General features: G+C 36.7%; 2 protein-coding genes across 2 annotated transcripts; one reads left to right on the top strand and one right to left on the bottom strand.

The window, feature by feature from the left end:
• Window positions 1-748: 748 nt before the first annotated feature.
• On the bottom strand, window positions 749-30092 carry PROSER1 (proline and serine rich 1). Its single transcript, XM_012742683.2, has 13 exons — window positions 28990-30092; window positions 25489-25554; window positions 23218-23286; window positions 21006-21100; window positions 19915-20008; window positions 17899-18009; window positions 16030-16113; window positions 14652-14730; window positions 13941-14036; window positions 8889-8933; window positions 5067-6852; window positions 4413-4563; window positions 749-2444 (listed from the first exon to the last, which is right to left on the bottom strand). Exons 1-13 carry the CDS (start codon window positions 29032-29034, stop codon window positions 2322-2324), a joined length of 2844 nt encoding a protein of 947 aa, XP_012598137.2. The 5' UTR covers window positions 29035-30092; the 3' UTR covers window positions 749-2321.
• A 49-nt stretch (window positions 30093-30141) lies between these two features.
• On the top strand, window positions 30142-42404 carry NHLRC3 (NHL repeat containing 3). The gene is made up of 7 exons (XM_012742684.3): window positions 30142-30529; window positions 30963-31115; window positions 31425-31572; window positions 33634-33834; window positions 35625-35716; window positions 39357-39469; window positions 40021-42404. The coding sequence occupies exons 1-7, from the start codon at window positions 30446-30448 to the stop codon at window positions 40271-40273; spliced, it is 1044 nt and encodes a 347-aa protein (XP_012598138.1). The 5' UTR covers window positions 30142-30445; the 3' UTR covers window positions 40274-42404.
• The last annotated feature ends 18544 nt before the right edge of the window (window positions 42405-60948 follow it).

Raw genomic sequence — 60948 nt, 5'->3', positions numbered from 1 at the left:
CACCGAGAATCTTCCTGGACACTGGCAGGTAGTAAGTTATTTCTCCCTCCCTGCCACTAATGTGTGTTCTTAGCACTTGGTTGCAGAATTCGTTTAAGTGCTTGGTTCAGATTTACCACTTACTTATTGCGTGTGACCTACACATCTTGGCTTCTTTGTCTAGTGAATTGGGTTACTAGTACTTATCTCAGAAGGTTGTGAAACAGATATATGAAACCTGCCCCAGGAATTAGTCCAAAGGTTCAAAAAATATTCTTTTCACTTTTATACAAAACTTTCAGTTCCCAATATGTGCAAGATGTCAGGGATACATAAAAGACGAACAAACCATAGTTCCTCTGCTCAAGGGGCTCACAGAACAGCAGAAATATATCTTGCACTAGCATCACACTGTATAAAGATTACTCACTCAATATTTTCTGAACGAATGGTCAACATATGTAAAAGATACAATATAATTTTAGAAAGTTTTATGAGCATAGACTTAAAAAGAACAAATGACAACTTCCAGAAACTGGTATCGGATTATAGGTTACATTCTGTGTTCAAAGATAATTAAAAACATAAATCAGCCTGTTCAAGTGTTGGTTATGACTTTTGCATAAGATATTATTTAAAGGAATGAGCAGTCAGTAGTATAAATTGAGTTTCAACTAAATTCAGACAAAAATGCTCAATATATTAACTCTAGCACATACAAAAAATTAAGATGTCTACCCAAGAATATAATAAAACACTTATAAAATAATTGTCATAGCCATAAAGTTTATTTAAAAAATTGTTAAAAACTAACCATACAGGAATATTTATTAATAATATACTTAAAAAGTTTGTTCCCTATTTTGAAGGAAAATACATTAGCAACATCTTCCAGACACCATTTTTATAAAAGTAAAACTTCTAGATGCTGAAATGTACTACAGCAGATTCTATAGTTTACACTTTTAATCACAGGATTGGAATTCATTGTCCTTACTCCCCTACCCCCCCAAGTGTGGCAGTTATTATTCTTATATTAATAACATTCAATCATATTATACTACCACAGATCCTTAAATACAGTAAACACTGCATGTTTACTAACAGAGTGAGACTTCTCTATTTATTGTCACATAATTACTTCAGATAAGCATTTGACTTTAAGTACAAATAGAAATACTACATCCCATGATTGTAAACATTCACCAAGAGCTTCCAGAGTAGAATGAGTAATAGAGGTGGCCCGAGAGTCAGTCAAGTGTTCCTCATTCATTTGGATACTGCTGAGATTAGGAAAAATGTTTTGAAGGCAAATTATCACAAGCCTTACTTGTATTTCTGTAAGAAAGTAGTTCTGGATATATATTTTTAGTCGAAAACACCTGAAAGTCATTCTAAAGACTATATTAAGCACCATTTTCACTTACCTGAAATATACTGAGTTAAATTCAGCAGTATGCATGATTGTTAATATCAGAAATTAAAAATAACTGTGGGTCTCAAGCTCCCTTTTGTAGATACATATGCAATACTGCTAGTAGGAACCAGTCATGCATACCAAGGGCAGTAACTCCCCCAGGGCCACATGCAACCCCTAAGTCTGAGGCACAGCTATTACTTCTGTCAATGGATGCTATACAAGCAGATTTAAGGCTGTATTCGGCTATAAAGAGTTCAATTTACTCTTTAATATTCTTTCTACATAGATCACATACATGATTCAAAATTTTGTAGGATAGGAGATGAAAAGTCCCCAAATGCTTTTCAAATACTATTCTCCATACAATTTATTGTCAGCATATTTACATGGGGGAGTGTTCAGACTTAAAACCAATTAACCACTTCAGTACCAGCGTCGACTATAGTCGTCAGCCACAGATGAATGAGCACGTCAACTTTAGCCGACAGCCAAAAGCTTCTGCTTTTATCTCTGTAGTTGCAGTGTATACGTTCAGCTAATAAGTTACTATGAATCTGTGACCTTTTAACAAGTCCTTAGTAGGAGTTATTATCCTAAAGCTGCCTGTAAAATAAAACAAGCTTTCAGTGCTTTAAAGCTTTCCTCATCACACAAGAGCAAAACGGATTCGTCAATGCACAGCACAAACTATCTTGCAGACTATGAGTGCCGGCCGGGGGCAAGGTTTGGTGGCCGGTGAGCGCGGTACCAAAGTGGTTAAAAAAATGCAATCATGATTTTCAAACTCTTGTCACAATGTCCCCAGGATTATCTTTACTCTCATTTTCTGACTTTTGGCCAACTTCACATTTGTCAGATTGTTCACTGGAGTCCTTAGGCAATTCTGATGTTGCTGTGAAGGAGACTAGAGGTTAAAATATAATCACTGCCATCCGCTTTGGGACAGGCCTGGTTGCAAAGAAAATGGTGTTCCTGGTGCTGAAGGATAACTAGGAAACCCATCAGGCTGAGCTGGATAGCTTTCCAGGGCTGAAGCTGAATGGACCTGATAGAGAAAAGAACACGTAGTTTAGCAAAGCGCCAAGTTCAGTCAAGTCTGCATTTGCTTGTGCCTATGCCACACTCTAGATATTCAGAACAGGAAAGAAAGAAAAAACTTTGGGGCTAAAGTGTGCTCAGTCTCCTAAAAGTTTTAAGAAATGTTCAAACACCTTCAGGTGAAGGAGAGGCATAGAAATGTCATTAAGATATTAAGAATATTATTATTATATAATAATAATTTTATATAATTATATAATTTTATATAATAATATTATATAATAATATTAAGAATATTATTCTTTCAAAGAAAAGTAGGTTTTTCTGAAGATGATTTGCTTTAATGGTCTATTATTTCAGATAGCTTATAGAAGACAAGTTATTAAAGGTTTGTGCAAAAGTAATTGTGGTTTCGAACTGAATTTTAAATCATTATAACTAGGCTCAGACATATCTTTATTAATCAAAATAGGAATCATTACAATCAACATATTTCTGCCAATGAGAAATAAGTTTATTTATTCCTATAGTGTAAACATTTGTGCTTCGGGGTTTGAGAAACTCTTGGAAGGCATTTTCTGCATCCTGTTGGTTATGGAAGCATTTTCCCTGCAAAAAGTTGTCAAGATGCTTGAAGAAGTGGTAGTCGGTTGGCAAAAGGTCAGGTGAATATGGTGGATGAGGCAAAACTTCGTAGCTCATTTCATTCGACTTTTGAAGCATTGGTTGTGTGACCTGTGGTCGGCTCTGCTGTGGAGAAGACTTGGGCCCTTTCTGGTGACCAGTGCTGGCTACAGCCATTGAAGTTTCCGGTGCATTTCATTGATTTATTTGTTGAGCACACTTCTCAGATGTAATGGTTTCCCTGGGATTCAGAAAGCTGTAGTGGATCAGACCAGCAGCAAACCACCAAACAGTGACCATGATCTTTCTTTTTGTGCAAGTTTGGCTTTGGAACGTGCTTTGGAGCTTCTTTTCAGTCCAACCACTGAGCTGGTCATCGCTGGTTGTTGTATGAAATCCACTTTTCGTTGCACGTCACAATCTGATCAAGATGTGGTTCACTGTTCTTGCATAAAATAAGAGAAGGCAACACTTCAAAACGATGATTTTTTTTATTTTCAGTCAATTCCTGAGGCATCAAGCTTTTTCATCTTTCCACTTAGCTTCAAATGCCTAATGACCATAGAATGGTCAACATTGAGTTCTTCAGCAACTTCTCATGTGGTTGTTAAGATGATCAGCTTCGATGACTGCTCTCAGTTGGTCATTGTCAACTTCCAATGGCCGGCCACTGTACTCATCTTTAAGGCTCTCATCTCCTTTGCAAAACTTCTTGAACCACCACTGCACTAGACGTTCCTTAGCAGTTCCTGGGGCAAATGCATTGTTGATGTTCTGAGTTGTCTCCACTGCTTTATGACCCATTTTGAACTTGAATAAGAAAATCACTCGAATTTGCTTTTTGTCTAAAATCATTTCCATAGTCTAAAATAAATATAAGATAAACAGCAAGTAATAAGTCATCAGCAAAAAAAAAAATAAAGCAAGAAATGTGCATTAAAATGATGGTATAACATAACATTTATATAAGAATGTATTCCAGTATCAAACAGCAAATCTCAACAATGCTAAAACCGCATTACTTTTGCACCAACCTAATAAAATTTAAATGTCACAAACAAAGATTCTTAAATTCTATTAAGTAAAATCTCCAAACTAATTTTTAAAATCTATAAGCAGGAAAAACAATTCACACAGATGACTACATCTTATCACCTTTGTTACTCTTCTGAAAGAAGACAAACATAATTTGCAAATTTTAGGAGAATTATTAATCATCAACCTCCACACACTCTGCTAACAGCCATTTTTTGCCAATGTAGGGATGTGACAATGGATATAGCAATGTTAACAGTATGGAAGTTGGTTATATATGTTACCATTTTATTTCTGCCAGACACTGTCTACTTGCCTGCTGTAACAGTGCTGACTGTGTAGCTGCGTTATGCTGTAACTCTTGCAAGGATGACTGTGAAGCGTTCTGGGAAAACCCAGGGATAGCTGGGAGGGACAAAAGACCTGGAAAAACAGAACTGCCTGCAGCTTGAAGTCCAGATGATAACCTAAAACAATTGACAGAAAAACAGGTCAAACTGCAGATAAGACATAAAAGTTACTGCTTCTGTATATGTCAAGCACTATCTTATGATGTTGAAAACAAACAAACAAAACAAAATTAGGATTTATTTGTCTGTTGGAAAGAACCATAAAAGTCAGCCATTCACTGATGTACAACTTTTTATTATAAAATACATTATGCCTAATTCAATAATTTTATGTGTTATTTAATACTTTCTGCTATTTTATAAGCAATGAAAACTACAAAATACAAATCCAAAAATTATGTCCATAGGCATAGTTTATTTATTTATCTTAACATGGTTCAAGAGCCATAATACATTTTTGGAGCACTGAAGTTTCAGCCCAGAAAAACATCATTTGGCACCACCAAACAATTAAGATTTTGACTTTTGCTTGGATTTTTGCATAGTCTTATTAAAATAAGACTATGAACTACAAGTTAGGTGAAGAATAATTTTATCCTATTTCTAAACTATTCACTTACCCAGCTTGTGCAACGAGAGCAGAGTTGAAATTGGAACTGAATGCTGAGGCGAATCCTGGGAGGACAGGGGCCGGGGATGGGGCTGTGGCAGCCACAGGTAGTGGTGTGACGGCTGCGACCGTAGTGGGCGCCTGCAGCCCCGGGAACGAAGGGAGAGCAGGGGTAACGCTTGGGGTATTGGAGACAGAAAAGCCAGGGTAGGAGGGATTTGAAGACGGCAGAGGGCCTTGGGTAACTGAGAAAAGTGAGGGGACGGCAGTAGACAAATTGAGGGGGAAGGGTGCTGCCGAGACTGGTGCTGAGGCAGAGAGCCCTGAGAGAACGGCTGCCGTAGAGCTGGGGTGGGAGACAGATGTGGAGGTGGCAGAGGCTGACGAAGTGGCTATTAATGACCCTGGAAGAGATACTGGCGGATTAAGAGATGGGTTGCCAGCCAAAGGAAAATTATTGGTCAAAGAAGTAAAAGGAGGAAGAGCAGTGAATACTTGAGGAATAGGCGTGGAGGAAGCGTGTGGTGGGAGGGAAATAGAGGAAAGGGGATTTGAACCATTTAAGGGAGCACTCAAACTGGAGAGACCTGACAACGCAGGATTAAGGCAAGTAGATAAACTGATGGGCACCGACGTTGAAGTATATGCACAACCCAATGTCCCCGGCAAACCTAAACTTCCATGGGAGGGATTCACGGAATGAGATGGGCCTTTGAAGGCCGAGGGGGTAGGACTCGTGGGCTCAGTTTTGATCATAACAGGAAGAGTCGTTACAGCAGGGGTAGCTGACATATGCAGGTCTGAGGGACCTGGGTGGGAGCCATGCAAAAGGACAGCCGAGGAGCCACAGCTCACTGGCACTGACGTTGACGATGACGTAGGCGTGGCTAAAGGAGACTGCACGGGCAGGGTAGGGGGTGTGGAAGTGGAGTTAGTCGCAGGAGATGGAAGGCCTGGGAACACCGCCAAGCCTGGAGTGGAAGAGCTCTGTGGGGCGGGAATGGCCGATGGGGCATAGCACTTGTTAGGGGCTGATGCAGGAGAATCAGAGTTTTGATTAGTTAGAGAAGATAATGAAGCCAACCCACTAGTAACAGCAGAGGATAAAGCAGAGGAGTTGATTAAATTGGTGTCGTTCGATGTCAGAAAGCCTTTTAAAGCAGACAAGAGAGGACTGTTTACACCAAGTGGACCAGCAACACTGGGAGCAGAACCACTGGCAATTACTGAAGGAGTCGGATTGGCTACGCTTTGGGATGTTGGTGGCAAGGGCAAAGGAAGACCTGCAAAACCTGATGATAATGAAGCAGAATTTTGGTTGTTGGTGGAAGCAGCAGTAGAGGTGGTGGGAAAGGGGAGGCTGGTGAAAGGCGCAGAAGTAGAAGCAAATGTTTCACTAGAAGTAAGAGTGGCCCGAGGCGCAGATGTGGCCTGAGGGCCTGGGGTAGGAGTAGTAGGAGGACCTGGCAGTGGCACTAGGCCAGAAAAAATAGAAGGAACAAGAGCGGATGTTGTACTGTGGGTGGAAGTGACAGGTGCAGCAGGCAACAAAGGGGTTCTGATAACTGTTGGGTTTGGCGTTGATGGCTGAGGTGTATGAACGGCTGAGGAGACCTGCCCTGGGAACACAGGAAGGACAGTATGTGGCAGGTTAATTCCAGAAATGGTGGCAGCTGCTGATGCTGACGGGTGATTGACTGACTTGACCGGGGATGCAGTAGGGACAGGAGTTGCAGCAGGTGTAGAAGGATTAGAACCATGAGGAGAAAAGAGTTGACTTGCAGGGGTGGAAAATGCTGTGGGAGGGGGAAAAAGGCAAGAATGTATCATCATGCTGAAATGTCAAATTTTAGCTCAAAAGAAATGCATAACCATTTTTGTATTATTTAACAAATAGAGAAAATCAATGACATAGGCTTTAAAAAGAAAATCAATGACAGGTAGAATAGGCTCTTGTAATATCTAAAGTGCTAGATTCCATTAGCCTGATCTTCACTCTGGAGACTCAGTCAGAACCAGTTGTCTTCCAGACTCTGCTCAGAATAGGAACAGCCCTCCATTTCACAGTCAGGAAGCCTCGAGAAGCTCACAAACCCTCCTTTTATATTTTTCCACTTTTTCAAAATTCAAAGAATTTATTTTAATTGTGATTAGTGTTGGTGCACTGACTTTATCTCTCTTTTAAACAGCTTATCTAGAGGAATAATCATAAGTCCATCCCTCTCTTAAGAGTTTTGGGACATGGCTTCCCTCTCAGGGGCATACAAGGCCTCCCAGAAGTCACGCCCATTTCTCTAGTAATCTTTGTTGCCACTCTGAATTGAATTTAGTATTTTAGATTATTAATCTGCATAGTTTTTCTCCATATACATTTGCTCATATTGACCACTATACTACATTAATCTCCAACCTTTATCTGGTTTGTCCTGGGAGCTCCTGTAGGAGCAAAACCTGTGTCTAATTCATCTTTAGAGTCCCATGACCTTGCACAGCACCTGTGTGGTAAAGTGTTTGCCATGCTGGATATATCATGCTTACCTCAAACTACAGTTCCCAAACCCATTCAAGGACTATTCTCAATAACATTTCTAAAGTTTGTTACAATATTTTTATTCTGATAAACCCCACAAATAATTAATATTAGCATTTTGGGGGATGATTTGTGTTCCACCCCGAATAAATTCAATGATTATGTCTGTCTGTGATAATCTTCTTGGTGTCAAATGGAAAGCTTGACTTAAGTAGCTAATGTCATAATGACAACTATCATCTGATCCTGTACTCACATCAAATTCTGTTTCAGCTGTAAACAAAGAATGTTACTTTTTCAGTGATAATCAACTGAAAGATATTTTCATGGACTAAGACATTTTTAAATCTATACATAATTAAGACTTTTGACATAGGAAGCTGACATGGTCAATGAAGCACCTCACCTAGGGGAAAAATAAGTGCTATGGTGCTGCTGCCATCTGGAGGCAGTACATAGGCCATAGTTCATCTTCATTGTTCAATTCCATTTTCTGCTTTGATGCTCGTTATTCTTTTCTACTCTAAGTTATGCTTAATAATACTTATTGAAATAATTAAATATAAAAGTAAAATCTGATATACAGTTTGTCAGAAAGGGTTTTTTTTTTTTTTTTTTTTTTTTTTTTTGAGACAGAGTCTCGCTTTTGTTGCCCAGGCTAGAGTGAGTGCCGTGGCGTCAGCCTAGCTCACAGCAACCTCAAACTCCTGGGCTCGAGTGATCCTTCTGCCTCAGCCTCCCGGGTAGCTGGGACTACAGGCATGCGCCACCATGCCCGGCTAATTTTTTTTTTTATATATATATCAGTTGGCCAATTAATTTCTTTCTATTTATAGTAGAGACGGGGTCTCGCTCTTGCTCAGGCTGGTTTTGAACTCCTGACCTTGAGCAATCCGCCCGCCTCGGCCTCCCAAGAGCTAGGATTACAGGCGTGAGCCACAGCGCCCGGCCCAGAAAGGGTTTTTATCACTCTATGTGCTTATATCAAAAAAGAAATGAGGATTCCAATATCACAGAACATAAAATGAATATAGATACAATGTCACATAGCACTTACATTACATTGCAAGTTTTACAAATAGGATACAAAGTCCTAAGATTAATTTTAAATTTAATAAGTGCATTTTATGTTGTATCTATAAAATGTACCAATATTAAGCCACCTTTAACCAGTATTAATCACATTCTTTAGCTAGGCACTTTTCCTAAAACATAAAAAATTCTAAATACATTCAACTCATATCGTTCTCAGTGAATAAAAGAGTAGAAAAAAGCTATCTCTGGATCAAATTTGGTTCTTACTTTGACTCGGTGCAGGTTTTGACTGACTGGACAGGTCTTCATTCTCTACATAAAAATAAATAAAAGTTCACTTTAAGCTTTAATCAAATTATTCATCACAACAATAAACATAGATTGGGGTAAAAAAGAACAACCTAGTATATAAATATATATGTATACTGTGTTAGGAAATACAATGCACATACACGAAAAAAGAAAGGAAATGAAGATAGTAGTAACTATATGAGGATTGAGAGGATTATGAGCAAAAGCTCTATCCTGCCCCCCAACCTTAGCTTGTCACGTTTTAAATACACATTGTTATTTTATAGATACACTGTATTTAAGAACACTTTCTGGAAAGATGCCATCTGCCTGCCATCCAGGAGAAAGTGCAGCAGGCAGCTAGAGTGCAGAAAAGACAACCCACTGTCACTGGCTGAGCTAACAGACTGCCCAGACACGGGAAGACGGGGAAGCGGGAGGTGGCTGCTAAGTGAATGAGCACAGAATCCACCAACAGCCAAGTACACTTCCCAAGCCAACAGAAAGAAACCACCCTGCCCACTAGCTGTATTCGGCTCTGGGGAAGGCCCCATGCCAGCAGCTGTCAGAGAACTAGCCTAGCTGAGGCTGATTTGGTATCTGCGAGACTGACAACCTAAAGCACGTGCCTCCCATCCTCATGGGAAAGGACATGTCCAAACAGCTCACCTGCCAAGGATACAAAGGGGAAACAATTACTCTCCCATGGCTTGATAATAATTGCCCAAGGAACCAACACCGTGACAGGCATAAGGTACAAAGGGAACCCACAAGCCCTGGCAAAAGTGAGCAAAGAAAAATCACAGCTTGTTTAAGGGATTTACTAGCTTAACCAAAGTAACAAAAAATAACTACTGAAACAATGGAGATTGAAGTAACAAAAGAAAAAGAACTTTTAAAACCTGTAATACAAATTAAGAACATGCACGCATACACATAATACTTTGAGGAAATAAGCAGAGAAGGTAAAGACTTTTAGATATAAAAATCTGATTCCAAATTAATAAATGCAAGGAATGGTGAAGATTAGAAATAACATTACTGAAAACAAAACTCGTTAGCTGAAAACAAGAAAAAAAAATCCTGCTTAGAATGCCAAAATACCAAAAAAAAAAGAGTCATAAGTAAATAGGTAAAGAAGGCAAATATAGAAAATCTAATAAATACAAGAGTACCAGAAAAAGGAGAGGAAGAGGAAGAAGAAGAAGAAACAGCAAACAGATGAAAATGCAATGATTAAAATAAAAACAAAGTTTTCCTAAACTTCAAATACTTGAGTTTTTACATTCAAAGTCCTGACATAGTGCTAGAAAAGATTAATGACAAGACACACACCTAGACATCTTGGTAAAATTCCTGAAATCCAAATATAAAAAATATTTTCTTTGTAAGCTTACAGAAAGAGACCAAGTTTCTAATAAAGAAATTAATGGCTGCCAAAATAGCTCAGTTGGGAGAGCATTAGACTGAAGAAAATAAAATTCACTGGAATTGGATTCCTCATCTACAACTCTACACATGTGTCTTTTATGAAGAAACTTCTTAAAGATATTTTCTATCACATGAAAATTAGAAAAAACATATCAGAATAGGGAATCAAAGAATAGAAGAAACAATACCAAGTCATGATTAGAGGCAATCTTAAAGAAAAATTAAATATTAGAAGCAAAAATGTATAGTATTCCAACAAAACACAGAAATTGATAAAAAAGAGTATAAGGAAGTACAATGATATGTAGGTTGTTTTTTTTTTTAGTTTTTGTATACTGGCAACCATTAAAACTATGAAGGTAATCCCTAGTAATGTCAAAGATAACATTTTTAAGTTTGGGAGGGTGCAAGGAGAGAAGAGTTGTTAAAAAAACAAAACAGCAATTTGATCCAACTTAGTAAAGGTAAGGAAACAAAAAACTGAAATAAAAGAATAATAATGAATATAAAAATAAAATGGAAAAACTAAGAATAAATGTGTAATATTTATGATTATCAGAAATTCCAATTAAAAGTGTCCCCAAAGGGTATAAAAACAGAAATTCAGCTACATATATAATTTACAAACCAAACTAATCTACCAAATAAACAAAACCTTGTGGAGGAAAAGTTGAAAATAAAGGTAAAGCAAAATATTTTTGTACACTAAAAAGAAAAAGGGCAACATTATTACTCAATAAAGCCTAGGGGAAAAAAGAAATATATAGTAAGAATATAACTCAGTTAATATTATTTTATAACTAGAAAACTCGACAGACTTAAAAAAAACTTAGAATAGGTAATTGGTAATGAGCACCTAGAAATGAAGCATTTCATTTATAATTATAATAAAAATTACCTCTAAATTCTGTAGAGACAAACTTAAGGCATAGAAGCTATAAGTAAAAAACTATAACATCTTCTTGAAAGGGATAAAATAAGCTATGGGGAATAAAACACTGCCAACTAGACATGATATAAAGACATACACATGAATGATTGGCACGATGATATCCTGAAAATGCCAATTGTCAATTCTCCCCAAATTACTATATAACTCTCTCTACAAATACATATATAAATTCAACTGTGTTTTTTTTTAATTACATAACATAACCTTAAGGTTCATATAAAAGAATAAATTCATAAAAATAGGTAAGAAAAATATAAAAATATATGAAGGGGAGCTTGCCTTATCAAATATTAGAACACACTGTAAATCTGCTAATGAAATCAATATGATATAATCATAAAATAACTACCCTTGCACTGAATAAAGAACCCTAGAGTTATACCTGTGTGTGTACGAAAATTCAAAATAAGTGTATTTCAAATCAGTGGGGAAGAAAGACTAAAATTAAGATGAACCTCTATTTCACCATATACCAAAACAAATTCCAGATGGAGTAAGTATCTTATAAGACCTAAAATATCTGAACTACCCAGGGATAAGATGATCTCAACCAAGACTACTTGGTCCCAGCTTTTCTTTCATAGCCTATATTTGTCTATGCAAAAATGTAAAACTGTAAGGTCAAAAGGTACCATAAACAAGGGAGGAAATAAAATGATAAATTTTGGAAAAAATGTTTTGCAACCCTTATTAGAGTATTCAACAGAATTCACTCTTGGCTAGTTAAACAGAGAATTTATTTATGTTACTAAGGGCAGAAAAATAACTAAGTTCTATTACTACCCTATGTATATACAAAAATATGAATGGCAAATGGATTAAAAGCTAAACATTTAAAAAGAATCACTGTAAAAGTAATTGATTTTATATGGTATTTTTATACTGTTGGGGTGAAGGGTTTTCTAAGTAAGATACAAAACTCAGAAGAATCAAACAAACAACAACTAATCTAAATAAAAATTAAAATTTTATAAAAAACAAAAAGGTAAGCTAAACTGGTCTATCAAATTGGCAAATTTAAAAAAACCGATCATCTTCCATTTTGAAAGGGTATGAAGAAACTGCATGCTGATATACTCTCATGGATAGGTATAATCTGGTAAAGATTAACTGGGAGAATATAATAGTTTGGCAATATACGGAAAACGATTTATTCTTCTTATGCCATGTTCCCAAAAGACCTAAAGCAAAAGGTAGGCAAGTGCTGGGGAGTTTTAGCCCTTCTCATCGCTTTCTTACAAGCTCTTCCTCCCCATGGTAGGAGTAATTTGCCCAAATGGTGGCATTCATTAAGTCAATTATACTTCTCCATAGCTTGTCAAAGTTTATGACTCGAGAGAAATAGTTCTTTTTTCTACAACCTGTGTTCACATATGTGGCCCAAGGCCACTTGAGTGCAGCCTTTATATCATTCTAAAGTGAATGGGGAGACAACCGTGCCAACTGGCAATGGAACTTAGGCTACAGTGAGCTGGATCCCAGCTCCTTCCCCATTCTGCCAGGCACAGAAGCCAAATCCACCCCTTCACCCTTTCTAACCTGCATGTGATAAACCTCCTTTGGGCAGAGTATCCTTTGCTACCCCACTGTTAACCCCATACATATTCATCCATCAATTTCAGCTTCTCTCTCAACAGCTCCTTTGCTGAGTCAGACAGGCATCTGCCTTAGTGTCCAAAAATTCTCAATAAAGGAGGCAGAAAGTCCCTCAACTCTCTTCAATCTGACAGTTAACAAAGACCCTTGAAAAAAACTGATGCTCTGATCCCTTTTGGGTTGTGTGCAGATTTTACTATTTCCCAAGCTTGCTTGAAGAATCACCTGGAGATCCTTAAAAAACAAAGATACCAGGGCCCCACCTCTAATCCACTGAAGCAGAATCTCTATACAAATGGGGAACTGAGGATAGTTTGAAAAAGTGCCCCAAGCAGTTCCAAGTGACAGAGAAATTATGTCCTTGTTACTTTACCATTCCTCATATTACATTACCAGTCTGTTTTTACCTATTTCTTCTTCACCTTAATTCCATTAAATGGCAGCTGCATTACTAAGTCAACAATCTTTAGCAAGCAGCTCACATTTATTTTAGGGGTTTGGATGCCCCTCCTGTGAGTTTCCATAGCACCTGTACTCTGTCATAGCACTGATCATCTTATCTCTCAGAATCTAGGATGCCATTTGCTGTAAACCACATTCCAATTTCAAAGAAATTAAACTATAAAAAATGTGCAATTCAGAACCAATGAAGTAGAATATATTGAAATCGTCTTCTCTTTCCTTATCTGTATTTTTCACTAGACTGTAAACTCTTTACAAACAGGACTGTCTGTTCACCTTTGTATCCTCAGCATATAGCACATGGTAAGATAATCTGACATCAGTTGAACATGTTACTAAGTAGTACTATTTAATTGTTATCCTGTATTTCAAATGTGGAAACGGAAGTCCATGAATATTATGAAAACTGCCCAGTGTTGCTAAGGATTCCTGCCCAGATCCATCAGGCTCTCGAGTTTGTGCTCCTTTTATTAGGATATATCAGGTGAAACAACTGTCCCCTCCAAGTGCACAACTGTCCTCTCCAAGTGCAAATTGTGCATGAATGAATTACTTACTTTTAGTACCCTGTAATAACATGACTTTACCTGGTCCTGTGGGATTAGGAGTATATGGAGGTGGAGGGGGCACGCCTGGAGCTATGACATTGGCTAACGGTACCAGACCTGCATTGTTATAAGCACCTAAAATAAAAATATAATAGAAAAAGGATATAATTTAATATCGTTCTGTGACCAGTAGTTTAAACTGTATTAATGCAGCTATTCCATTTATTTTTAAAACTGTTAAATAATACAGTTACATCTTACATGGAGGTTTGGGTCAGGACTAAATGAAAACTAAGACCAAACAAGACAACTAGAGATTACCATTTCCCATTGTGTGCTCATTCCAGGCATTAGCTCACTGAATGGCAGACAGAACCTGCCATACTTAAATTATTTGTCTTTTCTGTCAAACACATATACTTGACCTTTTTTAGTTAAATGCAATTAATAATGCTTCTGAACACCAACTACCATAAAAAAATGCTAGATAATTTACCAAAGTGAAAAGTCATAAAGAATGATTTAAAAAGCCTGTAATTAATTTATCATAAGGAAAACATCCTAAATAAACTTTGCCTGATACTGTATTATAGACCAGGATTCTAGTAGCTATCTATGGGCATAATTAAACATACCGTACAATTTTATAAGTGCTACAGATTTCCTAAGAACACAGATTAGCACTTACTTTCAATTTAATACATAAACAACAAAAAACAAAAACAAGTAAAAAATAAGAGAACTCCTTACTTGGTGCAATAGTTGCATGTGGTCGGCATGGAGGTATTGGGTAAGGAACAGGTTTATGTGGATTGTATGTTGAAGGAGGCTAGAGGAGCAAGGAAAGTATAGCAGTTATTAAGAAAACCAACCAAGCTCCTGACAAAATAAAACCTGTCTTTGAAAATAGTCAGTCCTAATACACCCAAGAATATCAAATGCTACTGGACTACATAGTACAAATGAGGGAAATTTTTGGTTCCTATTAAATTCCAAAAGTAGATCTTGCCAAAGAAGGCCACAGAGGTGTTTATTTTTTAATTTATCTCAAATAAAGGGTCAGATCTTATCTTACACAATAGCAAACTCCTCTTGGACCCAGCCTAGGCTAATCCAAGAATTGCTTTCTCCTCTTACGTAACTAATAGAAGAAATCTGCTAGGTTTTATAATCTCGATTATATAAGAACCCCCCAATGGCAACATCCTCTGAAACTCATTAGGAATTCATCCTATCATTCCTACCTTCTTTTGGAAGAAAAGAACCACTGTTTGTTTTAGGCATTCAGCATTCTGACAACTCTAGTAGAATGCAGAATAGAATTAGGAATTCAGTATTTTAGTTGTTTTGCCTTTGAAATCCAAAAATCCACAAATGCTTTATTTTACAGTTGATGGAACTTACATGTAAGTAACAAAAAGCATTCAAAGAATTGGTCTTTAGAAAACTGGAAGTATCTGAAGCTAAGCCATATATTATACTTTTACCTTGGGGCAGGAGAGGAGACGTACTGGTGGCAAAAGACCCAGATTCTTTCCAGCTTTCATAACTGTGGTCCTATGTGAAGCACTAGGCTTGTGCAAGGATTATGATCTGCGACTACTCTGCCATAAACCACTGCCACTGGAGAACCTGTCATGTGGATGGGCAGGGTCTGCCTGGTGACTATGTGTAGATCTCTAGTACTTCAATTGCAAGTATTCTTCAACCCACAGGGTTGTCTTCTCCTATCTAGTTTATATTCCAATCATTCTAATCATTCCCTTGTAAATACTCTCAACTTCCTGGCTCCAGCGTGGTTTTACAAATACTAACTTTGCCAAACCACAAGCTTAATTAAAGCAAACTCTCTACATGTCAACCTCCAATTGAACAGCTGAATATGTGTAGAGCAAAAATAGCAATCTGACTGGTCTTACTTATAACCAAATGCTTAACCTCAAAAGAGCCCTCCATACTGTTAAATAAGTATACTATTTTTCCCTAGAGCATTCACTCTCCCCTGCTCTCCTAGAATTTCTAGCATACTTTAAACTTTGCAACACAAAAACAAAATGTATGCTTTGAATAGACAGAATACTTCAAGTAGGAGTTAAGGCTTGTTCCATCATTTGTTTTCTAAACATACTGGTTTGGATGGTCCCAGAATTCGCGCAGCTATTCCTTTGCCTTCATTGGTACATTCTTCACCATCTTTTTTCAAAGGTGTTCCCTATTATTTTTTTCAAAAGAAAAAAAAAATAGAAAGGTAATTGAGACTTGGAAAAAGAAAAAAAAAAAAAAACAAACTCAAACCAACAACAACAACCAATCTTACTATATTACACCGAAGAAAAGGACTTGATAGAATTGAAAAGACTTGGATTCCAGAATCAATTCTGCCCTGGCTGGCTGCATGACTCTGATTAGGCTCTCAATCCTCCTGTGTAATGTAACCCTCATAATACATTCAAAGGTACTCAGAAGCAAACATGCAATATACAGAGATGACAGAAAGGGAAGATAAAGTATCCACAGGGGATTGGTTCCAGGATACCAAACTCCACAGATACTCAAGTCTCTTACATAGAATGGCATAGTATTTGCATATTTGTAACCTATGCACATCCTCTCATATACTTTAAGGTATTGCTAGATTACTTATAATACCTATTAATAGCACAATGTAAGTCAAATGTAGATATTATATTGTTAATATGTTTTATTTGTATTCTTTATTATCGTATTGTTATTTTTTAGTTTTTTTCCAAATAATGTATGTTCTAATTTTTTTCTCCTTCATAAAAAGCAGCAACCAGAAACGGACTTCCAATGCATGGTATGGATAATGCTCAAAGAATAAAAAAAGAGCACCTGTATTACAGTTGAAAATAGATGAGAAAAAATGTTCTCTATAAATAGTAAGTGTGATTGTTATATTGTCAAGAGTAAATGAGATCCCATTCAAGATTGCTATAATTAACAGATCAGAACAGGCTGACAGACTCTTACAGTGTGTCTCTCTAATAGTGTGTCCCTAAATGGTATACACTAGTATGGCAGCCAACTACCAAGATGGCCCTACTGATCCTCGCCTCCTATGTGCCCTCGTGCAGTTTCCTTCCAGAATGAAGAGAGTAGACCTGTGTTGCAAATAGGATACTGCAGATATGATGGCATTTGACTTCCAAGGCCAAGTCATAAGAGACACTGCAGCTTCCACCTGCCCTCCCTTGGATTACTTACTCTGGTGGAAGCCAGCTGTCATGTCATGAAGATATGCAAGCAGTATTATGGAAAAGTCCCCTGCCAACCCCCAACACTAACTTGCTAGTCATGTAAGTGAGCCACATTGAGAGCATATTCTTGAGCTCCAACCGAGCTTTCAGATGAATGTAACCTTATAAGATGACCTGAGCCAGAAGTACCTAGCTAAGCCACTCCCACACTCCATCTATAAAAACTATGTGAGATAATAAACATTTATTGTTTTAATCCACTAAGATCCGGGGTTATTTGTTAATAACAATAAAAATATACTTTGAAAAAGTTATTTCACAAAGTGGTTTGAGGAACACTGGATGATATAAAAAGTTTCTTTCTTATAGGACTTCTCAGGTCCTTTATTATGCAATATGATTCTCCAGGAAGGAAATACTGCATGCAGAGTTTCCCAAACATACTTAGCTAAGTGAAACAGGGAATATAATACTGACAATTTGAAAACTGCTCCTTTACTAAATGTAAATCAGTACTTCTAAAATACCTGGAAAAACAAAACAAAATCATCTTCTTTTCTGTTTGGCTTGTAATGCAGGTTTACACAAATACTTTAATGGAGTGTACACACGAATTTTCAATCAGTGGTAAAGCTATGCATTAAATTGCTGACATAATAAAATTCCTTTCCTTTGGAGAAGCATCATCAACTGGCATTTTCTTTAAATATCATTACCTTATGCTACATTTCATACTTAGCTATGAGAAGTTTCATACATAGCCATAAAAGTATGCTTACTGGGAATATTCCATTTATGCGACTAGGTTTTCCTTTGGGATATGGATTTCCTGGGATCGTTCCACAAGAAGATATCATAGCATGAGGAGCTTTGCAGCCCACCTTGAAAGCCTATAATAAAAAAAAGAAGAGGGTGGTAAAATAAACAAACAAACAAACAAACAAACAAACACTTAAAGTATTCTCAACATTGGGGAGCCCAGCCAAAAAAACATGGATTAAGGAATAGCATTACTTCATTCTGTTCATACATCATTCAGTAATTACAGTAATGTACATGACCAAAAGTATCAATAGTAAGTAAAATAACTTTATTTAAATGGAATTATTAAAGTGGTAACATAATGTTAATGTTGCAACTAACAGACTTTTATACAAAGATACCTTCACAACATATTTTGTAAATTGTGTGCATAAATGTCTATTTATTTTCTAACCTGTCCTATTTCACCAAATACCAAGAAATAACACAGTCCAAATCTATAAACACCAAGCTCATGTTACAGTAAAGGCAAGGAGGACACAGAGATGAAAGGGACATGGTTCCTCCTCTGAAGAAGTTTACGATTTAGTAGAGAAACACAAACAAATAACAAGACATTGGGTATCCACAGAGCTGTGTTGTTGAAAAGCAAGAGTTATTTTGATACTTAATCTTCAACATACTATTACATAATTATAAGATATAGTAAAGGAAGGAATTTTGGTCTAGGCTTTTTATTACTGCATCTCTAGCTTCTAAAATGATGTCTCTCATACTGAGTTGGTGCTCAATAAATAAATACTCATTAAATTAATAAAAAACACCATACTAGGCAATTATATCCCATTGGATCTATATTGTATTAAAGGAATACCCAGTTATATATGTAGGTATATATAAGTATGTTATGTTATATATTTTGTTATAGAGTTATATTGGTTTTATAAGTCCATTTACAACACATATAATTATATTAGCTATAGAATCTAGCCCCATAAAACACCTAAAAATAATCACCTTAATTTTTGGCTATTAATATTAACAGTATTTGGGTGAATGCCCTTATATATAATTTGTATATATTTCTACTATTTCTTTAGAATAAATTCCTAGAAGTAGAACTTTTGGGCCAAAAGGTATCAACATTTTAAAGGCTCTTCAAGTTTACCTTCTAGAAAAGTTGTATTAATCTACATTGCCCAGAGGGCCTACTCCACAAAACACTCAGGCTCAGAATATTTCTGAGAGAGAGGGCAACATGGTCAAAATGCTTTATAAAATGACAACAAAAAACTACAGCAGTAATATCCATGATGCCTTAAAGATTTTAGTCAAGAAAACCAATGAAGAAGTTACTGAAGTAAAGAAACATGGCTCAGATCTTGACTCTGCTACAACAATGTATGGTTAAAGCAAAGTTACCTACCCTCCCTAAGCTCAGAGGAGGTTTTGAGGATTAAATATTAAACACAAATGAGCTGCAAGGCCCTAGAAAAGCAATCTGCATCTCCTCAAGTAAGTTTCTAAATTTTATTAATTCAGCTTTTAGCCATCAGAACCCTAGGAAATAACTACCTTACATGATGAATCAAGTTTTCTAGACTTAGACCAGTACACTCATACTCTTATAAATTTTAAGCTAATAAACTGGAATTTTGTTTTAATATTCATTTCTTAGGAATTTATTTAAAATAAACCTGATAACAAAGCAAATTTGAAAAGTCAAGATTCTAAATAAAGTTAAAGACAAAAGCTTGGAGCATGGCAAAGGGACCAAGACTTAAATGCCCCATGAAGCTCAAGCTGAATGGTCAACTGGCTTCTTACCCTCAAGCCACCTCATCTCCCTCCAGTGTCCCCTTCAACCAGCTCTGTTTCTACTTTTGAGACTGCAGGGATATTCATTTTTAACCTATCATATAATAGCTCTCAGGTTATTCACCAAAGTTAACACAAGAGGAAGAAAGGGACTTTTTCATCAACCTTCAGAAAATACCCATATACCATGTACATAGCTATCTTGGGAAAACTACCTGTTCAAGTACTCTCTTGCATCGCTTCTTCTCAGACATATTTATCCTAAATAAATCTTCAATAGGACGAGAATTCTGCGCATCAACAATGTTTCTACAAAGAAAACACAAATTAGGTTTTCATTTAAAAACCCGGCATACATACAGAGGTCAGCAACCTTTATTTACCGCACAAATGTATCTGAATAAGCTTTTCCTGGGACATAGGGCTAAAAGTGCGATTAATTATTTACTTTGAGTTTAAATAATGTTTATGTAAAAGTGATAATTATAACTGAACTGAGATTTCTCTAACTGATTACTGGATTACAAAGTAATACTGTAAATAAAAATTACTGTTTTGAGGTTTTTCAAACTATGCCTTCTCTTCAACAATTGCTAGGAGAGCTACAGCAATAGAACCAAACCATGTGTTAAAGGAGTAAACATCATGGTGGATCTAAAAATAAAGTTTTACCGTATGCTTTATTTTGTCTTTTTATGGACTTAAAAGTATGTTCTATAAGTAAACAATAAATTATACACTGTTAAATTATGTAAAGGTTCCTTCCTTTTCTCTTTGAGCTTCACTCATTATGATCATCTATCAAATGCTGTGCTAGACGCTTTCACATATGTTATAGTATTTAAAGTTCATATACCCTACCTAACTAGGTGAGATCCTTATTTTTCCAATTAAGGAAAATAAGGCTCAGAAATAATAAGTACCTTGCCAAAAAAATGTATTGTGTTGATAAGTGGCAGATCTCTGTTTTAACTCTTAAATTCCTATCTTTACCAACATGCCTTTCAAGTTATTCAGAGTAGGAAGGCCAACTAAGTTGCAGAAATGCAGAAACAATCAAATTAAATAATTAATATCAATAAGCTCTATTATTTTATAAGTATTAACAATAGCCATGTGTGTAATAAGTACACTAGATATTTATTCACATGAAGAAATCAGAATTTATCATTATGCTTTCATACACTGTATTTTATTGGTTCTATTTACTCATAGAGTTCTGACACAATAACACACACTAGTAAGTTAAAATACATTTAAAAGGCTTCCAAATTTTTTTTAAATGAAGTAAACAAAAAATACTTACGAAGCTAACAATTCAAGAGCAACTAATTTATCTTTACTGAAGGTGAAACAGTTGAGTATATTGACCACTTCTGCTGGGTGAACTGCCACCATTTTCTGTTAATATAAAAAATAATTTTATAGTTAATGTGAGCTTTTCATGCCAGAGATTGCCCTTTTTCATAAGTATAATAAAAGGCTTTTAATATAAACATTTTAGGTAAAAAATTTTGCATTTTAATTAATATTTCATATTTTAGTTGAAAATTACTCAAAAAGAAGTTCTAAAAATACTTCATATTATATATATGTTTAAATATGTTATACTTATGCTCTTCCAACTTAATTATTTCAGATGAAGAACTAAGATCTCCTCCAAGTTCTTTTTAATCCACATTTCTCAGTGTGTTCACTTATAGAATTAAAAAAACTTATGAGCAATACTTTCCTGAGAAAGGTTACATAAAAAGGTGAGATATATATATATATATATATGATATATATACATATATATGAGATTAAATTGCTCAAGGAGTTAGAAAAAATTATTATATTCCACAGTTAGTGGGAATGCCACAGATCAGCACTTTCCAAAAAGCTGTCCATGGTGCTAAGTAGTGTTACCAAAAAAAGGGTACACTATTCATACAAGTCAGGTTAAAAACTGAGATAAACAAGTTTCATTACTGCAGAACTTTGAGAGTCTTATGTTAATGTACATCGTGACATTCCAAGGTTGTGTGGGATATTACATAAATATTTGCCTAGGGTATCTTTATTCTGAAGAGCATCCAGGTGATTTGGTCAATTTATAGATTTATGTTAACAGTGAAGAAAATCTAAAAGCAAAGTCAATGTAAGAAGTAAGATGGTTAGAATCAACACCCAACATAGCAATGGTTTTCAAACATTTTTATTAACGAAAGAGAACTGATAAAACTTTATATCCCTTTGCACATTTTTAAATTGACATCTAAAGATTATCCCAGAAGTTTAAATACTTGCAAAAGAAAATTTTCTCATATACATTTATATATCTGCAAAACTGCAGAACTACTAAGTTAGCTCATTTATTTAATTTATAGAAATGTTCACTACAGAACCTAATTGGAAAGGCAGTCTTCGGTATGAAAATAAAACAGTCAAATCAGACTAACTTTGTCAGAAAAGGTCAGACTTAATTTAATTCAAATAAGTGTACTGAGTTGTCCCTGTAACACCCTTCTCACTTCTGAATTTTAACTCTAAGTTAGGTAGACACACAAGCAGACCTTAGAGCTTTGTTATGAGTTTGTCATCTTGATAAAAATAAGGCAAGCCCTCATCAATATTTTTTACAGAAGTTCTCTTTGTTTTTGTTTTCCCTACCAGGAGCAAAGCATTGTCTCTGGAACTTAAAAAAACATTTTACCCCCAAAGCACAAGCAAGATAACACTTCTTTTGTAAAGTAGAAAAAAGGTGTTAAAGAGGAGGTCAAAAAGCAGAGCTAACAGACCCAGATATTTTCTTAGGCAGGAACTTAAGGATGTATAAATTGATTCCATTATAGCTATCCATGCCTGATACTGCTTGGAAAATCTTCCTATACAGCCAGATACCCCTGATGCAATGGTGTGATCTAGACACCCCTGTTGTTCTAGGCTCTAGAGCTGTGCTATCTAATACAGTAACCCCTAGGCATATGCGCCTATTTAAACTAATTACAATAAAATACATAGTTTCTCAAACAGACTACGCACATTTTAAGTGTTGATATCCACACGAAGCCAGTAGCTACCACAATGGACAGTGCAAATAAAAAAATTTCCATGATTACTGAAAATACATTTGGACAATGCTGATGTAAAGAATATAATTATAACCTGCCTGACAACTCTTCTAAGACTAAATACAAGAGGGTAAAGATGGAGATTAAAAAACAGAAAGAAGCATACAAAAACACTTAAGAATTCAAATCCCATATTTTGCTTGCCAATTAATATTTTTTCTCTCCAATTTGCCAATGAGAACACTGTGGTAAACAATTTAATAGTATAGCACATTCATTTTAAATTTACAGTTTGGAACATTATTAACATAATGTTTTTAACATAATTATTTTGAATAATCAATGTATAATAAAATTGGGGGTTAGCTTTTCTGATACAAATTACAACTTGAGATGAACTATGGAAAACCAGGACAATTAAAAATACTTAAATTCTATATTTTAGGGAAAAAATAAGTTACTTACATGCTGTAATGCTTTCATTGCCTTCAACTGAGGCTCAGCCCAGGAAAAATATCTCAGTAAATCAACTACCTGAAAGCAAAGAACTAATTTAGATCAAACGACAGTGTGTTTGCAAACATTTCTGATTTATTTCAGTACTTGGAATTACTATTCAACATGAACAGCTCAGGCCCAGGTGATGAGGGTGGGACCAGAGTCTAGACTATGCTGTCTAACAGAGTAGTAATGTGTGATTATGTAAATTTAAATCACTTCCATTTCAAGTGCTCAATAACCTTACAAAGCTGATAGCTAGCATAATGGACACTGCAGACAGAGAACATTTCTACCATCACAAAAAGTTCTGCACAGCACTGGTCTAGAAAAAAATGGAAAATATGTAATATAAGAAAAACAAAATATCCTAATAAGAAAAGCAAGGTTGAAAAGTACTAGACAGAAATAAAATATCAGCTTAGGAATACAAAGATGTACTATGAATAAAAAACTTTAAAACATTACTGGAGAGTGGCATAGTTTTAATCATTTACAAGGATGTAACAGTGTGGTTTAGTGTAGGTCCATTAACTTCCACCCTTTTACTTGAATCTGAAGGACATAATACTCAAACCATAGATCTAGTCCCTAAAAAATGTAAGAATCATCATGAATTATTTCAGCAGCTTCTAAAGTATGCATCATTTTGAGAGCTCAGAGCTCAGATAGTCTGGCTCCCACCAACACCACCCTCCTCCACCACCAGAGAACTTCATATGTATGAGGGAAATGTTGTGAGTCAGCCAGTAAGAGATTAGCAGGGCATAAAGATCACAATATTGAAGTCTCAGCATCATCACCACCACCCGGTTTCACTCCCTCCAAGTATACTACGAAAGAATAAAAAAAAAAAAATGCAAGAACAGAATTCTTGAAACTGTGCTAAGGTTTTAATTCTTCTACAAAGCAAGGTTAATGATGCAAACTACAGTGGTATTTGAAGAGTGAAAATACATTTTACTTCCTATAAAGACATAAATACCAAACAAGTATTATGCATACTTTCCAGTTAATTTGCTAAGAGTATATGCCCTCACTTTTATGAGAATAATGTTCTTTGTATATAGTAAATGCTATATTTTACCAACCGTAACACTTTACCAACCAAAAAACTTTACAAACTATCATGTCTGATCTACGAAGAAAAATCTTTAATAATTAGGCTTAGAATGTCTCAGAAAGTGGCTTAATAAAGTTTTAAATGACTTTAGCAAAGTGGAAGCACCATTAAGGGTGGTAGATCTCACACTCACACACACACACACACACACACACACACACACACGGAAAAAAAGCTATTAAAACAAGATTTATATTCAATTTAAGGCAACTTTGTAAAGCAATGGGAAAGCTAAAAAAAAAAACTATCATTAAAAAGGTAGCAACAAATGCATTATCATAAAGTAGCTTGTGGGAATTTAGTAGGCAGAACTTCTATAGGCTTAAAATCATTCAAGCTTTCAAGTTTTGAAGCCCTTGAGAAATCAATGAAAAATTAGAGTATTTAGTAAATCAATATATGGATTCATCCATTGTCCATCCTTCCCAGAATTGTTATCTGTATGCACATTTCTATTTCTGCCTGACTTCTCTATCAAGAATTTTCTAGGTATCCCTCAGAAATCCTCACCTGCCTATTGTGTATATATATATATATATATATATATATATACATACAAGGTTTTTTTTTAATATATTAGTGAACTCTCCCTAAGGTGGGGCAAAAGTTCCCACAAAGCTATTGTGCTTAAAACATTAGTGGTCTTCTGGCAGTTACAGAAACTACTTATTAGACACTGTGTATTTTTTTCTTATTACTGAAATTTTTATTTAGTGGGCTCATATAAGAACATATTTCATTTGTTCATACTTTCTTTCATATTATGTAGTAAATTTTGCAATTATTATCTTATAAATAACTATAAAATTGGCTATGTATTCCATTACAAATTTATAAATCTTTGATATTCTGTCCAGAATGATAAACACTTTGAACTGCTTTTTTTAGACAATGTATTTTAAAATCATTTTAGAATATGAATTGTGGTAAAAGTGGGTAGACTTATAAAACTGTCCCTGAGCTATGAATTCTAACAAAACTTAAGCTTCTAAAGTTCCTGAATAAATACAGCAAAACAGTAAAAGCAATTCTGAATTTGACCAGCAGGTAAACAGACATTAACCAGAACACTTGTATAAAAAGGTGACTTTGTTTAAAGAAATAATGCAGACTACCTGTTCACTAGAGAAGTATCCATGCACATATTCAATTGCTTTTAATTTGTATTCTGTCAAAACAGCCTAAAAAATACAGAAAAATAGCATTAATATAATGTAATATAATGTAAGCATCACAGTAATATGCATACATAGAAATTGCCTAAGCAATTCAATACTGGCAGGTCTCCTTTAACCCTGGCACACAGAAGCAGCTAAGGTCAGCATGGTGACAAGACATTCTACTTTTCCAGGTTCCATATTGTGAGGGATACACTGAGTGAGCAGGAAGCCCTCCCTACTCACTCCTATAAAGGGAATAAAACTGTAATAGATATGATTCAACATTAGTGGAAATTACATATAGAATTCCTGAATATGTGATTAAAGAGTTTCAAAAAATCCCAAATCCAACCAAATTTGTCATTTTTCAGATTGAATAACTACTATGAGCTAAGTCAGCAGTCCTCACCCTTTTTAGGGGGCACCAGGGATGGGTTTCATGGAAGACAATTTTTCCACAGGGGTGTCTGTGGGGGAGGATGGTTTCGGTATGATTCAAGTGCATGACATTTATTGTGCAGTCATACCTCTCTGCTAATGATCATCTGTATTTGCAGCCACTCCCCAGAGCTAGCTAGCATCATCCACCCCAGCTCATCAGGCATTAGATTCTCACAGGAAGAGAAACCTAGATCCCTTGCATGCTCAGTTTACAGTAGGGTTCACACTCCTATGAGAATCTAATGCTGCTGCTGATCTGACAGGAGGCGGAGCTTATGTGGTGATGCCAATGATGTGGAATGGGAAGTGGCTGTAAATACAGATGAAGCTTCATTTGCTTACCTGCTGCTCACCTCCTTCTGTGCACCAGGTTCCTAACAGGCCACAGATCTAACCAGGGGTTAGGGAGCACAGTGCTAAGTGACAGAGAAGCAAGGATAAGACAAAGTCTAGTTGAGGCACTCAGTGTTCTTACTGGGATATGAGAATGCAAGAAGTCAAAAGGCCCTGAATTCAATGTTTGTACCTGCCACTAACTGGCAGCGTGGCCTTTGAGAGGCATTTTAATTCCCATAGTGTTTCCTCACTCATAAAAAGGAACACATTCACCACCTACCTCAAAGAGTTACTCTGAGGATTACAATAGTCAACATTAGATATGACATATAATAGATACTCAGTACATGACAGTTGCTTTCCTTTATGTCAGCAGGTGAAAAGAGAAGTTGGTGGCCTTGACCCAGCACTATCTAGAGCCAAAAAAAACCCACAAAAAACCCACATATGCTCCCCCTTGTGGCTATTTACCTAGCTTAGAGATGGAAACACCAGGCTATTATAACTTGATAGCCACTAATCATTAAAAATGATCTAATCCCTTTGCTTTAACTACAAAATAATTATATCTATACTTCCCATATATATCATTCTGCTAGGAGAAAATATTATTACCAGTCAATTGAAATACCCAGGCATTCAGTAGTTTAACTTTCACTGTAAAGGGGAGGAGATGGCATTCGGAATAAAGTACTCTTAGGAGTTTAGCATTATAATCATTGGACACAGTCAAATGCAAGTTTCTGAACCAAATCCTGAATTCTGTTGAGATGCTAAGTCACGCATCATTTATCAAAGAATTGATCAAAGAATTGATTGATTCTTTAATCGATCAATGCCTGAGAGGCCAGTTCTAACCCCAGGCATGACAGCATGGAGTTAAGGAGTCTCAGTGCCTGCGTTTGTATATTGGATCCCCCACTTACCAGCTGGGTAAACTTGAGCTGACTAGTTAACCTCACAGAGTGTAGGTCTACCTTCTGTAAAATGAGGAGTATAGTACCTACCTAATGGGTTGTTATAGGATAAAAACAAATAATGAATGGAAAAGTGTTTAGAATAGGCTCATAATAAGTGCTCCCTAATTATGGCTATTATTATCTCCTTTATGAAAAATAAATTAAGCATTGCCTTCTCCTGTTTCTTCTCCCCTTCCCATTTCTTTTCCTAGTGTCTTCTTAACATGCCTGTTTTAAATGATAGTAATGACAACTAGTATTAGCCATAGACCTACGGTGACATTGAGGTAAAGAGATGACTTGGTTTAAACTGACTTACATTTGCAAAGTCTAAGAGCAATTTTTTAAATTGCAGTAGTAATGCTCATATTTAGGTATGCCAATATTTTATTCTGTTTTAACAGATTAAGACAATGTTGCTATATCTAATCATTTGGCAAAGCCAGCCAAAGACATATTTTGATTACAGACCAGAAATATGGACTTAAGTTGCCATCTCATGTGAACATGACCTTCACATCTAGAAGATTTCCTATTCGCATTATTAGCATTTACTATGTGACATTTTGATAACACTTAGAGGGCAGAGAATATGCACGAAGATAACCTGTATTTTCCCAAAATAGAAATCTGCTGGTTTACTTGAATTCACAAATTATTTTCTCATATACAGTAGTTAAAAATCAGCTCATGAACAAGTTGTGACACATTTTAAGCACACTGTTAGCAAACCCACGTTTTATTTCAAATCTTAATTGGACAAATTGAGTTTGCAAAAGCAGACATTTGTTCAAATAAGAGCATTCAATATTATCAAATGTGAAAAATTAAACATGACAATTTGAAAAATAAAAAGCATTATAAAAAACAAAGTAAAACAAGCTCAGCGTTAGTTTTACTAATAACTTTGTAAGCTGAAATAAATAAGAACTCGAGTACATAGAAACAATTCCTTCCAGGTTAGTCAAGGGTCATAAAGACATGGAAATGTGGATAATAATTGCCTAGAAGGCCTAAGCAGCCCATGTTGATATAACAATGGTACAGTTAAGTCCTTTCAATTATAAACAGGAAACCTCTTATTTTGGGGCTTGGGATACTTTAAGCTCAAGACTACATTCCAAAATTTTTTCGGCCTGGGAGGTAGGATACAAATAACAACCTCAAAAAGCAAAAAAGCTCAGAAAGCAAGAGAAAAAAAATTTTTGAAATTCAGGTTATTTCCTTAGAATGTGACTTTAAACTTAATGCCATGCATCATTAAGACATTAATTTTGTCTGGCCAAAACAACAAATATATTCTGCCTACCCTTAGATTGGAAAAACCTACCATAAGAATAAATACCATAAAAGAAACTTTCTTCATGTTACCTCTAGTTTTCAGTCACTCTTGTGTTACTGAAACAAACTCAGAAATATTAAATCACTTATCCAAAACTACAGTGCTATTAAAGATCTACAAAGCCAGAATTGCAAACGAGAATTGCCTAATTTCGACAATACCCCACTGATTCTCAAGTATAGCCTTAACGTAACTTAATTGCTATTTGTATCATGAAATGTATCAAGATATAAACTCCCACATTACACGTGAACATTCAAAACAATGTGGCAACCCTTAGGATCCTTATTTTGCGCAATCTACACAAAGTGCGTCAAAGAGAATAAATCATGAGAATTCGTATCTCAGAAAACGATTTACGGAATGGAGTGTCATTACCTTTCTGATTTCATCCAGCACCGTTTCAAAGGACTTTTTGTCCATCTTGACTACTATATCGACGTAGGTTTAACAGTTACACGTTCAATCACAAAATGTTCATCCCTGGTCTTCCCCGCTGATGGTAAAAATGTTTATAGCTGAGAAGGAACAAGACTCCACGAGCAGGAGAAAGGATGCAAAGAGGTAGAGAGTACTGCAAACTCTGCAAAATTTTCTAAAAACGGAGACTTAACAAAAACTTTATTAAAAACAAAAATCACTCCCGTCGGGTTTCCCTAGCTTCTTCACACAAAGCTTTAGGGCAGCCCGAGGGAGGGCTCCATTCTCCGAGTCCCGCAGAGAAATCCAGGAGCTTGGTGTCCAGGGCTGCGGGCCGTCTGCTGCAGCTGCGGGCCAGGTGGCGCCAGGGGAAGGTCTTGAAGCCGCTTTCCCAGGAGGAGAGGCCGGGAGGGCAGAAGCACCTGTCTCGGGAGCCCTGAGGGCGGCGGGGAGGGAGGCGCCGGCTTCTGGGCCCCCACCACCGCCTCGGCGCCGGCCGCGCCTCTCACCGCCGCAGACCCGGACTCATGGCTCGCCTCGTGCTCACCCCTAGCCGCTGCACCTGACTAGTGGGTCCCTCGGCCTGGGCAGCAGGCAGCTGGGCAGGCTCTTTGTTATCAGCGGCCGCGGCTTCCGGGAACCGGCCGGCTGCGGGAGACAACCGGGAGGGGGGCAAAGAGGGTCACAGCCTCGCGTAGGGGGACTCCCGAAAGCCACAGCCCGGACAGCGCCAGGAGCCCAGCAGGGTTTCCCCTCTAGCCCCCACCAGCTCAAATGGACCTACAATAAAGCACGTCGCGCCCGAATAAACTCAACTACGCGCCGCCAGCTTGGGCCGCTCTTTCCTGAAAGCCACTGGAGGGGTCCTGGTGTGGGAACATAGGCATCCACCGCGGATGCCTAGATGTCTCGGAAAAGAATATGGCTAAAATCCTTGCCAGAGCCTGGAAGTCATTTTCTTGAGTGCCACTCCATTACACTTCGTGTTTGGGTGTGCCGTGCTTCTATTTTTTAATCTGTATTAAGAGAAAAACAACGGCAATCGTTTAAGGCATATCTATGGGCGCCCCTATTTTGAGGGCCGGGAGAAGTCCGCGTAGTGGACAGCCCCGAGGGGCGGGGGAAGGGTGGTCACTAGGTCGGCTCGAGGCACCTGACGAGGGTGTGGGGACCAGAGAAGGCGCAGGGCATCCGGAGTTGGTCTTCTCTGATTCTCTTTAGCTCTGGTCTCCGCTCGCTTCCGTCCTCAAAGCCCGCTCCTCCAGGGAGGGAAGACTGGCGATAGGGGGTTCAGCCTAGGCTTCCGGGCAGGCGCTCTGTGCAGCAGCGAACCGCTCGGACCTGAGGGTGTCCGGCCCCCTCCACTCACTGGCGGACCCTCCTCCTCACCCCTCGCTTGGCTTTCGGTCTGGCCATGGCGAGATTCTGGGTCTGCGCTGCCGGTGCCGGCTTATTCCTTGCGTTCCTGGTTTTGCATTCGCGTTTTTGTGGCCCTCCAGTGAGTTGAGTAGTGAGGAAGTGACTGTTGGGTGTGTGGATGGCACTGTTGGGAGGTGACGCTGCGGTATGGGGATGGAGGAGGCGGGTCCTGCACCCTCGTTATCTTGTCTCAAAGTCTGCACCTGGGACCGAACTGCCGACGTGTTTTCCTTGGTTCTTAAATGTTAAAAAGTTTGTATATGGTGCATCGCCACTATGCTTATTTTTTCGTGTTTCTTATCTCCTACTACACCCTCAAATAATTTGCAGGTTTGTCTTGTGGTCTTCTTGGTCTTTAGACTTACAAGCCCATTTCTTTAGAATTATTTCAGTCCAGCAAACTAATGGTTGTCAAGAAATGCCCTAAAAAAAAAAAAAAAAAGTCCCCCCCTCCCCTTTTTCTTTCTTACTTGGAGAGTAAACTGAATCTTAATCTCCCGATTTTATTTAAGGTTTTAAGGAACTTTGCTTTTCAAATTTCCTGGAGAACTGAGAAAATTCTTTACCGGCTGGATGTGGGTTGGCCTAAGTATTCAGAGTATTTTACTGGAACAACATTTTGTGTTGCAGTTGACTCCCTCAACGGATTGGTTTACGTAGCACAAGTAAGTAAAATAGGGATTTAACAAATATATATATGAACATTACGAAGGAGACAGTAGCCTTACTGTAATAACTAACCATATGCATTTATATTATGCTAATTGTACAATTTATTTTTGAGTTGGTTTCGAGTAAGTATTTTGGTCTTGAATGTGAAAGATAGTAATATTGTTTGTTGGGTTTTGAGGTTGATTTCTCAAATGTTACCGAATTTCTCAATTAACTTTAATTTTTGTTTGTCTTTGCCAAAATAAAGAATACATTTCTTTAAAACTGATCCCATCTAAGAAGTTATTTTTGTATACCTTCAGAGAGGGGATAACATCCCAAAGGTATTAGTGTTCACAGAGGATGGATTTTTCCTTCGATCCTGGAATTATACAGTTGATACACCTCATGGTATATTTGCAGCCAGTACACTACATGAACAATCCGTCTGGATCACGGATGTAGGAAGTGGTATGTGTAGTAATATCTATTAAATTATCTTACTAAAAATCATATCTTTGCCCCTGTTCCTGCTTGTGCGATTTAAAATCAGAGTTGCTGAAACTAATAGTAATTTCTTTAATGATTCATGAAATAATGGTTTTTAAAAATCTTTATATTGTACTTCTACAAATCAGGAAATTTAACAAGGACTGTAATCATGATCTTTACTTGAACTTAGTTGTCAAGGGACTTTTCCTCTTTAAAATGTGAGTTGCTCTTCTCAGATTAGATAACTCTAAACCTCTTCAATGAAGCCAAATAAAATGGCAGTCTCTAAAAGGGAAATAATGGAATCCTTGACTCTCATTTTCCTTTACCAGTTCTCTTTCAAAAGAGATTGTGCTTGGAAAAAAACAACAACCCATAATTGCCTTTTTGCCCAAAGCGCAAAGATTTTCAGAAGCTGATTTTAATGTTTTTGAAATTCCACTCACTGAAGCATGTCTGAAATCTTTCCTCTATCAAATATTCTTAGCGAAAAATGAAGTGAGCACAATTGAATTTTTAGCTATGGAGGAAGTTTTCAGAGAAAGTTATTCACCTGGGTTGTGGCTTAAGACAAGCCAGTACCCGAGAGAGGTGGTCATTACCCTAGAAAGTCAGGAAGGAATGGGATTATAAGGACAATATTTCTAGTATTCCTTGGCCCAGTTCTTCAATCCAAGGACTTCCTCTTTCCATAGGTCTGGCTCATTCAGATACTATTTTGGGGAAATAATGAGGTCTCAGTTTTTATAAGTAGTGTCTATTAACACATCTGTTCTCAGAAACCGAAAGATTTCTGGGCCTCAGCTGATGACCTGTTTTTTAAAGCTGTATTTTAGATGGTAGGATTCTGGTTAAACCAAAAAATCTAGATTATCTCTGAGTTCATTGTAATGAGATTCAACTATTTTCACCTTCCCCCCCCCCCAGGATTCATTGTTAAAGGTGTGTCATTCTATTCATGTGATCCTGTATGATTTCAGTGACTTCTAGAAATAAAAAGAGTACAAATGATTGCTTCTTTCTTCCCCTTATAACTTGTTTTCCTACCCACAGATCTGAAGACAGTTTTTATGTTCTCATTTTACAAAGGAATAAATTTTCTCTAATCAAAAATATGGCTATAAATCAGCTGTTTTCTAAAAAACATTATTTACTAGTATTCTTTGACTTTTGCTAATTCTTTGGAAACTTTGAAGTTTATGTGTTCTTGTTACTATACACTTTAGACAAGTGTCCATATCAAGTATTTAATAAATATGTTTTTGAAGATAGAATTGTAATGTGAACTGATTCACTTTATTTCTGCTAAGTTTAATGTATCCGGTTTGTCTTTTGAACACCTGTCAGTTAGTTTGGTCTTGTATACGTTTGTGTTGATTTCTGTTAACTGCTTTATGATTTTCCCTTATTTATTAATAGTCTACTTTAGGCTTTTGTTTGTAAGATAATTTTAACTCAAAGAAATTTTAATGTGAGAAAATAAGATACTAGTGATCTGGAAAGATTTACTTCCTTCTTAGGAAAGAAAAGTTGAGGGGCTGAGTTTTGAATTTGTTTTTATTAGGAGAAAATGTAGTTTAAAAAAAATCAGTACCATAGAGAATTTTTTGATGACCTACTGAAATTTAAGATCTATATGTGAATGACTGAAATAACAGTTTCCAATATGTTCTTTCTTTTATGATTTATTCTTGATTTTACAAATAATCTTATTCTCAAGGTCATTAGATTAAAAAAAATAGTACACCAATAATTTGATAACATCATGAGGTTTCTGTGTAATGAGTCAAATTGAGGGGTTTATTTATTTGAATTTAGAATCTACTTGTTTTAGAGTAACAGATTTTAATTCATGAACAAATTTGGCTATAACTTATGAAGAAGCTTTTTTGCTTGTCGGTTATAACATTTAATTACCTAAGCCCATAAACCTTTTATTGCTGTTTAATTCTTATCAAATCTTTGCTCTTGGCTTACTTGAAAAATGTGAATGTTTGTACAGTGATATTATTTGTAAGATGTGCATATCTCTCTTTACAGGATCCTATGGTCATACTGTTAAAAAATACAATTCCTTTGGTGATCTTGTTCAAATCTTGGGTACCCCAGGCAAAAAAGGCACTGGTTTGAATCCCCTGCAGTTTGATAATCCCGCAGAATTATATGTAGAGGACACAGGAGATATTTACATTGTGGATGGAGATGGAGGCTTGAATAACAGATTGATCAAACTGTCCCAAGGTACATGGTCTAATTTTCTATGGCATTATAAGAATATTATAAATTGGATTTAATGTATTTGATACTTGGTATAATGTTGTAACAGTGTTGTGTATGAAACTGTGTGTAAAGAGCTAAAGTGTATTACTAGGAGAACACTAGAAAAAAGATGGGTGGGATTGCCAACAATAAATGATTCTGATAACAGACCTGCTAATTCTTTACCAAAGGCAAGGAGATTCCTCAACAGAAGCTGGAGGCAGAATGCAAATTTAAAGTGAGCTTAAGAGATAAGTGGGTATCCTGTCCAGTTAAGAATCGAGAAGTAAGGAATCCAGAATGCCAGAGTCAGGTATCCTAGAGGCTGATTAATCAGCAAGAATCTGGTTGAGTGCCTTCTCTGTGTCCTCTGAAGTATCAGGAGGTACAGGTCTATTATGTATGAAACGACATGTCATCTACTGTACTGATTCTTAAAGTAAGACAGGAATTAGGAGGAATAACTAAATTGACCGGAGAAATAGGACAAGATTTCATGATGGCAGTACTTGAACTAACCTGGTTTTGGTGGGAGGTGAGAGGGATGAGGGGAACTTCATGGAGGCTTTATCATGCATGGTTCACAGATGGTTATTAGGAAAGCAAGTGAAGATGCACTTTTTGAGCAGTGGAAAATAAACTTTGGGATGTCCTTGCAAGCTTATTTGAGGATTTTTAGAGGCATATTTTTGCCTATAAAGTGTCTTTGAGGTTTTTTTAAGGAGGACAGCAATGTTACAGAAGCAGAATTTTTATAAGACATAATACTATATCAGTATCTATTTTGAGTAAGCTCTGTCATTTGGAGGCTATGTAATTAATTTATCACTTAGTAACTGAATTTGGTAACACGTAAAGCAGGTAGGTAGGGTGAAGATAAGCAAGAATGTAACAAATTCTATGAAAGAAACAACCAAATTTAGGAGACAGATTGAATATGGCTGTATTAGTTTCCTGTGGCTACCATGACAAATTGGCACAAACCAAATGGTTTTAGACAATAGAAATTTATTTTCACCGTTTTGCAATCCAGAATCTGAAATCTGGTAGGCCCTACTCTCTCTAACGGCTCTAGAGGAGAATGCCTTGCGACTTCTATCTTCTGGTGGCTCAGACATTCCTTGGTTTGTGGCAGCATAACTACAGTCTCTGCCTCTGTCTTTGCATGGCCTCCTTTTCTCTGTGTTTGTGTCTCAAATCTCCACTCCTTTCTCTTAATAAGAATTTAGGACCCACCCTAAATCCAGGATGAACTCATCTTGAGTTCCCTAACTTAATTGCATCTGCAAAGACCCTATTTCCAAATAATATCACTTTCACAGGCACCAGTAGTTAGGACTTGAACATTTCTTTGGAGGACCACAGTTCAACCCACAACAGTGGATAATAAAGGAGATAGACTATAAAAACATAATGTGAGTGTTTAAACTTAGTAGAACAGTAATATCAAATAATAAAAGTTGTGAAAGGGAACTGGTTTGAGGGAGAAGATGACATTAACCTTAAATAATGATTGTGAAGCAAGCATGGAAAATTCAAGTGAAGGTAATAATTAAAGAAGCAGATTAATTGTTTGAAGTAGAGGAGGATTTTTTTTTCTTTTGTAAAGCATAAGAATTAGACAAATGGATGTACAGACAAAAAGCCAGGAAAGCATAGTCAAGAGAATTGGGGGTATAATTGAATAGTCTTTTGCAACCTATATCATAAAATATGCAAACACATAAGACATTCTGTATGTTGCTCTGATAATATATTTTTCCCATTTATAGATTTCATGATCCTTTGGCTGCGTGGAGAAAATGGGACAGGACCTGCTAAGTTCAACATACCTCACAGTGTTACAGTTGATTCAGCTGGTCGGGTAAAAATATAGTGTCGTCATTTCTGAGACTCTGTGTCTGAACGTGTGTGTGTGTGTGAATCTGTGTGTGCCTGGGTATGTTTATGTAGATCTTGGTGTACACGTGTGTCTGGGCATGTATATGTGTGTTAGTGGGTAGGTCTGGGCAATTGCTCTGGGGCTGGTATGCACACATACTCACATACTCTCTTATAAATGTTTGGGTTTCGTTGTGAGGAGGTTTCCCAAGTAAAGGTTGTCCTCCTACTTAGAAAACTCTACTAAAAGCATTTGAATATATTTTCAATTCTTTAGAAAAAAATGTGTTGATCAAAAGCAGTCATGGGGGGGTGCACAGGGGAGATTAATCTTGGAAGCTTGAAAAAGAAAGCCACCTAATAGGCAAACTCTTGCTCTCACTAACTCCACTCTGTTAAGGGAACAGAAGCTTTAACCAACAAACTTTAATCAATTTCTCTTTCCCACCCTCACCTCTATTGCTTTTACTCACCTAAGCATAGATATCACTTCTTTGGGGTTACCTTCCTACAACTAAACCCTCACCAAAAAATTTCAGTTTCTCCTGTTTTGGTATTATAGCTTGTACCTTCCTATTATAGTGACTATCATGCTATTATATTCATTTAATTGTCTCCCTTAATAAACTGTAGGCTGTACGAGGGCACATACTGAATCTCTTTTACTTTACATCTTAGTGCCTAGTACATGGTAGTCATCTTATATGTATTTATTAAATGACTAAATGTCTTGACACACAATGGATGCATCAGGCTACTTACCTGTATGCCATTAGACATTTAATCCATTTCCACTTCTGATTCTGTGCTCAGCAAGCAAACTTCTAATTATAATTTGGCTTTCTATGTTGACGAAGTGAGAATGTTTTGATCGTTAAATCTTCCTGTCTATCATGAGAAGTTACCTGACCATGTGAACTTTGTGTGTAAATTAGGAACTAGAAAGTTGAAGTTATGGTTTTATATATCGCTCTCCTGAGCTAAGGACGTACACCCAGGTGAATTCATCATGGTGAGGAACAGCCTTCCAAGAGGCCTTAGAAATCATTTAATGGGAGTATTGTGACATTGCGAAGTGATAAAGAAGGAGTGTCAATTTCTACATACTTGTGTTTTTATAACAACATCAGTGCTGTTCTGAGCATTTTACATGATAAACAGATTTAATCATCACCATAACCCTATATGAAAAGTTAATTAGTTCCAGAGTTAAAAGATTTGTTTCTATAAACAGAAAAGCCCAAACTCTGTGAAATAATTTAAAGAGGTTTATTCTGAGCCAACGTGAATGAGTACAGCCACAAGGAGACACAATCTCCAGACTTCCTGAAAAGTGTGCCAAAGGTGGTTGGGTTACAGTTTAGCTTTATACATTTCAGGGAGACAGGAATTACAGGTACAATCATAAATCAAGTCATGGAAGGTATACATTGGTTCAGAAAAAGGTGGGATATTTTGAAGTGGGGGCTTACAAGTCATAGATGGATTTAGAGATTCTTTAATTGGCAATTGGTTGAGAGTATTAAGTTTTATCTAAAAATCTGGAATTAGTAGGAAGAGTTGCTTAAGTTAAGCTTAAGTTAACTTAAGTTAAGGGCATCTGTTATCTGTCATGTGATACCATGCTATTAAAAAAACTGTAACTACCTAACTAGATTTTACAGATTATAAGGTGTGACTTAACCCTTGTCTGCAGCACTTTAGGTCTTGTTCATAAATAGGTGCTTACTGCCACAAAGTCTGTTTTGTCAGTCTTACGATCTCTGTTTTAACATTAATGCTGGTCAGTTGTGTCTAAACTCCACAAGGGAGAAGGTATAAAGAGGCATGTCTGGCCTCCTTTTCTGTCGTGGCCAGGAACATAGTTTTTTAGGATTTTTCTGGGGTCCTCTTGGCTGAGAGGGGGTCTTTTCAATCAGTGGGGGGCTTAGGATTTTATATTTAGTTGACATTTCTTAAGTAGGATTTCCCATAACCAAAATTCATTGAATGTTGAATAGGAAAGATAATACTGACTAGCTGAAGTATCATTCAATCCTAGGGTACAAACTGTATTTTCGCCTTGGTCATTTGTCTGAGACACTGATCTCAAAATCTTTAAGGAAACATATCCTTTGTAAAGAATTATAGACAAGAAAAGACCTTGAGAATTTACCTTACTTAGACATCAACAGCCTTTCTGAAGATAATATTACGAGTGTTTGTGTCTGATTGGGGACTAATTCAATGGCTATTAAAATGTATACACATTCATAAAGATATATAGACAGGTTTACCCTAAAAACAAAAAACAAACAGTCATTGAATCCACAAACCCACAAAATCCAAAGGACCTGAAAGGGGCAGGTGGAGGTCAGTAGGGTTGGCCTTCCCTCCAGTCCATTCTTTCTTTCCTCTCTTAGCCACATGTCATCAAAACTCTTTGTGTATGCTATAAATTATAAGCATATGATTTATGCTATGTCATTAAGAATGCATCTAACTTCCTGTTTTATAGCAACAGTTGATTAATAACTCATTCCAACCTGTTACAAACCTAAATTAAACATATTATTATTCTTTACATGTTACTGAAATATCCCAAGCTTCCTCTCTGAGCGGTCCAGCTCTTTGACAGTACCTTGGTAATAGCAGGTGTAGGTTTAATGATATTGCAGTATGAATGAATACCCCACTTACTGCTATCCTGAGCGTCTAAGAAGTAAGGCTGCTTTTCTTTGTGTTCCCAGGAACTGACAAGCTGGCAGTACTCAGTGAAAGTGAATGCTCATTAGAGAATGAATGAATGTTGTCACTTTTCATTATCTACTAATCCTCTGCGTTATGGTGGAGTACTCCAGTTTTTTAGTTATTCACATGTTTACCATGTTTCCCCAAAAATAAGACCTACCAATAAAATAAGCCCTAGCAGGATTTCTAAGCATTTGCGCAGTGTAAGCCCTACCTCGAAAATAAGACCTAGTGATGGGCGTGGCTGCTCAGCGTATCTACACGACCCATGCATTTCGTTTGCGGAGTGGTAAAGAAGAGGAGCAGCCCTTCTCATCTGCCCCATGAGAGCTCTATTGCTCAACATGAAAGATTAGGGCCAATGGTTCTAAAGGGAGTAAAGTCACAAGAAATGCAGGATGGAATTTGGAGTTACGATGATGTTCCAGAAGAAGATGACTTAACTCTATTTGAATAAATGTAGATTGTTGTACCGTACTTAAAAAAAAATAACACATCCCCTGAAAATAAGCCCTAGGGTGTCTTCTTGAGGAAAAATAAATATAAGACCCTGTCTTATTTTTGGGGAAACATGGTAGTACTGTAAACAGCATTATAGGCTCTGGATTAAGATTGATTGTTCCTGTCCCACTTGTAAGCTTATTTCAGACAAGTCCATTTATTCTTTCTGAACTTTAGTTTTTCCTCATCTGAAAATAGAGCTTATAGTATATTCTTCTTTTGGCCACTATAAGTATTAAGAATTCTTTTTCTTTTCGTCTTCTAAATATTACGATAATGTATGTGAAATTAATGAAGATAAGCATTTATTCTCTCCTTTTTTTCTTTTTTCTCATGTTGTAGATCTTTTCCAATTGACATTTGTGGTTTTTTTTGTTTTTTTTTTTTTTCAGGTATGGGTTGCTGACCGAGGAAATAAAAGAATCCAAGTATTTGATAAAGACACTGGAGAGTGGTTAGGAACATGGAATAATTGTTTCACAGAAGAGGGACCTTCTTCAGTCAGGTAATTGTATCTTTTTATTTTAAAATGGTTGTTTTAGTTAGTTTATTTTGCTTACTTCCTCTGAATGGCTAGAAGAAAGTTTAAAATATTTATTGTTAATTTTAAATCAGGAAAAATGAAAGGAAAAAGAGAAATTTTTACAGAGAAATTTAATATCTGAGTTTTCCAAATACCAAATAAAGTGAAAACAGTAAAGTCTAGTAGAATCCCAGTGAATATGTGCTGGACCTCTCCTCTAGCCTTTACCCTGTGATACATTTAGTAAATTTTTAAACACAGGGTGAAAATCAGATCCAACCTAACACCAACTCTCCATTAGTTTCATGGACTCTGATTTTGATACTTTTTAAAAATTTAAGATAATCTTTGGTCATATCTACAATCATAGATGGCTTATCCCTTGTAAATAGCAAATCTAAATTCTCCTCAAAACAATGATTTAGCAAGTAGGTGCCTACTGTTTAGCACTGTAGGAGATAAAAATGTTGAAAAAAATAAACATTTATGTTTATTCTACATAAATTTATTATATTAAATGTCTTTCTCTGTAGGTTTAGTCCTGATGGGCAGTACTTGATTGTGGCCCAGCTGAATCTGAGTCGGCTCTCTATTTTAGCAGCACCCCCCGTGGGAAGCATTGGTGACTGTTCTGTGATCAGCACAATCCAACTAGCAGATCAGGTTTTGCCGCATCTCTTAGAAGTCGATAGAAAGACTGGAGCAATCTATGTAGCAGAAATTGGAGCAAAACAAGTACAAAAATATACTCCGTTGAATGGCTATGTTTCTTCATTTGGTTCATAATGTTTTTTCCCTGGAGATATTTTAGGCAGTTCAGATTCTCAGATTCATTAAGTACTTGAAAATGGTGTTGAAGCACAAGAATTGATTTGTCTTTACCTGATATAATATCAGAAAGATTTGTTTTTATATCATTAAGAATCATATATTTTGTTGCCATTCTTGGGACTTAGTTTTACATATAAGTGCGTTTGAATATTTTAATGGAAGAAATGTAACCTTTAAAAATGGGTTTGGAAGGAGGGACTAAATTTGTAACCTCCTTGTTTCCCCTGGTAGACTAATTCTCCATGGGTAAAAAAATGGGAATAACAATGGGTTTGTAGGATTATATGTTGAATTTTATGTGACATGTTACCTTCAGTTTGTTCAACTTACATAAAATGAACTGCTTGAGAGATTGTGAGTAAGATGAGCTGTTGATTAATTTGAGTGTTAGATCCTTAAGATTCAGGACTGAAGAAACAGAGTTGTGAGTAGCTTACAGTCCAGTGGGGAGACAGATGGGCAAACAGTGACGACACAGCGTGTCAGTGTAGTGGTCCTTTTGGAAGGAGGAGCACCACATCTAACTGAGGGGTTCATGGAGACTTGGAGGGGAAGTAAATTGAGCTGGAACTGGAGAGCTGAGGATGAACTTGCCAGGGGACAAGGAGGAGAAAACAATGTGGTCCAAGTAGAGAAAGTATGAAAAACGATAAACTTGTTGTAAGCTTTGGTAGGCTTTTATACTTTTTTAAACGAAATTCAGCTTGGCTTTTGTCTTTTAACTGTAAGATACTTAGTGTCAGCCTTTAAATGTAGGGATAAAATGACTGGCGTCTAAGCACTTTACTGAAAGAAGTTTTTACAAATAACTAGTGATTTTAAAAGTGGAATTAAGAAGGGAAACAGGGTCTCCTCAGTGCTTCCTTCTTTTTTGATTTTTCTTTTTTCTTCTTTTAAACATGATCTCAGTTCATTTCTGAAATTTGTCTACCTCACAGAAGTTTCAGGAGAATTAATTACATGGGGATGTGCCAAACATTTTGAGTTATTAAGATGAATAATTTCCTGCCTTTTTACTTCTATATCTCATTTTTCCCCTGTGGTCTGAATATTGGCTTCCCAATTAAGATCATTTTTTTCCGTGTTAGTTTATTCTAGGTTTTGATGGAACATTGCTATATTATGAATCATTCTTCCCCCTTCCTCACATCAGCTTCCCTTTATAGCCGTGTTTTACTGTAAATTCCCTAGCATATGACAAATCTAGGGCAAACTTTGCTCATCACCCTTTATGGCTGGAGTATTTTCTGTACCTGAGGGAACTTGCACTCTTTCTGATACTTGGATCATATCTTAACATGGTTAGGGAGGTAAATCTACCAATAGGAAACCCTATCTTGTATCTAAGCCCATTGATAAATGTGTTTGTGCCACTGATCAAACTCTATGATGCTGAACCAGTCACCTTAGTTTTCTCTTCAATAAGATGAGAACATTGTCTTTCCTCCTTCACAAATGCTGTGAGCATCAGATATGCAGTAGGTACAGACATGCCCTTTGAAGTCTATAGCTCTGAGTGAATTAGAGGTATTTTATTAACAAACGTCCTTCTAAATGTGCTATTTACCTGATACCAACTACCAGATTTGCCTCAATTTTGTGTTTATAGCTTTTATCAAAACATATCCTAATGAACTTTATGTAGTTTAGTTAATATGGTCAATTGATTTGGATGAAAGAAAGCGATTTTAGGGTTGGTTTGTTCTTTTTTAAGCCAGAACAAGAAGTACAAGTGACTCTTTGAAGGAATTTAGGTTAGGTAAACTGATTTTGTCATTTCTAAAATGTGTTGTTTAACTTTGTTTTATACTGGATTTTTATAAAACTTCCAAAACTATTATCTGTGTTATCTTGCTAAAAGTGTTTATTTTATTAGCATTCTTGTAATTGTAGTATTTCACTTTTTTCTTTAGATTAATTGGTTAAATGAAAGATAAATGTATTTTCTACTAAAAAATATAAATTAAAATTTTATAAAGAAAAGGCAATATTATCTGGCTCCCCATTTAAAATTTGATTTTATTGTTATAAAAACAGTTTAAAATTTTTATGTTTATGCCATTAAAGAACTACAGCAGTCATGAAATCACAGGTTGGTGCTTTAACAATATCTCCCTTTTCATACACATATGGGGTATGAGCCTATGTGCCATAAATACTGCTTGAAATTGGTCGGAAGGCTTAAAGAATGTGGTTTTTTTTGGGGAGGGGGGTTAGTGGGCACAACTGACAGTAATAACTAGCTAATTATCCATATCACTGCATTTGAAGTGGAACCTATATATGCCTCTACTTTCTAGGTCTATTCTTAGGGGAGGAAGTGTTATATATTAGATTGGATCCTTAAGATAGAATATTTGTCAATCAGAGAAAACTTGAATGTAGTCTGATGGCGAAGATTTACCACAGATTATTAAACATAATTTTTGCTTAGGTCACTTAACAGATTAGAAGACTGCTTCAAGCAATCTACCTGTAAGAATAAGACAATAAAGTTCTAACTTTTGTTTTGCCTTTGCTGGTTTTAAACATTTTTGGATTTAAAAGCAGGATAGATTGGATAGCTAGCAGTAAAACTGGGAACTTACTCTCAGATTTTTGCTTTTTAGGCTCATCAAAATAAATGAGGATTATTTAAAAAGTGTCCTACGTTTATATTACTTTAAATTGTTTTGGTCACTGCTATATATTTTCAGCAATAATCAAGCAAAAATTTTAAGTCAGAGTAATCAGCTTTATTCATTCAACAAAAAGTTATAAGACAATAAATGTGTAAAGGCACTTAGACAAGTGTCATCTGCCCTACTAGTTCCCTACCCACTTGGGAAAGCAAGCTACTTAACCATTGCATTTCAGTACTTTCTAGAGATGCCTTGTTATGTTGTATTACATTCTTGATACAAAAGAGGGCAGCAGAGTCCTGCTTTTGATAAGCATTTCTTGAAATCAAATGTGGGTAAATGTTGATCTTTATACTTTGGGTTTTTTTAAATCGAAGCTACAGTGTTAATCATACTTTTAGTTTTTCTTCTTTTTCTGCAGCTTGCTTACATCTTGAGGAAATTGTTGTATAGGTGACACATTTTCCAAGGTTGTTGGAAACTTTTAACTGCTTAATTGGACTTTTCTACATTTAAAAAGAAGAATTTAAACCTTTTCAATAATTAAAACTCAATAGTTTTAATTATTTCAATAGTTAAAACTCACAGCCAAAACTGAATTAACTCATTTTAAACAAAGGTGAAATTATAATCTGAGTATGTGAGTTTAGTACAATAAAAAATATATTTGTATTAGCATGAAGTTATTCTTTTTTTCTCCCTACTAGGTATTTAAAAAATAATAATTTTGTTTTCTGGTTGCCAACAAATAACAAAAATGAGTTACTTACAAAAAGGCTAAGTTATTTATCCACCAGTCTATTAATATAGAGAATCCATGAGTTTATAGAGTAAATTAATCCTCTAAACACTAAGTAACATGCAGATTTCTCCTTTTGTATGTAAGAACTCAGTAGAATTTGAGTACTGAAAAATAGCATTTCTTGAAATTTTTGTCTCTCCATTGTAAATAATGAAATAATATTATGATTTAATTCTACTTTGAAGTAATTGATAAATAAAAAATACACTGAACATATGGAACAAGCATGTCTAAGGTATATTTGAGTCTTCTGAATAAATCTTTGAAAAGGTAGATTACTTTGCATGCATTACAAGTTGATGCCATAAACTTGCTTTAGCCACTTTACTACTTCATCTCCAAGGAAGAAAATTTTATTAATAGTAGCATGGTCCAAATTCTCAGATTTGCTCTTAACCAGAATTGGTTAGTATAATATGTGTTATGAAAGTTGTTTTTACTACAGGACATTTATATACAACTTGTCATAATCACCAAAGTTAAACGTTTTTATAACATTTTTCTTCACAGAGTGTGTAAAGGATTATTTAAATGTTTTGATACTTACTCTATTAAACTGAAATACTCATTTTTACCTAACTAAAGTGATTTAGGAACTAATTATATACATGTTTTTAATCCATATAAATTTTTAAAAATGTATTTGGTATTTTTTGTGGTATATGGTGACAGTGTATATGCAATGTGTGTGCATGTGTGTAAGTACAAGTATGCATGCAAAGGGCATTATGCCCAATGAGGGTCAGGACAGCAGGATCAAAACAATTAATTAAAACTTTACATAGCTATATGTTAGTCCTATATGTACTTTCAAAAACTGGTGGAAGGAAACATGATTTGTCCAAGTTATTTGAAAAAGACTTGGTAAATTTGTTTGCCAAAAGTATTACAAGCCTTGTCAAGAAAAAGCTTGTTGCAATCTTAGGCAACATTGATGTAAATATAATGGCAATTTCATAGACAGGATAATCTATGCACCTAGCAAACAGACCTGTAATGTTGAGTTTCCTTTTGTATGCTACATTTTAAGATAGAACCCCCAAACTGATTAACTCAAAAGTAGGTGACTAAAACAACACAGTGTTTGAAATAATTCTGGAGCCTTCAGAGGGTGCCCATGAAGTGATCAGACTTATTGAGCTTTCTTGCAGAACTAAGACAATGAGTAGAAATAACAGAGTGGCCAATTTGCCCAGCCCAACAGAAGAACCTTCCTTTTGCAGTAGATTGGGCTGGCAGCTCTCTGATTCATAGCTTGGAATCCCAAATTAGGCCTTGCCACTCACTTGCATTGCTTTGAGCTGCTCTGCCTCATTTTTTTTCTATTTGTGAAATGGAAATACTAGTATTTTCCTGATGGGATTATTGTGAATACATATAACATTGTGCTTGTAGAGCTTAATTTAAGCCCAGTCTCTGACACACAGTAAACACTCAATAAACCTTAAGAGATTTACTGGTGGTATTTCAGCCAAACGTGCAGCCATGCCACTGTTGGGTAGTGTCATGGATTAGAAGAATGGTGAGACCCGATGACCTTCCCTATTCTTTAACTCTGTGTTTAGTCACGGTATTGAAAACTAGAGATATGGTTGCAATGTAAAGCTTCATTTAGAAATGCCATTTTAGAAAACATAGATATTTATAGTTGCTATTAACACTATTCATCCAACAGATTAAGTACATGTCAGATATTAGGAATACAATGGTGAACAAGGTAAAGACTGTTCTTTCCTGGAATTTACATTCTAGTTGAAGAGACAGAGCAATTTGAAAGGAAAAATGGGATTTTGATTAGAATTTGTGGTATACACAAGGTAAGTGAGTCTAAGACTTGCAAGTGGAGGGGTGGATCCTATCTTAATTTAAAAGTGTTGAAATTATATTCATCATGGGTTGTGTTTTTCTGGCATTCATTTTGATTTTAAAAAATACTGCATGATAATATTCCTTATCTGGATTACTGCATTTTGGCATCCCCTTAAATGTTGCCTCACTCACTTCATCCTAATGTTGGCTTGGGGAGGATCTGGGAGACAATCTGAGCCTGAGAAATAGTCCTGGGGCCCCGCAAAAGAAAGGAGAAGGGCAGGAAGCCACACTAAGAACATCTCATGCCAGGCTTCTTTTCATACATTTTTAATTTACTCCTAACCATTATCATCCAAGGCAGTTATTAACATTATCATTTATTTAAGGAAACTGAGTGCCAATACTACAAGGGTAGAAAGAGACTGAGCTGGATTTTGGCCAAGGTCTATCTGCCTCTAGAGCCTAGCATTTCTCATTTCTGCCCAACATGTGCCTAATAGATTATAAACAGAATTCTTGACATTTTCTCCATCTTTCAGGTCACAAGCTCTACCACATGAAGACAGAAATCACAATGAGAAATTTCATTTGTTCCCTTTTGGAGCTGTCTGAAATGTTAAAGCGTAACTCTCCTTTCCTGACATTCTTAAATTACTATTCTTCCTGAGTTACTCATATCTTATGTCTGGTAAGAAGCTCAGACAGTAAAAGCATTGATGGTATGCACCCTTTTTCTATGTAGCATTTATTACTATGCTTGATTGGTGTACCATTTGCTGCACCACAGCATATTTGGAACATAAAGTAAAGTGGATTCAGTAACACTTTACACTTGTAGTGTAAATTCAGTCAATTGTTTATGGTAATCCAACTTTGGATGCAGTGATAAGAGGGTGGGCTTGGAATTTCAAGTGAAATTGACTGCCAATGTGTGACTTTGAATCTTTATTTATTTCTCTAAGGTTTCAGTTTCCTTTTTCATAAAATAATCAGGTTATTTTTTCATAAAACTAAGATCAGAGGAAACTCTGCCTTCCTTGATGTCAACATGGTTTACTGATGAAGAAAGTACATTATAATTTCTACTTTCACATCAGAAATCCAGGCTCAGTCAATACTTTTTCCTATTACATACTGTAATTAAAGCATAGGGCTCTCCCTGATCTAATAAATGATTAAACCTATCAATAAACAACTATACACAGGTCTGACTCCACTGATGACTTTATCATTTCCTTCTGTTGCACCCACTGTTGGCATCTATCACATCTTGGCCTACTGTCTATAATTAGAGTACAACTATTAGTACATGCATTATTGTCATCTCATTTGGACAGATTTTGTTTTGAATAGTAACCATTTATTATCTAAGATATTACCTTTTAGCTTCCATAAACTAACATTCCATGAATTCATGGGCCAGGCAGTCTTTCTGGCAGAATTAACCAAGTATCTCTTTGTGCCCGAATAGATTTTTGAGCATAACTGTGTTACGTTTGTTTCATCTTTGTATGTTCAATGGCAGGTACAAAGCCTGGCATGTAATAGGTTCCTCAATAGATTAACGGTTGATCCTTGATTGAAGTCACTTAGGTAGCTGGTTTGTTTTTGTCCCTGAAAACATAAACACTGTAAAAACTGGACTCTGCAGAGCCTCACCAGATAAATATCTATACCCTTTACCAAATGGCTCATGAATCCACACATTAAAATGAAGAGAAGGACTTGTTAAGGGCTAGAAGAATCAGTGGTTAATACTAATCAAGCTTTTGACTTGCTGAATTAATTTAGATCAAAGACTGACTAATCCTTGTCATTTAGCTTCATTTTCTAATATTTGAGCATTTGATCTTTTGCAGAGATCTTTGGAGGAGTTCATTCATTTGAATGTATATGGTTTAGGTATTGTTTTAGGTATGAGGGACTCAAAAATGTCTTAAGATATTACGCTTGACTTTAAGGACATCACAGGTTATGTCAGTAGAATTAAAGTGCAATGTAAGTGCAATAATAGAAACATGCCCAATTAAGAATACAGGAATAAGCGAGCAGTTATTTGCTCTGATTTACTGAGCCTAGGAATGTTTAGCAAAGAAGAGTGAACATAGTTTAAAGAACGAGTAGGAGTTTTCCAAGTAAAAGAGAAAGACGTTCCAGAGCCAGAGAAGAGCATCTGCAAACATACAGAGGGACAAAATAGCATAATAAATGTCGTGAGTTATAAATAACTTCATATGGATGAAACACAGGGGTCTTGGAGAGGGCAGAGGGTTGCACAGAGAATTAGTTCAGGGGCCAGATTCTAGGGAGCCCTCCGTACCTGTTGAGCTTTGACTTGATTCCATTGATCAGAGGTTCTCAACTGTCCTGAGAAATACAGGATACACTTGGGTCACATTCCCACCAGTATGAGAGGCTTATCCAGAGTAATTAATCTCCCTTTGCCCAGGTGATTTCGGTTTGGCCCTTTCCCCTGAGAATTTCAAACTTGGCTGTGCATTAAAATCCTATGGTTGGGCTTTCGAAAAATACATATTTTTCTTCTCCTCCATGTCACTCCTCAAATAAGACTGAACACAGCCTAGCAGTAATCTCTGAATTTGTGATTAGGGACTTCTGAAGTGGGGAGACAGTGACACGTGTTAGGGGTGTAACATCAAGGCAAATGTACTATTTGGAAAGGTCAGATTGGTCACTGTGGGGAGGATGTCTGGGGAGGGAGACAAAGGGCACAGATGCCCAATGGCAGGGATTCCCCAGATCACTGAAGTAGTTAAGAGAGTTATGAAGAGGCTGTCAGCTAGGGCAGTAAGGAAGTAAAGGAGGAAATAGCAATGAGTGACATTCTGACTATTGAATTCATGAGACCTGGATTACATGAAGCTGGGTGAGGAGAGAGACACGCAGTAAGGAGGTTAGAACAACTCCAGATTCCTAGTAGGGGTTTCTGGAAAAGGAAACAGAAGAGTGCCCGCAGGTTTGGAGAAAAAAAGCAATGAACTCAATTTGAGACATCATTTCAACCTGAGATGCTTGTTGTAGATTCAAGATGAGAACTTGCAGGCAGTGGGAAATCCCAGCTTGCAGTTCAGGAGAAAGGTTTGGGCTGAAGATGGAGATTTTGGGACACATCCTTGCTTAGGCAGAAAGTTGGAAGCTAAGCCAGGAGGGGAGATCACTGAGAGAATGGCAATAGCAACAGAAGAAGACTGAACTGAAGGCTAAGAGCATTAAGTTTTTAGAGCAGGTTTAGAAAAAAGCATTAGCAAGGAAGACTAAGATGGAGCAGCCGCAAGCATGGTAGGAAACCCAGCAGAGAATAACGTGATAGAAGTCACAGAAGCCAGAAGGATGATTTCAAGAAGATGTGGTAAGCACTGAAACATGTTAAAGACAGGTCCAAGAATGAAATGACCACTGGGTTGAGCCAAGAGGCAGTTCTCAGGAAATAAATTTCGGTAAGGGCAATTTCAGTTATGCAATTAGGAAAAATTGGAGGCAATTTGCTATGGGTTGAAAAATCTATTGAGAGAGGTATGGACAGATAAAGAGTATAAATTTCCAAAAAGGCTGAAAAGAGGAGGAGAGAAATAGGGTATTGGTTAGCTAGAAACTATGCAGGGTTGAATGCATTTATCTATCTGGTTTTAAGATTGTAGAGAGTGGAAATATTTGCTGAGAGGAAGGTAGAGTTCAAAAATTGGAAAGAAAAGACGGTTGACACGGAAAGGGATGAGAGTCCACACAATGAGGAGCATGGCTTGCTCTAGTTTTTTGTATGCTCTAAGCTCCTTCCACTGAATTGGGAATGTAAGAAAGAGCATACATAAAGGAAGGGAGAATATTCATGTGCTCCCCATGAGTTTTCACCTTAGTCTCCACAAAAACTTCATCCCTTCTGTACTACCTCAAGACTTTGAGGATCAGTATATGTAGGCACAGGGATTTTATGGCACAAAAATATTATAAGTAAAAGTATTAGTGTTGATTAGTACAAATCTCTCACTCAAACTGCACAAAACTGCATCACTGCATCAACTTGACCTCAAAAACAAGGTACAATAGAAGTCATTGTTCATTTAAGTATCTTAAAACACACTTTTAGGTTTTTCATTGCTTTGCAGAAATTGGTGATCATCAGCTCCCGAATACAACTGCTTCTCCTGTGCTGCCTGAGAGTGTTCATGTAGGTATATCAGAGGGGGAAGGTGTCTCCCTGTTCTATTCAGTCCATTAGTAATGGAGCTGAAAAGGTTAATATTTGGTCCAATTCTCTTATCTTTCAAGTGAGGAGACAGACCACTACGGAGAAGATGTGACCACACCGTGTGTAAGTTTTTATTTTATGTTTCTGCAGAGTCTGATGAGGGCACTATGCCTTTGGGATTTTATAAAAAACCAAACCAAACAACACCCTTAGTATACAGTTATTCAGAGACACTTCTGTTGGTGTCATTTTGGAAGTTGTAATGGAAATCGCACAAAGCATGGAATCTATAAACAGCACATAAAGATAGAAACAACTCATTACAGGAAACCAAGATTTAACCTCAACAGGAATAACAGGAAAAAAAAAAAAAAAGGCAGTATTTTGTCTCATGTCTCAAACAGGCCTAGATTGAGATTGCAACTGTGATATCTACACACTGTGTCCCTGGGCGAGTTCCTTATCCCCTGCAAATCTTCCCTGTTAAATGGCCCCTGCAGGTGGGCAGGAATTTCTTATGTTAGTTTATAGCTATGGTTCCTGAGTCCTCACCAAAGCCTCAGAGTAAAAGAAAAATATGTCTTTCCCAGGTCTCCAAAATTGCCAAAATGGTATTAAATCTACCCTAAAGATTAGAACAGAGACAGATTTGGGAACAAGTAACCTTTAACTGGCTATAAGAGTATTATTATTACTAAAGATTAGAACAGAGACAGATTTGGGAAAAAGTAACCTTTAACTGGCCATAAGAGTATTATTATTAGTTGATGGGGCAATGAGGACTGGAAGTAGAAGAGGGGAAAAGGAAAGCAGCACATCTGGTATACAGGGAGCAGTGTGTATGGGTGAGAGTTTTGTTTCCTTTGAGCTGCCATGGTCAAGTACTTCATTCTGTCTTTTTCTACAACCCTGTTGACTGGAGACATGCCTAGATTTCCACAAGCACAAGCCTCTGTAGACTAAAAGATGAGCTTATACCTGAGAAATGGAACGGTCAGCTTTGGGGAGCAAAATATGAAATAGAGTTAGCCAAAAACAAGCAGCCAATGAGGTAAATCTTAAGCCCAGAGAGGCTAACATAGAGTCTTCCCAAGATCCACTAAACCATAGATGTGCATTCTCTTGTTTTTTCTTTACTATGAGCTACCCTTACTCTTGTCTTCTTTTTCATTCCAAATATTGCTTATTTGTGATTTCCTCTGTTGTTTTTTTTTTAAATGAATATTGCTAGAGTTTTTCCATTTGTCTTCAGAGAACCAGTCTTTACCTTTGTTGATTCTTTCTATAATATCTTGTTTTCTAATTTATTAATTTTGGCCCTGATTCTTTGTTTCTATTCTCTTTAAAGTTTATTCTGGTCTCTTTCAAACTTTTTAGGTATATGCTTAACTTATTATTTTTTAATCCTTTTTATTTTGTAATTCTATAAATTTCCCTCCAGTACCACTATTACAGTTAGGCCATCCAGGTTTTGGTATGTAGTATCTTAATTGTAATTCAGCTCCAAATGTTTTTTATTTACATAATAATTCTTCAAAGTCTGCTTTTAAATTTACAAATTATGATACATTTTATGCTTTTGCTTTAAAGTTTATGGTTAATGATAGCTTTACCAGCTTTTTTTGATAAATATTCTCTGTTGTATTTTATTCTGTTTATTTTCAAACTTTCTGTATTTTTGTATCTGAGGCGTTTCTTCCTCTCACTCTCTGTCTCCCTCTTGCTCTCTCTGATTTATATACTTTATTGTCATTCTGTGTCACACCTTTTGTGTGACTGTTGTGTAGTACATAAAGTCTAGGTACCCTGTCAGAATATCAGATCTTATGTATACCTTATTTCAAAGTTGCTTATTGCTTCACCAAAAAGCCTATGGTTTATTTACATAAACAGTATAATTAGAAGAAAGAACTCTGATACATTAAACCATGGGCATCAATGCTTCTGTGTAGTTAGCATCAAAACACCAAAGACAATGTGAGGAATTCCCATTTGCTTTCCTCTCAAGATCATATTTCTTTTCATTATGACTGTTTCTTTTGTGCTTCTTGGTGGATTATCATCTTCTGTGTCTTGGAAGTTAACCTCAAAATCTTCCAAAAGAAAATATGTGAGCTTTTCCTTGTGAAAGTGACTTGTTTCTTTTGTAATTGAAGATCGATAAACTGAAGGCATTACTTGTATCTCTCTATTCATTTTACACCTTACAGGCTATTTCAGAGTTGAGGTCCACATGTGATTCACACCTGGCAACTAGTATCTTTGCTTTTAAGAAGTGTAGCAGGTCATGGGGAATTCGGACTGTGATCTGCTAGACCATTGTGTTTCCTCGAACAAGTCCATTCATCTTTCTAGGCCTCAGTTTCCTCACATCAAAAGTGAGGATCTGGGCTGGGCGCGGTGGCTCACGCCTGTAATCCTAGCACTCTGGGAAGCCGAGGCGAGTGAATCGTTTGAGCTCAGGAGTTCGAGACCAGCCTGAGCAAGAGCAAGACCCTGTCTCTACTAAAAATAGAAAATTACTTGGACAGCTAAAAATATATAGAAAAAAAATAGTCGGGCATGGTGGTGCATGCCTGTAGTCCCAGCTACTCGGGAGGCTGAAGCAGAAGGATCGCCTGAGCCCAGAAGTCTGAGGTTGCTGTGAGCAAGGCTGATGCCACGGCACTCTAGCCCGAGCAACAGAGTGAGACTGTCCAAAAAAAAAAAGGAACAAAAAGAAAAGTGAGGATCTGGACCAAATTACCTCCAAGACCCTTTCAGCTGCAAGTGTCATATTCTGTGACTCCTTCTTCACATTTAAAATTTTTCTAGTCCTTGTGTCTGTATCTACCATGTTAAATGCTGCTGTAGGTAATTGTGAAGAGCTTATTTATATTTGCAGTCAGATCAAGTTGTCCCCAAATTCCACCCCAAAGCCCCCACTTTTTACCCCCAAATTATCAGAAAAGTAATAGCACTTCCTAGAACAGTCAATCTTATTCACCTTTTCTCAAACTTTTTTTTTTTTTGTAGAATATAAGATAAAACCTCAGGGATATGAAAGAACATAAAACCTGGAGTAATTGATTTACATTGATTGAATGTATCATTAGTTGAATTGGATTCATTCATATCACATATTCCCCCACACCCATTTTTCCAGTCTTTTAAATCTGAAGCTTGTTGAACGCCTTGTTACTTTTACAGTTCCATCAAAGTCACAGTGCTCAGCCCAGTTTTGTTAAAGGAGGTAGGAGCCGCTTCCAGGAAATTTTAAGCCACCTGGAACATTGATGGTGCCTGCTTCTCTGATGGCTTCCTTTGGGGGTTCACATTGCCATTAGCAGTGGCTTGTCACTTACCAGGTGATGTTAGCAGGTGGAAAGGGGTGAATGGGCCCTGTGCCCACACACTCTCTTACACGGCTTGTAACAAAGAAGGAGAAAAAAAGAGGCCCTGCTAATTCATTAGAGTCAAATTTAATAAATTCTAGCCACGATTTAATGGCCTTTATTTTTTCTTTTTCTTGTTTCATTCTTTTCTTTTGATCCTCTTTTAACCACAGTGAGGTCCCTGGTAACTGTACTTTTAACAGTTAATTTTTAAAAGATAATTTTAGCCTTAAAGAATTGCAAAAACAGTATAGTGTTCTCACACACCCTTAACCCTTGTGCTAGCATCTTCTTTAATGATACACAGCTTTGCCTCATGTTAATGTCTTCCACAACCACAATACATTTGTCAAAACAGAGAAATTAACCTTGTTATAATACTATTAACTAGAGCTAATAAAATACAATAACTTAGATTTCCCCATATTTTCAACTAATGTCTTTTTTTTCCGTTCTATTAATAGGATCCAAGCCAGGATCTCACATAGATTTAGTTGTCCTGACACCTCTCCTCTTCTAATGTGGGACACTTCCTCATTCTTTCTTTATCTTTCACGACCTTGACACTTTCCAAAAGTACTGCTCAGTTATTTTGTAGAATCTCCTTCAATTTGGGTTTGTTTGACGTCTTCTCATGATTATGCTGAAGTTATGCACCATTTAGAAAGATACAAGAAGAGTAATGCACTTTCTTAATGTCTCCTAACAGGGTGCATGATGTCAGTGTGTATGCATTACAATGTTAATCATGATCCTTTGGCTACCTTGATGTCCACCCAGATGGTCCATGGTAAATTTGCTATTTTCCCCTTTGCAAGTACTACATATTTTGTGGGGGAGATACTTTGAAACTATGCAATACCCTATTTGGGCTTAAACTTTTAAGTCAGGCTACCTAAGCCCTCCTCTTCTGTGGGCATAAAACTAAAGCTCTTAGGTTACCTAAACTAATAGGCACTCTCCCCCCTTTCCCAAACCAAAGGGTCAGTTTATAATATTTACAGTATTTCTCTGTGCTTTTAATGGGAGTTCTTTTTTTAATTAACTACGTCAACATATTGCTGGAAATGATCATTGCTTCCACCCACCTGCATATATTGACACCAATATACATTTATTTTCTCAAGGCCATCATTATGTTTATGTTTTCTAAATCTAAAATAAAGACTTCATTTCTATAAAAAGAACTTTTCTTCATTTGTGAACTTTTTACATGAAAAGACAATTGTGTAAAGGTTAAATTCTATTATAGCTTTAATCAGTCATATTTTTGAAAGAATAAAATTATATAAAATTGAGACAATCACAGAAAGTCTTGGGCATATGTTTTTGCATCTATGCCTCATTAATCATGTCACTTTTCCCTTTCTGTGCAGGACACATGATCTCCTACAACACAGCTGCATCTGTGGAATACTGAGCCCCTTTGTTTTTCTTTATTTGATGAAGATGAAGGTGATAATAATGATGATGATGACAATGATAATATGAGGAAATTAGTATTTCCAAATGATGGGTAGATAGATGTACAGGTATACTTAACAAAACAGTTATTTTTTAACATTTCTTAAATATTGATTCTATCATTGCTTATTGCTATTTTATCACATTGCCCATGTTTGACTTATGCACCGGTATCCTTTCAACATGCTTCTTTCTACAGAGCTGTTTTTTTTTTTTTTTTTTTACTGGTACCATCTGTCATTATAACTCATCGTCCATGCTGAATGGCTTTGTATGTGGTAATTACTGGTTTTCTTATCACTTGGACCTCAGAGTTCTCCATGAAAGAGGAAGATCCCACCATGGTTATATTCTGATACTTGACTTAACTGAATTTCCTGCTGAGATTAAAACTTGAAGTGGAAAGGTGATCAGGTATTTTCTGTTTGGGCTGGGGTAGGGACTGGGGCTATGCATGTGTGTGTGTGTATATATGTGTGTGTGTGTACATGCATGTGTGCTCACTTGGAGAGAGCAGGCTAAATCCCATTGCTCAATAAAGCAAAGAACAGATGGCGCTGTCAGTTCTAGGCATAGCACAATCACACACCATATGAGCATTCCCAAACAGTGCTGCATATGCAAACCCAAGCTGCCAGCAATCCCTGTGATATTTAAATCCCCAGAGCTCCAAGAGAGCATATTGCACTGCATTCCTTTGAACAATAAAAATTGTTTGACTTTCTGCCTCCCCTCCGCATTCCTTCCCACACCCTGCTCCCTGGGGCAAGTTGGAGATGAGCTTCAAACTTAAATTTTATGAAATCAAGTCTTTAGTCATTTGTTCCCTAAAGCAAAGTGATACTGATGCATGGCGGTGCTGGGAATAAATGAGTGGAACACTTCACAATAAACATGAAAATTATTTATTCACTGAACAAGTATACGAAAAACTCTCTATGGGCAAATGGACAGAAGCCTAGACGGAATAATGATGTGCATATATATACAGTCCCTGCCCTCAAGACACTAATAAATCAGGAGAGATAAGATGCACAATGTGGCCAAAACATAAGTTGAAACATGAATAGCATAAAGTGAAAAAGTTTTAATATGTGGCATCACTGCCAGTTAAGAGGATAAGAAAAACTTCATGGAGACAGTAGCATTTGAGTTGGACTTTGAGAAAGTCAACTTTAAGTTGTAAGACAAGGGGGACTGTAGTTTAATAATGATTTAATAAAATGTACATTTGCAGTGCTGGAGTAATTCCTATTTCCATCACTATTCTTTTGGCCTATAGAAAATTGAAATGAGGAAAATTATAATATTAACCAGTTTGGGGATTGGGGCATTTTCTTCTCATTGAAGAAATCCCTTTGCAACAATTTCCCCTAATTTTTTCCCATTTATTTTTTAGTTGTATATATTCATGAGGTACAAGTACACTTTTGCTACACTGATATGTTGCATTGTGATGAAGTCAGGGCCTTCAGTGCATAATCACTGAAGCAACAACACACATTGTATCCACCAAGCAATGTTTTCCCTGTTTGAAAACTTTCAACCCACCTGGAACTCACACACTTCTTCTTGAGTATAAGCTGGTACTGCCACTTTGGAAAAGTAAAGCTAAACATATGATATCCTATGGTCCAACAAGTCTACTCCTATACATATTTATAAAAAAGGCGTGTTCTGGAATATTTATAGTAGTCTTTTTAGTCCCAAACTAGAAGATGCCCAAATGCCCATTGATATTAAAATTGATAAATACATCATCCAACGTTTCTTTTTCTGAGTTCAGGTTAAATGAGTGTGTTCGGTCTGTGGAAAATCACCGAAATGAACTTTTATAATATATACACTTTTCTGTGGGCGTATATTTTAATACAAGTTTAAAAATATTTTCTCAAATTAAGATAGCCTAGATTTCTCAAGTATAAAGCACAGATGAATTAACTTATTTAATTGGCCTTGCTTTTGATCTTTGAAACCTAGTTCTTACCATAATTATAAAAATTTAACTCGATCTCCAAGTCTCTGATGGCTCTTCTGTATGGATAATGCATATTTTTATTCAATAGGAAAGTTTGAACTAGATCAGGATTGATGTTCTTTGGGTTTTTCTTCTTTTAAAATGTTGTTCAACAAGGTTCTGTCTTCACACTGCTTCTCTTTGCATTCTATCCTGCCTCTTAGTGCTTTCTCATACACCCTATGGCTTCCGTTTCCACCACTGATGGCTGATACCCAAATTTCTAGCTACATTTCCCTCCCAAGCTCAATAGACCCTAATGGCATATCCGTTTGGTTGTATCACAGGCCTTTTATGTGGCACGTGCAAAATGGAGCTTGTTAACTCCCCCTGTATGTTTGCTTTCCTTCCTGTACTGCCTGTCATGGTGGAAGGTCCCACACTGTCCACCTTGTGATCCAGGCCACCAAGAGTCATCCAAGACTCTACTCTCTTCCTTCTTCCCCACTCCTTACATCTAATTACTCTACAAATCCTGTCAGTTCTACCTCCTAAATCACTCTTAAATCTTTATCCTCTTTCAGTTCAAAGCCCACTTAAAAAACAAAAAAACATACAAAACTTGGGGAATAAATGAATCTCCACAGTCACCAAACTCCCAATTCTCAACCCACTGCTTCCGACACCTCTAATAAATCTATTCTTCCAGTTTCTCAAAACAAAATCTTTGGGTTATCCTGACTCTTTTCTCTCACCTATCCTGATGGATAGCACTACCTTCAAAATATATCTAGAATCTGGCCATTTCTTATCCCTTCCCTCCCATCCCTACCTCCCTGATCCAAGCCATTCCCATACCTTGTCCTTGTGTGCCAGTGACACTTCCAGTACTCTGCCAATACATCATACCCCTGTGTGTGTGCACACTCTCCTGTCACTGCTCATTCCCCTCGTTACCCACCTTGGGTGAGCACATACCACCATTGTCTCTAGAAAATCTTCCTTGGATCCTTTGGACTGAGCTAGTACTCTGTGTTTTTATTTATCTTTATATTCTGATTGTCTTCACATGGCCTGGCATATAGTTGTGGCTCAGTAAATTCAGAAATACGGATGATGAACTAACCTGCTGCACTGTAATAAAACCTTCACATATTTCTTCTTGCAAATCTTTATTATAACCATCATCACATCCTGTTGCAATTTTTGGTTTCCATGTATAACTTCTTTACTAGGTTGTAAGCTACTCAAGGTTAGGAAATGTGTCTTAATCATTTTTGCATCCTTTGTATGCCCCTAGTAGTGTTCAAAAATATTTGCTAAATGAAGATGAGCACAGGTGAGTCAGAAGTGCGTTTATAAATATATGTTTCTTGCTATCTGCTGTGGATGGATTTGTGCACCCCCACAATTCATATGCTGAAGTCTGAACCCCCAGTGTGAAGGCATTCAGACATGGGGACTTTGGAAAGTAATTGGGATTAGATGAGGTTATGAGGGTGAATTAGCTCATGAATCTCATCTGAGTTAGCTATTTCTAGCTATGATTGAGAGCTATGATTTGGAGGCTTCCTGAAAATATACATAATATTTTCTCTACAAATTACTGCTTTGTCTTGACAACACACTTCAGCTGGTTAGCAGATGGCACTAATAAGGCCAAGATCAATCAGCCTGTCATAGGACAAAGTCACAAATTACATCCTTAGCCACAAATAGTCATCTCAAAAAAGTGGAACTGAATAACCCCTCACTGGAAAATCAACCGAAGTCCATTTTCTCCTAAACAGTGTCTATAAGTTTCATGTTTATTAATGAAAAATAAAATATTGTTATATTCATTCAATTACTTTCCCATAATTAGCTATGAACGTTGATAACTACTTTTTCCCCCTTTATTGATTCACAGGATAGTGAATGTCTCTTCATTTATATTACCCCAGATACTTGATTTTTATAATGAATTAGACTTTCAAGAATCCAAACCTATTTGTGTGTTCTTAGAAAAAAACAGGGAATTCCTATTAAGAATATTTATTTCCTTGACTTTTCAATTTCTCTCCAGAAAGAATTCACCTGGATCAGCTGATTCTGCTGGAAAAAAACAGGTGGCACACTTGTCCGTACCTAGAGCTTTTGGTTTACTATCTTTAAGTCCGGCATATGTCCGTGGCAGAATACACTGGGCAGCTGTGTTCCCAGCACACATCTTTTTGGACTGTTGCCAACGAGGAGGTTGCAGAAAATTCTAAGTTTGAAATCAGAAAGGCCTGACTCAAGTTGCAACCTCCTGATTGTCTGACTCTTTTAATTTGGAAAGTCAACTTAATATTCAGAGAAGAGGACAGAGGACTAATATAAAACAGGCCAGGTAGGAACTGATTGTCTAACACTTCCTCATAGAGTCACTTCCAAGGAATCCCACTCCAATCCAGTGTATCTTTACCTTGCCTTCTTAGTTTGCATACTGGTTTGCTCCTAAATAAAGAATAAAGAGGACAGAATGTTAGTGGTTGTGTCCCATGCTGCCAAAACATAGCTGTGGTGAGATTACAGGGTGGGGAACGTTCTCCTTAAAAACAGAAACAACAACAACAAATCCAGGAAAGGAAAAGTCTAATTCCACAGGCTTCAGAGTCATACAATCTGACATTATCATAATGAAACGGATCAAAACTCACACAAGGAGTGCAGGCTCACAAGACAGTGCTCTGCTTTCAGGCGCTCACTCTTTCTCACCCACCCCCCCCACCCCACCCCCGTGTGCTACCTCTACTGCTTTGCTGGGCAACTGTAACAATTGCCCCAGAAGCTCTTTTTTATTAAGAGAAGTGGGCAGGTTAGTTGGTTAGGTATCAGGCTGTCCCATTACTGGAGTGATGTAATACATACTGCATGGGACTGAAAATATCACCGATATTCTCCAAGAAAACTTCCCTCCACCTCCTAGCAAGGAAAGGAAGCCACAGAGGCCAACATGCTGTCCCCAGCAGCTGTACGTCATGAAGCCATCCCTTCCAAATGGTGACTGGGGCATCTCTCCCCAGCTCTTCCAGGAAGGAAACGGGCTTGGTGCTAGAAAGCCCGGGGGATCTGATGGTTAAGTCATGCGTGGCTAGGAGTCACCAGAATGCCAAGCATTCTGGGAAGCGGGAGCCAATAGAATCCCAAACTCCTTGGGTTACATTTGCAGCACAATCCAGGCAGAGGATGATTCTCTTATGTTTACTTTCACATCCTGCCCCGTTCAGGCAAGCCAGCTCAGCAGCTTTGCTGTCACCACACTCTGGGGACCAGCCAAGCAGGGAGGTGAAGCTGGCTTCCTCTAGGGAGGCTTTTTCTTCCCGAGCATTAGCAGGGAAATCCACATCTGAGGCTCATTTCATTTTTTTTTTTTTTCTATTTTTGCACTGCATTTGAACCTTAGCTTACATTAGCTTACAAACCCATCAGTAGAGAAGACTATCCTGTCTTCAGGATCCTCAATTAAGACAACTGTCTCTATTTTAACCTAAAGTTAGCAACTATTAATAATTACGATTTGCTTTTTAACTTTGTGATACATAGCATGTTTTCCAGCTAAAAATCTATTGCTAATCATAATGTTCTCATTTAAAAGCGAGCAGAATGAACATAAGTCCAAAATTCAAACAAGACTCTATTACAAAAGAAAATGGCTGTATATTTTCTTAAATAGAAATAGATCAGTAGAGGCCCGCAGTGCTGGTGGTGATTGTCTTGGTCATTAGCAACAGTTCCATAGTGAGCGGACCTTGATGCCATATTTCATTTCCATCTCCTCTCCATCATGTTTAATGTTCTTCAAAAGGAGCCCTTTCAAATGCATTAAAACTCATACGTCCAAATAAAATGTAACAGCAATAGGCTGAGCACTGATACCTGTTCTTAGGCTCTCCATAATTCTACTCCAAATAAGGATACCATTGAGGAGGCATTTGATTAGTTATCAGAAGACACAACAAGAACCCCAAGGAAAGGCAGGTTCGAGTTGCTCTGATGCATTTACTGATGCGTATAATTAAATCATGTACAAAGACATTAAATATTTCAGCAAAGTCTGTTTTAAGTTGTTTTACCTCTTGAAAGACACTAATACGAAATGATTTTCTCAGGTAAATGAGATTTAGCTGTATCGGTGGCTGGAATAGACACAGCAGCTGCAGGTTTAATTAAACGTTTGCCTAACCATATAAAAAGACAGTGATATATCTTCATAGCATCTGGCAGCTTCACTCTCCTCCAGTCATTCTTTAATTAGCAGGCTGGTGAATTTAATAGAAAATGGCTTTAACTCAGGAGCAGATGGCTCTTCTGAGTGACAAGGGGAATGGCAATTTCTGTCATGTTTACTTCCTATGTAGCTTTCTAGCTC

The sequence above is a fragment of the Microcebus murinus genome, chromosome 13, assembly GCF_040939455.1.
Source record: "Microcebus murinus isolate Inina chromosome 13, M.murinus_Inina_mat1.0, whole genome shotgun sequence".
NCBI classification, from domain to species: Eukaryota; Metazoa; Chordata; class Mammalia; order Primates; family Cheirogaleidae; genus Microcebus; species Microcebus murinus.
Note: the sequence above shows the minus strand (reverse complement) of the source record. Positions and strands in the feature narration are given on the sequence as shown.

Excerpts from the sequence above, each read along its gene's own strand:
- PROSER1 (XM_012742683.2), bottom strand. The coding sequence starts at position 29,034 with ATGGACAAAAAGTCCTTTGAAACGGTGCTGGATGAAATCAGAAAG. Across the intron at positions 18,010-19,914 it reads GCAAGAGAGTACTTGAACAG|GCTTTCAAGGTGGGCTGCAA; the intron begins GTAGTTTTCCCA and ends TTTTTATTATAG. Across the intron at positions 4,564-5,066 it reads GCTCTCGTTGCACAAGCTGG|GTTATCATCTGGACTTCAAG; the intron begins GTAAGTGAATAG and ends CAATTGTTTTAG.
- NHLRC3 (XM_012742684.3), top strand. The coding sequence starts at position 30,446 with ATGGCGAGATTCTGGGTCTGCGCTGCCGGTGCCGGCTTATTCCTTGCG. Across the intron at positions 30,530-30,962 it reads CGCGTTTTTGTGGCCCTCCA|GTTTTAAGGAACTTTGCTTT; the intron begins GTGAGTTGAGTA and ends ATTTTATTTAAG. Across the intron at positions 31,116-31,424 it reads GATTGGTTTACGTAGCACAA|AGAGGGGATAACATCCCAAA; the intron begins GTAAGTAAAATA and ends GTATACCTTCAG.